Source organism: Camelus bactrianus, chromosome 28 (assembly GCF_048773025.1).
Source record: "Camelus bactrianus isolate YW-2024 breed Bactrian camel chromosome 28, ASM4877302v1, whole genome shotgun sequence".
NCBI lineage: Eukaryota > Metazoa > Chordata > Mammalia > Artiodactyla > Camelidae > Camelus > Camelus bactrianus.
Window position 1 is genome coordinate 7,320,037 of NC_133566.1, and position 72,089 is coordinate 7,392,125.

Sequence of the window (72,089 nt, forward strand, 5' to 3'; positions counted from 1 at the left end):
GTTTTACAGTGAAAACTGCAGGAACTTCAAACCGGCACTAGGAAACAGACTGAGAAACCAGAGTAAAAGTTTCTCCTGCAACCCGTTACCTTTGTGCTAGATGAACGAACGTCTCTCCACATGCTAAGTTCTTAGAGATAAGTGTGTGTGAAAGCCGTCATTCACCTAGCTTGTTGGGAACACAAAGTTTCTTTTCAGTTGCAAACTCCACTCCATACATATATATGGGGAGGTACTAGCTCCAACTCGCTTTTACAGTGAAAACTGCAGGAACTTCAAAGCGGTACTAGGAAACAGACTGAGAAACCAGAGTCAAAGTTTCCCCTGCAACCCGTTCCCTTTCTGCTAGATGAATGAACGTCTCTCCACATGCTCAGTTCTGAGAGATATGTGTGTTTGAAATCCGTCCTTCACCTAGCTTGTTGGGAACACAAAGTTTCTTTTCAGTTGCAAACTCCACTCCATACATATATATGGGGAGGTACTAGCTCCAACTCGGTTTTACAGTGAGAACTGCAGGAACTTCAAACCGGCACTAGGAAACAGACTGAGAAACCAGAGTAAAAGTTTCTCCTGCAACCCGTTCCTTTTGTGCTAGATGAACGAACGTCTCTCCACATGCTCAGTTCTGAGAGATAAGTGTGTGTGAAAGCCGTCCTTCACCTAGCTTGTTGGGAACAAAAAGTTTCTTTTCAGTTGCAAACTCCACTCCATACATATATATGGGTAGGTACTAGCTCCAACTCGGTTTTACAGTGAAAACTGCAGGAACTTCAAACCGGCACTAGGAAACAGACTGAGAAACCAGAGTAAAAGTTTCTCCTGCAAACCGTTCCCTTTGTGCTAGATGAACGAACGTCTCTCCACATGCTCAGTTCTGAGAGATATGTGTGTGTGAAAGCCGCACTTCACCTAGCTTGTTGGGAACACAAAGTCTCTTTTCAGTTGCAAACTCCACTCCATACATATATATGGGGAGGTACTAGCTCCAACTCGGTTTTACAGTGAAAACTGCAGGAACTTCAAACCGGCACTAGGAAACAGACTGAGAAACCAGAGTAAAAGTTTCTCCTGCAACCCGTTTCTTTTGTGCTAGATGAACGAACGTCTCTCCACATGCTCAGTTCTGAGAGATAAGTGTGTGTGAAAGCCGTCCTTCACCTAGCTTGTTGGGAACAAAAAGTTTCTTTTCAGTTGCAAACTCCACTCCATACATATATATGGGGTGTTACTAGCTCCAACTCGGTTTTACAGTGAAAACTGCAGGAACTTCAAACCGGCACTAGGAAACAGACTGAGAAACCAGAGTAAAAGTTTCTCCTGCAAACCGTTCCCTTTGTGCTAGATGAACGAACGTCTCTCCTCATGCTCAGTTCTGAGAGATAAGTGTGAGTGAAAGCCGTCCTTCACCTAGCTTGTTGGGAACACAAAGTTTCTTTTCAGTTGCAAACTCCATTCCATACATATATATGGGGAGGTACTAGCTCCAACTCGGTTTTACAGTGAAAACTGCAGGAACTTCAAACCGGCACTAGGAAACAGACTGAGAAACCAGAGTAAAAGTTTCTCCTGCAAACCGTTCCCTTTGTGCTAGATGAACGAACGTCTCTCCTCATGCTCAGTTCTGAGAGATAAGTGTGTGTGAAAGCCGTCCTTCACCTAGCTTGTTGGGAACACAAAGTTTCTTTTCAGTTGCAATCTCCACTCCATACATATATATGGGGAGGTACTAGCTCAAACTCGCTTTTACAGTGAAAACTGCAGGAACTTCAAACCGGCACTAGGAAACAGACTGAGAAACCAGAGTAAAAGTTTCTCCTGCAAACCGTTCCCTTTGTGCTAGATGAACGAACGTCTCTCCTCATGCTCAGTTCTGAGAGATAAGTGTGAGTGAAAGCCGTCCTTCACCTAGCTTGTTGGGAACACAAAGTTTCTTTTCAGTTGCAAACTCCACTCCATACATATATATGGGGAGGTACTAGCTCCAACTCGGTTTTACAGTGAAAACTGCAGGAACTTCAAACCGGCACTAGGAAACAGACTGAGAAACCAGAGTAAAAGTTTCTCCTGCAACCCGTTCCTTTTGTGCTAGATGAACGAACGTCTCTCCACATGCTCAATTCTGAGAGATAAGTGTGTGTGAAAGCCGTCCTTCAACTAGCTTGTTGGGAAAACAAAGTTTCTTTTCAGTTGCAAACTCCACTCCATACATATATATGGGGAGGTACTAGCTCGAACTCGGTTTTACAGTGAAAACTGCAGGAACTTCAAACCGGCACTAGGAAACAGATTGAGAAACCAGAGTAAAAGTTTCTCCTGCAAACCGTTCCCTTTGTGCTAGATGAACGAACGTCTCTCCACATGCTCAGTTCTGAGAGATATGTGTGTGTGAAAGCCGCACTTCACCAAGCTTGTTGGGAACACAAACTCTCTTTTCAGTTGAAAACTCCACTCCAAACATATATATGGGGAGGTACTAGCTCAAGTCGGTTTTACAGTGAAAACTGCAGGAACTTCAAACCGGAACTAGGAAACAGACTGAGAAACCAGAGTAAAAGTTTCTTCTGCAACCCGTTCCCGTTGTGCTACATGAACGAACGTCTCTCCACATGCTCAGTTCTGAGAGATAAGTGTGTGTGAAAGCCGTCCTTCAACTAGCTTGTTGGGAACACAAAGTTTCTTTTCAGTTGCAATCTCCACTCCATACATATATATGGGCAGGTACTAACTCCAACTCGGTTTTACACTGAAAACTGCAGGATCTTCAAACCGGCACTAGGAAACAGACTGAGAAACCAGAGTAAAAGTTTCTCCTGCAACCCGTTCCGTTTGTTCTAGATGAACGAACGGGTCTCCACATGCTTAGTTCTGAGAGATAAGTGTGTGTGAAAGCCGTCCTTCACTTAGCTTGCTGGGAACACAAAGTTTCTTTTCAGTTGAAATTCCACTCCATACATATATATGGGGAGGTACTAGCTCCAACTCGGTTTTACAGTGAAAACTGCAGGAACTTCAAACCGGCACAAGGAAACAGACTTAGAAAACAGAGTAAAAGTTTCTCCTGCAACCCGTTCCTTTTGTGCTAGATGAACGAACGTCTCTCCTCATGCTCAGTTCTGAGAGATAAGTGTGTGTGATAGCCGTCCTTCACCTAGCTTGTTGGGAACACAAAGTTTCTTTTCAGTTGCAAACTCCACTCCATACATATATATGGGGAGGTACTAGCTCCAACTCGGTTTTACAGTGAAAACTGCAGGAACTTCAAACTGGCACTAGGAAACAGACTGAGAAACCAGAGTAAAAGTTTCTCCTGCAAACCGTTCCCTTTGTGCTAGATGAACGAACGTCTCTCCACATGCTCAGTTCTGAGAGATAAGTGTGTGTGAAAGCCGTCCTTCACCTAGCTTGTTGGGAACACAAAGTTTCTATTCAGTTGCAAACCCCACTCCATACATATATATGGGGAGGTACTAGCTCCAACACGGTTTTACAGTGAAAACTGCAGGAACTTCAAACCGGCACTAGGAAACAGACTGAGAATCAAGAGTAAAAGATTCTCCTGCAACCCGTTCCCTTTGAGCTAGATGAACGAACGTCTCTCCACATGCTCAGTTCGGAGAGATAAGTGTGTGTGAAAGCCGCCCTTCACCTAGCTTGTTGGGAACACAAAGTTTCTTTTCAGTTGCAAACTCCAATCCATACATATATATGGGGAGGTACTATCTCGAACTCGGTTTTACACTGAAAACAGCAGGAACTTCAAACCGGCACTAGGAGACAGAATGAGAAACCAGAGTAAAAGTATCTCCTGCAAACCGTTCCCTTTGTGCTAGATGAACGAACCGCTCTCCACATGCTCAGTTCTGAGAGATAAGTGTGTGTGAAAGCCGTCCTTCACCTAGCATGTTGGGAACACAATGTTTCTTTTCAGTTGCAAACTCCACTCCATACATATATAAGGGGAGGTACTAGCTCCAACTCGGTTTTACAGTGAAAACTGCAGGAACTTCAAACCGGCACTAGGAAACAGACTGAGAAACCAGAGTAAAAGTTTCTCCTGCAACCCGTTACCTTTGTGCTAGATGAACGAACGTCTCTCCACATGCTAAGTTCTTAGAGATAAGTGTGTGTGAAAGCCGTCATTCACCTAGCTTGTTGGGAACACAAAGTTTCTTTTCAGTTGCAAACTCCACTCCATACATATATATGGGGAGGTACTAGCTCCAACTCGCTTTTACAGTGAAAACTGCAGGAACTTCAAAGCGGTACTAGGAAACAGACTGAGAAACCAGAGTCAAAGTTTCCCCTGCAACCCGTTCCCTTTCTGCTAGATGAATGAACGTCTCTCCACATGCTCAGTTCTGAGAGATATGTGTGTTTGAAATCCGTCCTTCACCTAGCTTGTTGGGAACACAAAGTTTCTTTTCAGTTGCAAACTCCACTCCATACATATATATGGGGAGGTACTAGCTCCAACTCGGTTTTACAGTGAGAACTGCAGGAACTTCAAACCGGCACTAGGAAACAGACTGAGAAACCAGAGTAAAAGTTTCTCCTGCAACCCGTTCCTTTTGTGCTAGATGAACGAACGTCTCTCCACATGCTCAGTTCTGAGAGATAAGTGTGTGTGAAAGCCGTCCTTCACCTAGCTTGTTGGGAACAAAAAGTTTCTTTTCAGTTGCAAACTCCACTCCATACATATATATGGGTAGGTACTAGCTCCAACTCGGTTTTACAGTGAAAACTGCAGGAACTTCAAACCGGCACTAGGAAACAGACTGAGAAACCAGAGTAAAAGTTTCTCCTGCAAACCGTTCCCTTTGTGCTAGATGAACGAACGTCTCTCCACATGCTCAGTTCTGAGAGATATGTGTGTGTGAAAGCCGCACTTCACCTAGCTTGTTGGGAACACAAAGTCTCTTTTCAGTTGCAAACTCCACTCCATACATATATATGGGGAGGTACTAGCTCCAACTCGGTTTTACAGTGAAAACTGCAGGAACTTCAAACCGGCACTAGGAAACAGACTGAGAAACCAGAGTAAAAGTTTCTCCTGCAACCCGTTTCTTTTGTGCTAGATGAACGAACGTCTCTCCACATGCTCAGTTCTGAGAGATAAGTGTGTGTGAAAGCCGTCCTTCACCTAGCTTGTTGGGAACAAAAAGTTTCTTTTCAGTTGCAAACTCCACTCCATACATATATATGGGGTGTTACTAGCTCCAACTCGGTTTTACAGTGAAAACTGCAGGAACTTCAAACCGGCACTAGGAAACAGACTGAGAAACCAGAGTAAAAGTTTCTCCTGCAAACCGTTCCCTTTGTGCTAGATGAACGAACGTCTCTCCTCATGCTCAGTTCTGAGAGATAAGTGTGAGTGAAAGCCGTCCTTCACCTAGCTTGTTGGGAACACAAAGTTTCTTTTCAGTTGCAAACTCCACTCCAAACATATATATGGGGAAGTACTAGCTCCAACTCGGTTTTACAGTGAAAACTGCAGGAACTACAAACCGGAAATAGGAAACAGACTGAGAAACCAGAGTAAAAGTTTCTCCTGCAACCCGTTCCCTTTGTGCTAGATGAACGAACATCTCTCCACATGTTCAGTTCTGAGAGATAAGTGTGTGTGAAAGCCGTCCTTCACCTTGCTTGTTGGGAACACAATGTTTCTTTTCAGTTGCAAACTCCAGTGCATACATATATATGGGGAGGTACTAGCTCCAACTCGGTTTTACAGTGAAAACTGCAGGAACTTCAAACCGGCACTAGGAAACAGACTGAGAAACCAGAGTAAATGTTTCTCCTGCAACCCGTTCCCTTTGTGCTAGATGAACGAACGTCTCTCCACATGCTCAGTTCTGAGAGATAAGTGTGTGCTAAAGCCGTCCTTCATCTAGCTTGTTGGGAACACAAAGTTTCTTTTCAGTTGCAAACTCCACTCCATACATATATATGGGGAGGTACTAGCTCCAACTCGGTTTTACAGTGAAAACTGCAGGAACTTCAAACCGGCACTAGGAAACAGACTGAGAAACCAGAGTCAAAGTTTCCCCTGCAACCCTTTCAATTTGTGCTAGATGAACGAACGTCTCTCCACATGCTCAGTTTTGAGAGATAATTGTGTGTGAAAGCCGTCCTTCACCTAGCTTGTTGGGAACACAAAGTTTCTTTTCAGTTGAAATTCCACTCCATACATATATATGGAGAGGTACTAGCTCCAACTCGGTTTTACAGTGAAAACTGCAGGAAGTTCAATCCGGCACAAGAAAACAGACTGAGAAACCAGAGTAAAAGTTTCTCCTGCAACCCGTTCCCTTTGTGCTAGATGAAAGAACCGCTCTCCACATGCTCAGTTCTGAGAGATAAGTGTGTGTGAAAGCCGTCCTTCACCTAGCTTGTTGGGAACACAAAGTTTCTTTTCAGTTGCAAACTCCACTCCATTCATATATATGGGGAGGTACTAGCTCCAACTCGGTTTTACAGTGAAAACTGCAGGAAGTTCAATCCGGCACAAGAAAACAGACTGAGAAACCAGAGTAAAAGTTTCTCCTGCAACCCGTTCCCTTTGTGCTAGATGAAAGAACCGCTCTCCACATGCTCAGTTCTGAGAGATAAGTGTGTGTGAAAGCCGTCCTTCACCTAGCTTGTTGGGAACACAAAGTTTCTTTTCAGTTGCAAACTCCACTCCATTCATATATATGGGGAGGTACTAGCTCCAACTCGCTTTTACAGTGAAAACTGCAGGAACTTCAAACCGGCACTAGGAAACAGACTGAGAAACCAGAGTAAAAGTTTCTCCTGCAACCCGTTCCCTTTGTGCTAGATGAACGAACATCTCTCCACATGTTCAGTTCTGAGAGATAAGTGTGTGTGAAAGCCGTCCTTCACCTAGCTTGTTGGGAACACAAAGTTTCTTTTCAGTTGCAAACTCCACTCCAAACATATATATGGGGAAGTACTAGCTCCAACTCGGTTTTACAGTGAAAACTGCAGGAACTACAAACCGGAAATAGGAAACAGACTGAGAAACCAGAGTAAAAGTTTCTCCTGCAACCCGTTCCCTTTGTGCTAGATGAACGAACATCTCTCCACATGTTCAGTTCTGAGAGATAAGTGTGTGTGAAAGCCGTCCTTCACCTTGCTTGTTGGGAACACAATGTTTCTTTTCAGTTGCAAACTCCAGTGCATACATATATATGGGGAGGTACTAGCTCCAACTCGGTTTTACAGTGAAAACTGCAGGAACTTCAAACCGGCACTAGGAAACAGACTGAGAAACCAGAGTAAATGTTTCTCCTGCAACCCGTTCCCTTTGTGCTAGATGAACGAACGTCTCTCCACATGCTCAGTTCTGAGAGATAAGTGTGTGCTAAAGCCGTCCTTCATCTAGCTTGTTGGGAACACAAAGTTTCTTTTCAGTTGCAAACTCCACTCCAAACATATATATGGGGAGGTACTAGCTCCAACTCGGTTTTACAGTGAAAACTGCAGGAACTTCAAACCGGCACTAGGAAACAGACTGAGAAACCAGAGTCAAAGTTTAACCTGCAACCCTTTCAATTTGTGCTAGATGAACGAACGTCTCTCCACATGCTCAGTTTTGAGAGATAATTGTGTGTGAAAGCCGTCCTTCACCTAGCTTGTTGGGAACACAAAGTTTCTTTTCAGTTGAAATTCCACTCCATACATATATATGGAGAGGTACTAGCTCCAACTCGGTTTTACAGTGAAAACTGCAGGAAGTTCAATCCGGCACAAGAAAACAGACTGAGAAACCAGAGTAAAAGTTTCTCCTGCAACCCGTTCCCTTTGTGCTAGATGAAAGAACCGCTCTCCACATGCTCAGTTCTGAGAGATAAGTGTGTGTGAAAGCCGTCCTTCACCTAGCTTGTTGGGAACACAAAGTTTCTTTTCAGTTGCAAACTCCACTCCATTCATATATATGGGGAGGTACTAGCTCCAACTCGGTTTTACAGTGAAAACTGCAGGAAGTTCAATCCGGCACAAGAAAACAGACTGAGAAACCAGAGTAAAAGTTTCTCCTGCAACCCGTTCCCTTTGTGCTAGATGAAAGAACCGCTCTCCACATGCTCAGTTCTGAGAGATAAGTGTGTGTGAAAGCCGTCCTTCACCTAGCTTGTTGGGAACACAAAGTTTCTTTTCAGTTGCAAACTCCACTCCATTCATATATATGGGGAGGTACTAGCTCCAACTCGCTTTTACAGTGAAAACTGCAGGAACTTCAAACCGGCACTAGGAAACAGACTGAGAAACCAGAGTAAAAGTTTCTCCTGCAACCCGTTCCCTTTGTGCTAGATGAACGAACATCTCTCCACATGTTCAGTTCTGAGAGATAAGTGTGTGTGAAAGCCGTCCTTCACCTAGCTTGTTGGGAAAACAAAGTTTCTTTTCAGTTGCAAACTCCAGTCCATACATATATATGGGGAAGTACTAGCTTCAACTCGGTTTTACAGTGAAAACTGCAGGAACTTCAAACCGGCACTAGGAAACAGACTGAGAATCCAGAGTAAAAGTTTCTCCTGCAACCCGTTCCCTTTGTGCTAGATGAACGAACGTCTCTCCACATGCTCAGTTCTGAGAGATAAGTGTGTGCGAAAGCCGTCCTTCACCTAGCTTGTTGGGAACACAAAGTTTCTTTTCAGTTGAAAATCCACTCCATACATATATATGGGGAGGTACTAGCTCGAACTCGGTTTTACAGTGAAAACTGCAGGAACTTCAAACCGGCACTAGGAAACAGACTGAGAAACCAGAGTCAAAGATTCCCCTGCAACCCTTTCCCTTTGTGCTAGATGAACGAACGTCTCTCCACATGCTCAGTTCTGAGAGATAAGTATGTGTGAAAGCCGTCCTTCACCTAGCTTGTTGGGAACACAAAGTTTCTTTTCAGTTGAAATTCCACTCCATACATATATATGGAGAGGTACTAGCTCCAACTCGGTTTTACAGTGAAAACTGCAGGAAGTTCAAACCGGCACAAGAAAACAGACTGAGAAACCAGAGTAAAAGTTTCTCCTGCATCCCGTTCCCATTGTGCTAGATGAAAGAACCGCTCTCCACATGCTCAGTTCTGAGAGATAAGTGTGTGTGAAAGCCGTCCTTCACCTAGCTTGTTGGGAACACAAAGTTTCTTTTCAGTTGCAAACTCCACTCCATTCATATATATGGGGAGGTACTAGCTCCAACTCGCTTTTACAGTGAAAACTGCAGGAACTTCAAACCGGCACTAGGAAACAGACTGAGAAACCAGAGTAAAAGTTTCTCCTGCAACCCGTTCCTTTGTGCTAGATGAACGAACGTCTCTCCACATTCTCAGTTCTGAGAGATTAGTGTGTGTGAAAGCCGCCCTTCACCTAGCTTGTTGGGAACACAAAGTTTCTTTCCAGTTGCAAACACCACTCCATACATATATATGGGGAGGTAATAACTCCAACTCGGTTTTACACTGAAAACTGCAGGAACTTCAAACCGGCACTAGGAAACAGACTTAGAAACCAGAGTAAAAGTTTCTCCTGCAAACCGTTCCCTTTGTGCTAGATGAACGAACGTCTCTCCACATGCTCAGTTCTGAGAGATATGTGTGTGTGAAAGCCGCACTTCACCTAGCTTGTTGGGAACACAAAGTTTCTTTTCAGTTGCAAACTCCACTCCAAACATATATATGGGGAGGTACTAGCTCCAACTCGGTTTTACAGTGAAAACTGCAGAACTTCAAACAGGAACTAGGAAACAGACCGAGAAACCAGAGTAAAAGTTACTCCTGCAACCCGTTTCTTTGTGCTAGATGAACGAACGTCTCTCCACATGCTCAGATCTGAGCAATAAGTGTGTGTGAAAGCCGTCCTTCACCTAGCTTAATGGGAACACAAAGTTTCTTTTCAGTTGCAAACTCCACTCCATACATATATATGGGGAGGTACTAGCTCCAAATCGTTTTTACAGTGAAAACTGCAGGAACTTCAAACCGGCACTAGGAAACAGACTGAGAAACCAGAGTAAAAGTTTCTCCTGCAAACGGTTCCCTTTGTGATAGATGAACGAACGTCTCTCCACATGCTCAGTTCTGAGGGATATGTGTGTGTGAAAGCCGTCCTTCACCTAGCTTGTTGGGAACACAAAGTTTCTTTTCAGTTGCAAACTGCACTCCATATATATATATGGGGAGGTACTAGCTCCAACTCGGTTTTACAGTGAAAACTGCAGGAACATCAAACCGGCACTAGGAAACAGACTGAGAAACCAGAGTAAAAGTTTCTCCTGCAACCCGTTCCCTTTGTGCTAGATGAACGAACGTCTCTCCACATGCTCAGTTCTGAGGGATAAGTGGGTGTGAATGCCGTAATTCACCTAGCTTGTTGGGAACACAAAGTTTCTTTTCAGTTGCAAACTGCACTCCATACATATATATGGGGAGGTACTAGCTCCAACTCGGTTTTACAGTGAAAACTGCTGGAACTTCAAACCGGCACTAGGAAACAGACTGAGAAACCAGAGTAAAAGTTTCTCCTGCAACCCGTTCCCTTTGTGCTAGATGAACGAACGTCTCTCCACATGCTCAGTTCTGAGAGATAAGTGTGTGTGAAAGCCGTCCTTCACCTAGCTTGTTGGGAACACAAAGTTTCTTTTCAGTTGCAAACACCACTCCATACATATATATGGGGAGGTACTAGATCCAACTCGGTTTTACAGTGAAAACTGCAGGAACTTCAAACGACACTAGGAAACAGACTGAGAAACCAGAGTAAAAGTTTCTCCTGCAACCCGTTCCCTTTGTGCTAGATGAACGAACGTCTCTCCGCATGCTCATTTCTGAGAGATAAGTGTGTGTGAAAGCCGTCCTTCACCTAGCTTGTTGGGAACACAAAGTTTCTTTTCACATGCAAACTCCACTCCATACATATATATGGGGAGGTACTAGCTCCAACTCGGTTTTACACTGAAAACTGCAGGAACTTCAAACCGGCACTAGGAAACAGACTGAGAAACCAGAGTAAAAGTTTCTCCTGCAACCCGTTCCCTTTGTGCTAGATGAACGAAAGTCTCTCCACATGCTCAGTTCTGAGAGATAAGTGTGTGTGAATGCCGTACTTCACCTAGCTTGTTGGGAACACAAAGTTTCTTTTCGGTTGAAAACTCCACTAAATACATATATATGGGGAGGTACTAGCTCCAACTCGGTTTTACAGTGAAAACTGCTGGAACTTCAAACCGGCACTAGGAAACAGACTGAGAAACCAGAGTAAAAGTTCCTCCTGCAACCCGTTCCCTTTGTGCTAGATGAACGAACGTCTCTCCGCATGCTCAGTTCGGAGGGATAAGTGTGTGTGAAAGCCGTCCTTCACCTAGCTTGTTGGGAACACAAAGTTTCTTTTCAGTTGCAAACTGCACTCCATACATATATATGGGGAGGTACTAGCTCCAACTCGGTTTTACAGTGAAAACTGCAGGAACATCAAACCGGCACTAGGAAACAGACTGAGAAACCAGAGTAAAAGTTTCTCCTGCAACCCGTTCCCTTTGTGCTAGATGAACGAACGTCTCTCCACATGCTCAGTTCTGAGGGATAAGTGTGTGTGAATGCCGTAATTCACCTAGCTTGTTGGGAACACAAAGTTTCTTTTCACTTGCAAACTCCACTCCATACATATATATGGGGAGGTACTAGCTCCAACTCGGTTTTACAGTGAAAACTGCTGGAACTTCAAACCGGCACTAGGAAACAGACTGAGAAACCAGAGTAAAAGTTTCTCCTGCAACCCGTTCCCTTTGTGCTAGATGAACGAACGTCTCTCCACATGCTCAGTTCTGAGAGATAAGTGTGTGTGAAAGCCGTCCTTCACCTAGCTTGTTGGGAACACAAAGTTTCTTTTCAGTTGCAAACTCCACTCCATACATATATATGGGGAGGTACTAGATGCAACTAGGTTTTACAGTGAAAACTGCAGGAAATTCAAACGACACTAGGAAACAGACAGAGAAACCACAGTAAAAGTTTCACCTGCAACCCGTTCCCTTTGAGCTAGATGAACGAACGTCTCTCCACATACTCAGTTCGGTGAGATAAGTGTGTGTGAAAGCCGTCCTTCACCTAGCTTGTTGGGAACACAAAGATTCTTTTCACTTGCAAAATTCACTCCATACATATATATGGAGAGGTAATAGCTCCAACACGGTTTTAGAGTGAAAACTGCAGGAACTTCATACCGGCACTAGGAAACAAACAGAGAAACCAGAGTAAAAGTTTCTCCTGCAACCCGTTCCCTTTGTGCTAAATGAACGAACGTCTCTCCGCATGCTCAGTTCTGAGAGATAAGTGTGTGTGAAAGCAGTACTTCACCTAGCTTGTTGGGAACACAAAGTTTCTTTTCACTTGCAAACTCCACTCCATACATATATATGGGGAAGTACTAGCTACAACTCGGTTTTACAGTGAAAACTGCAGGAACTTCAAACCGGCACTAGGAAACAGACTGAGAAACCAGAGTAAAAGTTTCTCCTGCAACCCGTTCCCTTTGTGCTAGATGAACGAACGTCTCTCCACATGCTCAGTTCTGAGAGATAAGTGTGTGTGAAAGCCGTCCTTCACCTAGCTTGTTGGGAACACAAAGATTCTTTTCACTTGCAAACTCCACTCCATACATATATATGGGAAGGTACTAGCTCGAACTCGGTTTTACAGTGAAAACTGCAGGAACTTCAAACCGGCACTAGGAAACAGACTGAGAAACCAGAGTAAAAGTTTCTCCTGCAACCCGTTCCCTTTGTGCTAGATGAACGAACGTCTCTCAACATGCTCAGTTCTGAGAGATATGTATGTGTGTAAGCCGTCCTTCACCTAGCTTGTTGGGAACACAAAGTTTCTTTTCAGTTGTAAACTCCAGTCCATACATATATATGGGGAGGTACAAGCTCCAACTCGGTTTTACAGTGAAAACTGCAGGAACTTCAAACCGGCACTAGGAAACAGACTGAGAATCCAGAGTCAAAGTTTCCCCTGCAACCCGTTCCCATTCTGCTAGATGAACGAACGTCTCTCCACATGCTCAGTTCTGAGATAATTGTGTGTGAAAGCCGTCCTTCAACTAGCTTGTTGGGAACAGAAATTTTCTTTTCAGTTGCAAACTCCTCTCCATACATATATATGGGGAGGTACTAGCTCGATCTCGGTTTTACAGTGAAAACTGCAGGAACTTCAAACCGGCACTAGGAAACAGACTGAGAAACCAGAGTAAAAATTTCTCCTTCAACCCGTTCCTTTTGTGCAAGATGAACGAACGTCTCACCACAAGCTCAGTTCTGAGAGATAAGTGTGTTTGAAAGCCGACCTTCACCTAGCTTGTTGGGAACACAAAGTTTCTTTTCAGTTGCAAACTCCACTCCAAACATATATATGGGGAAGTACTAGCTCCAACTCGGTTTTACAGTGAAAACTGCAGGAACTACAAACCGGAAATAGGAAACAGACTGAGAAACCAGAGTAAAAGTTTCTCCTGCAACCCGTTCCCTTTGTGCTAGATGAACGAACATCTCTCCACATGTTCAGTTCTGAGAGATAAGTGTGTGTGAAAGCCGTCCTTCACCTTGCTTGTTGGGAACACAATGTTTCTTTTCAGTTGCAAACTCCAGTGCATACATATATATGGGGAGGTACTAGCTCCAACTCGGTTTTACAGTGAAAACTGCAGGAACTTCAAACCGGCACTAGGAAACAGACTGAGAAACCAGAGTAAAAGTTTCTCCTGCAACCCGTTCCCTTTGTGCTAGATGAACGAACGTCTCTTCACATGCTCAGTTCTGAGAGATAAGTGTGTGTGAAAGCCGTCCTTCACCTAGCTTGTTGGGAACACAAAGTTTCTTTTCAGTTGCAAACTCCACTCCATACATATATATGGGGAGGTACTAGCTCCAACTCGGTTTTACAGTGAAAACTGCAGGAACTTCAAACCGGCACTAGGAAACAGACTGAGAAACCAGAGTCAAAGTTTCCCCTGCAACCCTTTCAATTTGTGCTAGATGAACGAACGTCTCTCCACATGCTCAGTTCTGAGAGATAAGTGTGTGTGAAAGCCGTCCTTCACCTAGCTTGTTGGGAACAAAAAGTTTCTTTTCAGTTGCAAACTCCACTCCATACATATATATGGGGAGGTACTAGCTCCAACTCGGTTTTACAGTGAAAACTGCAGGAACTTCAAACCGGCACTAGGAAACAGACTGAGAAACCAGAGTAAAAGTTTCTCCTGCAAACCGTTCCCTTTGTGCTAGATGAACGAACGTCTCTCCACATGCTCAGTTCTGAGAGATATGTGTGTGTGAAAGCCGCACTTCACTTAGCTTGTTGGGAACACAAAGTCTCTTTTCAGTTGAAAACTCCACTCCAAACATATATATGGGGAGGTACTAGCTCCAAGTCGGTTTTACAGTGAAAACTGCAGGAACTTCAAACCGGAACTATTAAACAGACTGAGAAACCAGAGTAAAAGTTTCTCCTGCAACCCGTTCCCTTTGTGCTAGATGAACGAACGTCTCTCCACATGCTCAGTTCTGAGAGATAAATGTGTGTGAAAGCCGCCCTTCACCTAGCTTGTTGGGAACACAAAGATTCTTTTCAGTTGCAAACTCCAATCCATACTTATATATGGGGAGGTACTAGCTCGAACTCGGTTTTACACTGAAAACAGCAGGAACTTCAAACCGGCACTAGGAAACAGACTGAGAAACCAGAGTAAATGTTTCTCCTGCAACCCGTTCCCGTTGTGCTACATGAGCGAACGTCTCTCCACATGCTCAGTTCTGAGAGATAAGTGTGTGTGAAAGCCGTCCTTCAACTAGCTTGTTGGGAACACAAAGTTTCTTTTCAGTTGCAATCTCCACTCCATACATATATATGGGCAGGTACTAACTCCAACTCGGTTTTACACTGAAAACTGCAGGATCTTCAAACCGGCACTAGGAAACAGACTGAGAAACCAGAGTAAAAGTTTCTCCTGCAAACCGTTCCCTTTGTGCTAGATGAACGAACGTCTCTCCACATGCTCAGTTCTGAGGGATATGTGTGTGTGAAAGCCGCACTTCACCTAGCTTGTTGGGAACACAAAGTCTCTTTTCAGTTGAAAACTCCACTCCAAACATATATATGGGTAGGTACTAGCTCCAACTCGGTTTTACAGTGAAAACTGCAGGAACTTCAAACCGGCACTAGGAAACAGACTGATAAACCAGAGTAAAAGTTTCTCCTGCAACCCGTTCCTTTTATGCTAGATGAACGAACGTCTCTCCACATGCTCAGTTCTGAGAGATAAGTGTGTGTGAAAGCCGTCCTTCACCTAGCTTGTTGGGAACAAAAAGTTTCTTTTCAGTTGCAAACTCCACTCCATACATATATATGGGGAGGTACTAGCTCCAACTCGGTTTTACAGTGAAAACTGCAGGAACTTCAAACCGGCACTAGGAAACAGACTGAGAAACCAGAGTAAAAGTTTCTCCTGCAAACCGTTCCCTTTGTGCTAGATGAACGAACGTCTCTCCTCATGCTCAGTTCTGAGAGATAAGTGTGAGTGAAAGCCGTTCTTCACCTAGCTTGTTGGGAACACAAAGTTTCTTTTCAGTTGCAAACTCCACTCCATACATATATATGGGGAGGTACTAGCTCCAACTCGGTTTTACAGTGAAAACTGCAGGAACTTCAAACCGGCACTAGGAAACAGACTGAGAAACCAGAGTAAAAGTTTCTCCTGCAACCCGTTCCTTTTGTGCTAGATGAACGAACGTCTCTCCACATGCTCAATTCTGAGAGATAAGTGTGTGTGAAAGCCGTCCTTCACCTAGCTTGTTGGGAACAAAAAGTTTCTTTTCAGTTGCAAACTCCACTCCATACATATATATGGGGAGGTACTAGCTCCAACTCGGTTTTACAGTGAAAACTGCAGGAACTTCAAACCGGCACTAGGAAACAGACTGAGAAACCAGAGAAAAAGTTTCTCCTGCAAACCGTTCCCTTTGTGCTAGATGAACGAACGTCTCTCCACATGCTCAGTTCTGAGAGATATGTGTGTGTGAAAGCCGCACTTCACCTAGCTTGTTGGGAACACAAAGTCTCTTTTCAGTTGAAAACTCCACTCCAAACATATATATGGGGAGGTACTAGCTCCAAGTCGGTTTTACAGTGAAAACTGCAGGAACTTCAAACCGGAACTAGGAAACAGACTGAGAAACCAGAGTAAAAGTTTCTCCTGCAACCCGTTTCCTTTGTGCTAGATGAACGAACGTCTCTCCACATGCTCAGTTCTGAGAGATAAATGTGTGTGAAAGCCGCCCTTCACCTAGCTTGTTGGGAACACAAAGATTCTTTTCAGTTGCAAACTCCAATCCATACTTATATATGGGGAGGTACTAGCTCGAACTCGGTTTTACACTGAAAACAGCAGGAACTTCAAACCGGCACTAGGAAACAGACTGAGAAACCAGAGTAAATGTTTCTCCTGCAACCCGTTCCCGTTGTGCTACATGAACGAACGTCTCTCCACATGCTCAGTTCTGAGAGATAAGTGTGTGTGAAAGCCGTCCTTCAACTAGCTTGTTGGGAACACAAAGTTTCTTTTCAGTTGCAATCTCCACTCCATACATATATATGGGCAGGTACTAACTCCAACTCGGTTTTACACTGAAAACTGCAGGATCTTCAAACCGGCACTAGGAAACAGACTGAGAAACCAGAGTAAAAGTTTCTCCTGCAAACCGTTCCCTTTGTGCTAGATGAACGAACGTCTCTCCACATGCTCAGTTCTGAGGGATATGTGTGTGTGAAAGCCGCACTTCACCTAGCTTGTTGGGAACACAAAGTCTCTTTTCAGTTGAAAACTCCACTCCAAACATATATATGGGTAGGTACTAGCTCCAACTCGGTTTTACAGTGAAAACTGCAGGAACTTCAAACCGGCACTAGGAAACAGACTGATAAACCAGAGTAAAAGTTTCTCCTGCAACCCGTTCCTTTTATGCTAGATGAACGAACGTCTCTCCACATGCTCAGTTCTGAGAGATAAGTGTGTGTGAAAGCCGTCCTTCACCTAGCTTGTTGGGAACAAAAAGTTTCTTTTCAGTTGCAAACTCCACTCCATACATATATATGGGGAGGTACTAGCTCCAACTCGGTTTTACAGTGAAAACTGCAGGAACTTCAAACCGGCACTAGGAAACAGACTGAGAAACCAGAGTAAAAGTTTCTCCTGCAAACCGTTCCCTTTGTGCTAGATGAACGAACGTCTCTCCTCATGCTCAGTTCTGAGAGATAAGTGTGAGTGAAAGCCGTTCTTCACCTAGCTTGTTGGGAACACAAAGTTTCTTTTCAGTTGCAAACTCCACTCCATACATATATATGGGGAGGTACTAGCTCCAACTCGGTTTTACAGTGAAAACTGCAGGAACTTCAAACCGGCACTAGGAAACAGACTGAGAAACCAGAGTAAAAGTTTCTCCTGCAACCCGTTCCTTTTGTGCTAGATGAACGAACGTCTCTCCACATGCTCAATTCTGAGAGATAAGTGTGTGTGAAAGCCGTCCTTCACCTAGCTTGTTGGGAACACAAAGTTTCTTTTCAGTTGCAAACTCCACTCCATACATATATATGGGGAGGTACTAGCTCCAACTCGGTTTTACAGTGAAAACTGCAGGAACTTCAAACCGGCACTAGGAAACAGACTGAGAAACCAGAGAAAAAGTTTCTCCTGCAAACCGTTCCCTTTGTGCTAGATGAACGAACGTCTCTCCACATGCTCAGTTCTGAGAGATATGTGTGTGTGAAAGCCGCACTTCACCTAGCTTGTTGGGAACACAAAGTCTCTTTTCAGTTGAAAACTCCACTCCAAACATATATATGGGGAGGTACTAGCTCCAAGTCGGTTTTACAGTGAAAACTGCAGGAACTTCAAACCGGAACTAGGAAACAGACTGAGAAACCAGAGTAAAAGTTTCTCCTGCAACCCGTTTCCTTTGTGCTAGATGAACGAACGTCTCTCCACATGCTCAGTTCTGAGAGATAAATGTGTGTGAAAGCCGCCCTTCACCTAGCTTGTTGGCAACACAAAGTTTCTTTTCAGTTGCAAACTCCAATCCATACATATATATGGGGAGGTACTATCTCGAACTCGGTTTTACACTGAAAACAGCAGGAACTTCAAACCGGCACTAGGAAACAGACTGAGAAACCAGAGTAAAAGTTTCTCCTGCAACCCGTTCCCGTTGTGCTACATGAACGAACGTCTCTCCACATGCTCAGTTCTGAGAGATAAGTGTGTGTGAAAGCCGTCCTTCAACTAGCTTGTTGGGAACACAAAGTTTCTTTTCAGTTGCAATCTCCACTCCATACATATATATGGGCAGGTACTAACTCCAACTCGGTTTTACACTGAAAACTGCAGGATCTTCAAACCGGCACTAGGAAACAGACTGAGAAACCAGAGTAAAAGTTTCTCCTGCAACCCGTTCCGTTTGTTCTAGATGAACGAACGGGTCTCCACATGCTCAGTTCTGAGAGATAAGTGTGTGTGAAAGCCGTCCTTCACTTAGCTTGCTGGGAACACAAAGTTTCTTTTCAGTTGAAATTCCACTCCATACATATATATGGGGAGGTACTAGCTCCAACTCGGTTTTACAGTGAAAACTGCAGGAACTTCAAACCGGCACAAGGAAACAGACTTAGAAAACAGAGTAAAAGTTTCTCCTGCAACCCGTGCCTTTTGTGCTAGATGAACGAACGTCTCTCCTCATGCTCAGTTCTGAGAGATAAGTGTGTGTGAAAGCCGTCCTTCACCTAGCTTGTTGGGAACACAAAGTTTCTTTTCAGTTGCAAACTCCACTCCATACATATATATGGGGAGGTACTAGCTCCAACTCGGTTTTACAGTGAAAACTGCAGGAACTTCAAACCGGCACTAGGAAACAGACTGAGAAACCAGAGTAAAAGTTTCTCCTGCAAACCGTTCAGTTTGTGCTAGATGAACGAACGTCTCTCCACATGCTCAGTTCTGAGAGATAAGTGTGTGTGAAAGCCGTCCTTCACCTAGCTTGTTGGGAACACAAAGTTTCTTTTCAGTTGCAAACTCCACTCCATACATATATATGGGGAGGTACTAGCTCCAACACGGTTTTACAGTGAAAACTGCAGGAACTTCAAACCGGCACTAGGAAACAGACTGAGAATCAAGAGTAAAAGATTCTCCTGCAACCCGTTCCCTTTGTGCTAGATGAACGAACGTCTCTCCACTTGCTCAGTTCTGAGAGATAAGTGTGTGTGAAAGCCGCCCTTCACCTAGCTTGTTGGGAACACAAAGTTTCTTTTCAGTTGCAAACTCCAATCCATACATATATATGGGGAGGTACTATCTCGAACTCGGTTTTACACTGAAAACAGCAGGAACTTCAAACCGGCACTAGGAGACAGAATGAGAAACCAGAGTAAAAGTATCTCCTGCAAACCGTTCCTTTGTGCTAGATGAACGAACCGCTCTCCACATGCTCAGTTCTGAGAGATAAGTGTGTGTGAAAGCCGTCCTTCACCTAGCATGTTGGGAACACAATGTTTCTTTTCAGTTGCAAACTCCACTCCATACATATATATGGGGAGGTACTAGCTCCAACTCGGTTTTACAGTGAAAACTGCAGGAACTTCAAACCGGCACTAGGAAACAGACTGAGAAACCAGAGTAAAAGTTTCTCCTGCAACCCGTTACCTTTGTGCTAGATGAACGAACGTCTCTCCACATGCTAAGTTCTTAGAGATAAGTGTGTGTGAAAGCCGTCCTTCACCTAGCTTGTTGGGAACACAAAGTTTCTTTTCAGTTGCAAATTCCACTCCATACATATATATGGGGAGGTACTAGCTCAAACTCGCTTTTACAGTGAAAACTGCAGGAACTTCAAACCGGCACTAGGAAACAGACTGAGAAACCAGAGTAAAAGTTTCTCCTGCAAACCGTTCAGTTTGTGCTAGATGAACGAACGTCTCTCCACATGCTCAGTTCTGAGAGATAAGTGTGTGTGAAAGCCGTCCTTCACCTAGCTTGTTGGGAACACAAAGTTTCTTTTCAGTTGCAAACTCCACTCCATACATATATATGGGGAGGTACTAGCTCCAACACGGTTTTACAGTGAAAACTGCAGGAACTTCAAACCGGCACTAGGAAACAGACTGAGAATCAAGAGTAAAAGATTCTCCTGCAACCCGTTCCCTTTGTGCTAGATGAACGAACGTCTCTCCACATGCTCAGTTCTGAGAGATAAGTGTGTGTGAAAGCCGCCCTTCACCTAGCTTGTTGGGAACACAAAGTTTCTTTTCAGTTGCAAACTCCAATCCATACATATATATGGGGAGGTACTATCTCGAACTCGATTTTACACTGAAAACAGCAGGAACTTCAAACCGGCACTAGGAGACAGAATGAGAAACCAGAGTAAAAGTATCTCCTGCCAACCGTTCCCTTTGTGCTAGATGAACGAACCGCTCTCCACATGCTCAGTTCTGAGAGATAAGTGTGTGTGAAAGCCGTCCTTCACCTAGCATGTTGGGAACACAATGTTTCTTTTCAGTTGCAAACTCCACTCCATACATATATATGGGGAGGTACTAGCTCCAACTCGGTTTTACAGTGAAAACTGCAGGAACTTCAAACCGGCACTAGGAAACAGACTGAGAAACCAGAGTAAAAGTTTCTCCTGCAACCCGTTACCTTTGTGCTAGATGAACGAACGTCTCTCCACATGCTAAGTTCTTAGAGATAAGTGTGTGTGAAAGCCGTCCTTCACCTAGCTTGTTGGGAACACAAAGTTTCTTTTCAGTTGCAAATTCCACTCCATACATATATATGGGGAGGTACTAGCTCAAACTCGCTTTTACAGTGAAAACTGCAGGAACTTCAAAGCGGTACTAGGAAACAGACTGAGAAACCAGAGTCAAAGTTTCCCCTGCAACCCGTTCCCTTTCTGCTAGATGAACGAACGTCTCTCCTCATGCTCAGTTCTGAGAGATATGTGTGTTTGAAATCCGTCCTTCACCTAGCTTGTTGGGAACACAAAGTTTCTTTTCAGTTGAAAATCCACTCCATACATATATATGGGGAGGTAGTAGCTCCAACTCGGTTTTACAGTGAAAACTGCAGGAACTTCAAACCGGCACTAGGAAACAGACTGAGAAACCAGAGTCAAAGTTTCCCCTGCAACCCGTTCCCTTTCTGCTAGATGAACGAACGTCTCTCCACATGCTCAGTTCTGAGAGATATGTGTGTTTGAAATCCGTCCTTCACCTAGCTTGTTGGGAACACAAAGTTTCTTTTCAGTTGAAAATCCACTCCATACATATATATGGGGTGGTACTAGCTCCAACTCGGTTTTACAGTGAAAACTGCAGGAACTTCAAACCGGCACTAGGAAACAGACTGAGAAACCAGAGTAAAAGTTTCTCCTGCAACCCGTTCCTTTTGTGCTAGATGAACGAACGTCTCTCCACATGCTCAGTTCTGAGAGATAAGTGTGTGTGAAAGCCGTCCTTCACCTAGCTTGTTGGGAACAAAAAGTTTCTTTTCAGTTGCAAACTCCACTCCATACATATATATGGGGAGGTACTAGCTCCAACTCGGTTTTACAGTGAAAACTGCAGGAACTTCAAACCGGCACTAGGAAACAGACTGATAAACCAGAGTAAAAGTTTCTCCTCAAACCGTTCCCTTTGTGCTAGATGAACGAACGTCTCTCCACATGCTCAGTTCTGAGAGATATGTGTGTGTGAAAGCCGCACTTCACCTAGCTTGTTGGGAACACAAAGTCTCTTTTCAGTTGAAAACTCCACTCCAAACATATATATGGGGAGGTACTAGCTCCAAGTCGGTTTTACAGTGAAAACTGCAGGAACTTCAAACCGGAACTAGGAAACAGACTGAGAAACCAGAGTAAAAGTTTCTCCTGCAACCCGTTTCCTTTGTGCTAGATGAACGAATGTCTCTCCACATGCTCAGTTCTGAGAGATAAATGTGTGTGAAAGCCGCCCTTCACCTAGCTTGTTGGGAACACAAAGTTTCTTTTCAGTTGCAAACTCCAATCCATACATATATATGGGGAGGTACTAGCTCGAACTCGGTTTTACACTGAAAACAGCAGGAACTTCAAACCGGCACTAGGAAACAGAATGAGAAACCAGAGTAAAAGTTTCTCCTGCAACCCGTTCCCGTTGTGCTACATGAACGAACGTCTCTTCACATGCTCAGTTCTGAGAGATAAGTGTGTGTGAAAGCCGTCCTTCACCTAGCTTGCTGGGAACACAAAGTTTCTTTTCAGTTGCAAACTCCATTCCATACATATATATGGGGAGGTACTAGCTCCAACTCGGTTTTACAGTGAAAACTGCAGGAACTTCAAACCGGCACTAGGAAACAGACTGAGAAACCAGAGTAAAAGTTTCTCCTACAAACCGTTCCCTTTGTGCTAGATGAACGAACGTCTCTCCTCATGCTCAGTTCTGAGAGATAAGTGTGTGTGAAAGCCGTCCTTCACCTAGCTTGTTGGGAACACAAAGTTTCTTTTCAGTTGCAAACTCCACTCCATACATATATATGGGGAGGTACTAGCTCCAACTCGGTTTTACAGTAAAAACTGCAGGAACTTCAAACCGGCACTAGGAAACAGACTGAGAAACCAGAGTAAAAGTTTCTCCTGCAAACCGTTCCCTTTGTGCTAGATGAACGAACGTCTCTCCACATGCTCAGTTCTGAGAGATAAGTGTGTGTGAAAGCCGTCCTTCACCTAGCTTGTTGGGAACACAAAGTTTCTTTTCAGTTGCAAACTCCACTCCATACATATATATGGGGAGGTACTAGCTCCAACTCGGTTTTACAGTGAAAACTGCAGGAACTTCAAACCGGCACTAGGAAACAGACTGAGAAACCTGAGTAAAAGTTTCTCCTGCAAACCGTTCCCTTTGTGCTAGATGAACGAACGTCTCTCCACATGCTCAGTTCTGAGAGATATGTGTGTGTGAAAGCCGCACTTCACCTAGCTTGTTGGGAACACAAAGTCTCTTTTCAGTTGAAAACTCCACTCCAAACATATATATGGGGAGGTACTAGCTCCAACTCGGTTTTACAGTGAAAACTGCAGGAACTTCAAACCGGCACTAGGAAACAGACTGAGAAACCAGAGTAAAAGTTTCTCCTGCAACCCGTTCCTTTTGTGCTAGATGAACGAACGTCTCTCCACATGCTCAGTTCTGAGAGATAAGTGTGTGTGAAAGCCGTCCTTCACCTAGCTTGTTGGGAACAAAAAGTTTCTTTTCAGTTGCAAACTCCACTCCATACATATATATGGGGAGGTACTAGCTCCAACTCGGTTTTACAGTGAAAACTGCAGGAACTTCAAACCGGCACTAGGAAACAGACTGAGAAACCAGAGTAAAAGTTTCTCCTGCAAACCGTTCCCTTTGTGCTAGATGAACGAACGTCTCTCCACATGCTCAGTTCTGAGAGATATGTGTGTGTGAAAGCCGCACTTCACTTAGCTTGTTGGGAACACAAAGTCTCTTTTCAGTTGAAAACTCCACTCCAAACATATATATGGGGAGGTACTAGCTCCAAGTCGGTTTTACAGTGAAAACTGCAGGAACTTCAAACCGGAACTAGTAAACAGACTGAGAAACCAGAGTAAAAGTTTCTCCTGCAACCCGTTTCCTTTGTGCTAGATGAACGAACGTCTCTCCACATGCTCAGTTCTGAGAGATAAATGTGTGTGAAAGCCGCCCTTCACCTAGCTTGTTGGGAACACAAAGTTTCTTTTCAGTTGCAAACTACAATCCATACTTATATATGGGGAGGTACTAGCTCGAACTCGGTTTTACACTGAAAACAGCAGGAACTTCAAACCGGCACTAGGAAACAGACTGAGAAACCAGAGTAAATGTTTCTCCTGCAACCCGTTCCCGTTGTGCTACATGAACGAACGTCTCTCCACATGCTCAGTTCTGAGAGATAAGTGTGTGTGAAAGCCGTCCTTCAACTAGCTTGTTGGGAACACAAAGTTTCTTTTCAGTTGCAATCTCCACTCCATACATATATATGGGCAGGTACTAACTCCAACTCGGTTTTACACTGAAAACTGCAGGATCTTCAAACCGGCACTAGGAAACAGACTGAGAAACCAGAGTAAAAGTTTCTCCTGCAACCCGTTCCCTTTGTGCTAGATGAACGAACGGGTCTCCACATGCTCAGTTCTGAGAGATAAGTGTGTGTGAAAGCCGTCCTTCACCTAGCTTGCTGGGAACACAAAGTTTCTTTTCAGTTGCAAACTCCATTCCATACATATATATGGGGAGGTACTAGCTCCAACTCGGTTTTACAGTGAAAACTGCAGGAACATCAAACCGGCACTAGGAAACAGACTGAGAAACCAGAGTAAAAGTTTCTCCTGCAAACCGTTCCCTTTGTGCTAGATGAACGAACGTCTCTCCTCATGCTCAGTTCTGAGAGATAAGTGTGTGTGAAAGCCGTCCTTCACCTAGCTTGTTGGGAACACAAAGTTTCTTTTCAGTTGCAAACTCCACTCCATACATATATATGGGGAGGTACTAGCTCCAACTCGGTTTTACAGTGAAAACTGCAGGAACTTCAAACCGGCACTAGGAAACAGACTGAGAAACCAGAGTAAAAGTTTCTCCTGCAACCCGTTCCTTTTGTGCTAGATGAACGAACGTCTCTCCACATGCTCAGTTCTGAGAGATAAGTGTGTGTGAAAGCCGTCCTTCACCTAGCTTGTTGGGAACAAAAAGTTTCTTTTCAGTTGCAAACTCCACTCCATACATATATATGGGGAGGTACTAGCTCCAACTCGGTTTTACAGTGAAAACTGCAGGAACTTCAAACCGGCACTAGGAAACAGACTGAGAAACCAGAGTAAAAGTTTCTCCTGCAAACCGTTCCCTTTGTGCTAGATGAACGAACGTCTCTCCACATGCTCAGTTCTGAGAGATATGTGTGTGTGAAAGCCGCACTTCACCTAGCTTGTTGGGAACACAAAGTCTCTTTTCAGTTGAAAACTCCACTCCAAACATATATATGGGGAGGTACTAGCTCCAAGTCGGTTTTACAGTGAAAACTGCAGGAACTTCAAACCGGAACTAGGAAACAGACTGAGAAACCAGAGTAAAAGTTTCTCCTGCAACCCGTTTCCTTTGTGCTAGATGAACGAACGTCTCTCCACATGCTCAGTTCTGAGAGATAAGTGTGTGTGAAAGCCGTCCTTCAACTAGCTTGTTGGGAACACAAAGTTTCTTTTCAGTTGCAATCTCCACTCCATACATATATATGGGCAGGTACTAACTCCAACTCGGTTTTACACTGAAAACTGCAGTATCTTCAAACCGGCACTAGGAAACAGACTGAGAAACCAGAGTAAAAGTTTCTCCTGCAACCCGTTCCGTTTGTTCTAGATGAACGAACGGGTCTCCACATGCTTAGTTCTGAGAGATAAGTGTGTGTGAAAGCCGTCCTTCACTTAGCTTGCTGGGAACACAAAGTTTCTTTTCATTTGAAATTCCACTCCATACATATATATATGGGGAGGTACTAGCTCCAACTCGGTTTTACAGTGAAAACTGCAGGAACTTCAAACCGGCACAAGGAAACAGACTTAGAAAACAGAGTAAAAGTTTCTCCTGCAACCCGTTCCTTTTGTGCTAGATGAACGAACGTCTCTCCTCATGCTCAGTTCTGAGAGATAAGTGTGTGTGAAAGCCGTCCTTCACCTAGCTTGTTGGGAACACAAAGTTTCTTTTCAGTTGCAAACTCCACTCCATACATATATATGGGGAGGTACTAGCTCCAACTCGGTTTTACAGTGAAAACTGCAGGAACTTCAAACCGGCACTAGGAAACAGACTGAGAAACCAGAGTAAAAGTTTCTCCTGCAAACCGTTCCCTTTGTGCTAGATGAACGAACGTCTCTCCACATGCTCAGTTCTGAGAGATAAGTGTGTGTGAAAGCCGTCCTTCACCTAGCTTGTTGGGAACACAAAGTTTCTTTTCAGTTGCAAACTCCACTCCATACATATATATGGGGAGGTACTAGCTCCAACACGGTTTTACAGTGAAAACTGCAGGAACTTCAAACCGGCACTAGGAAACAGACTGAGAAACCAGAGTAAAAGTTTCCCCTGCAACCCGTTACCTTTGTGCTAGATGAACGAACGTCTCTCCACATGCTAAGTTCTTAGAGATAAGTGTGTGTGAAAGCCGTCCTTCACCTAGCTTGTTGGGAACACAAAGTTTCTTTTCAGTTGCAAACTCCACTCCATACATATATATGGGGAGGTACTAGCTCCAACTCGCTTTTACAGTGAAAACTGCAGGAACTTCAAAGCGGTACTAGGAAACAGACTGAGAAACCAGAGTCAAAGTTTCCCCTGCAACCCGTTCCCTTTCTGCTAGATGAACGAACGTCTCTCCACATGCTCAGTTCTGAGAGATATGTGTGTTTGAAATCCGTCCTTCACCTAGCTTGTTGGGAACACAAAGTTTCTTTTCAGTTGAAAATCCACTCCATACATATATATGGGGAGGTAGTAGCTCCAACTCGGTTTTACAGTGAAAACTGCAGGAACTTCAAACCGGCACTAGGAAACAGACTGAGAAACCAGAGTCAAAGTTTCCCCTGCAACCCGTTCCCTTTCTGCTAGATGAACGAACGTCTCTCCACATGCTCAGTTCTGAGAGATATGTGTGTTTGAAATCCGTCCTTCACCTAGCTTGTTGGGAACACAAAGTTTCTTTTCAGTTGAAAATCCACTCCATACATATATATGGGGAGGTACTAGCTCCAACTCGGTTTTACAGTGAAAACTGCAGGAACTTCAAACCGGCACTAGGAAACAGACTGAGAAACCAGAGTAAAAGTTTCTCCTGCAACCCGTTCCTTTTGTGCTAGATGAACGAACGTCTCTCCACATGCTCAGTTCTGAGAGATAAGTGTGTGTGAAAGCCGTCCTTCACCTAGCTTGTTGGGAACAAAAAGTTTCTTTTCAGTTGCAAACTCCACTCCATACATATATATGGGGAGGTACTAGCTCCAACTCGGTTTTACAGTGAAAACTGCAGGAACTTCAAACCGGCACTAGGAAACAGACTGAGAAACCAGAGTAAAAGTTTGTCCTGCAAACCGTTCCCTTTGTGCTAGATGAACGAACGTCTCTCCACATGCTCAGTTCTGAGAGATATGTGTGTGTGAAAGCCGCACTTCACCTAGCTTGTTGGGAACACAAAGTCTCTTTTCAGTTGAAAACTCCACTCCAAACATATATATGGGGAGGTACTAGCTCCAAGTCGGTTTTACAGTGAAAACTGCAGGAACTTCAAACCGGAACTAGGAAACAGACTGAGAAACCAGAGTAAAAGTTTCTCCTGCAACCCGTTTCCTTTGTGCTAGATGAACGAACGTCTCTCCACATGCTCAGTTCTGAGAGATAATTGTGTGTGAAAGCCGCCCTTCACCTAGCTTGTTGGGAACACAAAGTTTCTTTTCAGTTGCAAACTCCAATCCATACATATATATGGGGAGGTACTAGCTCGAACTCGGTTTTACACTGAAAACAGCAGGAACTTCAAACCGGCACTAGGAAACAGAATGAGAAACCAGAGTAAAAGTTTCTCCTGCAACCCGTTCCCGTTGTGCTACATGAACGAACGTCTCTCCACATGCTCAGTTCTGAGAGATAAGTGTGTGTGAAAGCCGTCCTTCAACTAGCTTGTTGGGAACACAAAGTTTCTTTTCAGTTGCAATCTCCACTCCATACATATACATGGGCAGGTACTAACTCCAACTCGGTTTTACACTGAAAACTGCAGGATCTTCAAACCGGCACTAGGAAACAGACTGAGAAACCAGAGTAAAAGTTTCCCCTGCAACCCGTTCCCTTTGTGCTAGATGAACGAACGGGTCTCCACATGCTCAGTTCTGAGAGATAAGTGTGTGGGAAAGCCGTCCTTCACCTAGCTTGCTGGGAACACAAAGTTTCTTTTCAGTTGCAAACTCCACTCCATACATATATATGGGGAGGTACTATCTCCAACTCGGTTTTACAGTGAAAACTGCAGGAACTTCAAACCGGCAAAAGGAAACAGACTGAGAAAACAGAGTAAAAGTTTCTCCTGCAACCCGTTCCTTTTGTGCTAGATGAACGAACGTCTCTCCTCATGCTCAGTTCTGAGAGATAAGTGTGTGTGAAAGCCGTCCTTCACCTAGCTTGTTGGGAACACAAAGTTTCTTTTCAGTTGCAAACTCCACTCCATACATATATATGGGGAGGTATTAGCTCCAACTCGGTTTTACAGTGAAAACTGCAGGAACTTCAAACCGGCACTAGGAAACAGACTGAGAAACCAGAGTAAAAGTTTCTCCTGCAAACCGTTCCCTTTGTGCTAGATGAACGAACGTCTCTCCACATGCTCAGTTCTGAGAGATAAGTGTGTGTGAAAGCCGTCCTTCACCTAGCTTGTTGGGAACACAAAGTTTCTTTTCAGTTGCAAACTCCACTCCATACATATATATGGGGAGGTACTAGCTCCAACTCGGTTTTACAGTGAAAACTGCAGGAACTTCAAACCGGCACTAGGAAACAGACTGAGAAACCAGAGTAAAAGTTTCTCCTGCAACCCGTTCCCTTTGTGCTAGATGAACGAACGTCTCTCCACATGCTAAGTTCTTAGAGATAAGTGTGTGTGAAAGCCGTCCTTCACCTAGCTTGTTGGGAACACAAAGTTTCTTTTCAGTTGCAAACTCCACTCCATACATATATATGGGGAGGTACTAGCTCCAACTCGCTTTTACAGTGAAAACTGCAGGAACTTCAAACCGGCACTAGGAAACAGACTGAGAAACCAGAGTAAATGTTTCTCCTGCAACCCGTTCCCTTTGTGCTAGATGAACGAACGTCTCTCCACATGCTCAGTTCTGAGAGATATGTGTGTGCGAAAGCCGTCCTTCACCTAGCTTGTTGGGAACACAAAGTTTCTTTTCAGTTGCAAACTCCACTCCATACATATATATGGGGAGGTACTAGCTCGAACTCGGTTTTACAGTGAAAACTGCAGGAACTTCAAACCGGCACTAGGAAACAGACTGAGAAACCAGAGTCAAAGTTTCCCCTGCAACCCTTTCCCTTTGTGCTAGATGAACGAACGTCTCTCCACATGCTCAGTTCTGAGAGATAAGTGTGTGTGAAAGCCGTCCTTCACCTAGCTTGTTGGGAACACAAAGTTTCTTTTCAGTTGCCAAATCCACTCCATACATATATATGGAGAGGTACTAGCTCCAACTCGGTTTTACAGTGAAAACTGCAGGAAGTTCAAACCGGCACTAGGAAACAGACTGAGAAACCAGAGTAAAAGTTTCTCCTGCAACCCGTTCCCTTTGTGCTAGATGAAAGAACCGCTCTCCACATGCTCAGTTCTGAGAGATAAGTGTGTGTGAAAGCCGTCCTTCACCTAGCTTGTTGGGAACACAAAGTTTCTTTTCAGTTGCAAACTACAATCCATTCATATATATGGGGAGGTACTAGCTCCAACTCGCTTTTACAGTGAAAACTGCAGGAACTTCAAACCGGCACTAGGAAACAGACTGAGAAACCAGAGTAAAAGTTTCCCCTGCAACCCGTTCCCTTTGTGCTAGATGAACGAACATCTCTCCACATGTTCAGTTCTGAGAGATAAGTGTGTGTGAAAGCCGTCCTTCACCTAGCTTGTTGGGAACACAAAGTTTCTTTTCAGTTGCAAACCCCAGTCCATACATATATATGGGGAGGTACTAGCTCCAACTCGGTTTTACAGTGAAAACTGCAGGAACTTCAAACCGGCACTAGGAAACAGACTGAGAAACCAGAGTAAAAGTTTCTCCTGCAAACCGTTCCCTTTGTGCTAGATGAACGAACGTCTCTCCACATGCTCAGTTCTGAGAGATATGTGTGTGTGAAAGCCGCACTTCACCAAGCTTGTTGGGAACACAAACTCTCTTTTCAGTTGAAAACTCCACTCCAAACATATATATGGGGAGGTACTAGCTCAAGTCGGTTTTACAGTGAAAACTGCAGGAACTTCAAACCGGAACTAGGAAACAGACTGAGAAACCAGAGTAAAAGTTTCTTCTGCAACCCTTTCCCGTTGTGCTACATGAACGAACGTCTCTCCACATGCTCAGTTCTGAGAGATAAGTGTGTGTGAAAGCCGTCCTTCAACTAGCTTGTTGGGAACACAAAGTTTCTTTTCAGTTGCAATCTCCACTCCATACATATATATGGGCAGGTACTAACTCCAACTCGGTTTTACACTGAAAACTGCAGGATCTTCAAACCGGCACTAGGAAACAGACTGAGAAACCAGAGTAAAAGTTTCTCCTGCAACCCGTTCCGTTTGTTCTAGATGAACGAACGGGTCTCCACATGCTTAGTTCTGAGAGATAAGTGTGTGTGAAAGCCGTCCTTCACTTAGCTTGCTGGGAACACAAAGTTTCTTTTCAGTTGAAATTCCACTCCATACATATATATGGGGAGGTACTAGCTCCAACTCGGTTTTACAGTGAAAACTGCAGGAACTTCAAACCGGCACAAGGAAACAGACTTAGAAAACAGAGTAAAAGTTTCTCCTGCAACCCGTTCCTTTTGTGCTAGATGAACGAACGTCTCTCCTCATGCTCAGTTCTGAGAGATAAGTGTGTGTGATAGCCGTCCTTCACCTAGCTTGTTGGGAACACAAAGTTTCTTTTCAGTTGCAAACTCCACTCCATACATATATATGGGGAGGTACTAGCTCCAACTCGGTTTTACAGTGAAAACTGCAGGAACTTCAAACTGGCACTAGGAAACAGACTGAGAAACCAGAGTAAAAGTTTCTCCTGCAAACCGTTCCCTTTGTGCTAGATGAACGAACGTCTCTCCACATGCTCAGTTCTGAGAGATAAGTGTGTGTGAAAGCCGTCCTTCACCTAGCTTGTTGGGAACACAAAGTTTCTATTCAGTTGCAAACTCCACTCCATACATATATATGGGGAGGTACTAGCTCCAACACGGTTTTACAGTGAAAACTGCAGGAACTTCAAACCGGCACTAGGAAACAGACTGAGAATCAAGAGTAAAAGATTCTCCTGCAACCCGTTCCCTTTGAGCTAGATGAACGAACGTCTCTCCACATGCTCAGTTCGGAGAGATAAGTGTGTGTGAAAGCCGCCCTTCACCTAGCTTGTTGGGAACACAAAGTTTCTTTTCAGTTGCAAACTCCAATCCATACATATATATGGGGAGGTACTATCTCGAACTCGGTTTTACACTGAAAACAGCAGGAACTTCAAACCGGCACTAGGAGACAGAATGAGAAACCAGAGTAAAAGTATCTCCTGCAAACCGTTCCCTTTGTGCTAGATGAACGAACCGCTCTCCACATGCTCAGTTCTGAGAGATAAGTGTGTGTGAAAGCCGTCCTTCACCTAGCATGTTGGGAACACAATGTTTCTTTTCAGTTGCAAACTCCACTCCATACATATATAAGGGGAGGTACTAGCTCCAACTCGGTTTTACAGTGAAAACTGCAGGAACTTCAAACCGGCACTAGGAAACAGACTGAGAAACCAGAGTAAAAGTTTCTCCTGCAACCCGTTACCTTTGTGCTAGATGAACGAACGTCTCTCCACATGCTAAGTTCTTAGAGATAAGTGTGTGTGAAAGCCGTCATTCACCTAGCTTGTTGGGAACACAAAGTTTCTTTTCAGTTGCAAACTCCACTCCATACATATATATGGGGAGGTACTAGCTCCAACTCGCTTTTACAGTGAAAACTGCAGGAACTTCAAAGCGGTACTAGGAAACAGACTGAGAAACCAGAGTCAAAGTTTCCCCTGCAACCCGTTCCCTTTCTGCTAGATGAACGAACGTCTCTCCACATGCTCAGTTCTGAGAGATATGTGTGTTTGAAATCCGTCCTTCACCTAGCTTGTTGGGAACACAAAGTTTCTTTTCAGTTGAAAATCCACTCCATACATATATATGGGGAGGTAGTAGCTCCAACTCGGTTTTACAGTGAAAACTGCAGGAACTTCAAACCGGCACTAGGAAACAGACTGAGAAACCAGAGTCAAAGTTTCCCCTGCAACCCGTTCCCTTTCTGCTAGATGAACGAACGTCTCTCCACATGCTCAGTTCTGAGAGATATGTGTGTTTGAAATCCGTCCTTCACCTAGCTTGTTGGGAACACAAAGTTTCTTTTCAGTTGCAAACTCCACTCCATACATATATATGGGGAGGTACTAGCTCCAACTCGGTTTTACAGTGAGAACTGCAGGAACTTCAAACCGGCACTAGGAAACAGACTGAGAAACCAGAGTAAAAGTTTCTCCTGCAACCCGTTCCTTTTGTGCTAGATGAACGAACGTCTCTCCACATGCTCAGTTCTGAGAGATAAGTGTGTGTGAAAGCCGTCCTTCACCTAGCTTGTTGGGAACAAAAAGTTTCTTTTCAGTTGCAAACTCCACTCCATACATATATATGGGTAGGTACTAGCTCCAACTCGGTTTTACAGTGAAAACTGCAGGAACTTCAAACCGGCACTAGGAAACAGACTGAGAAACCAGAGTAAAAGTTTCTCCTGCAAACCGTTCCCTTTGTGCTAGATGAACGAACGTCTCTCCACATGCTCAGTTCTGAGAGATATGTGTGTGTGAAAGCCGCACTTCACCTAGCTTGTTGGGAACACAAAGTCTCTTTTCAGTTGAAAACTCCACTCCAAACATATATATGGGGAGGTACTAGCTCCAAGTCGGTTTTACAGTGAAAACTGCAGGAACTTCAAACCGGAACTAGGAAACAGACTGAGAAACCAGAGTAAAAGTTTCTCCTGCAACCCGTTTCCTTTGTGCTAGATGAACGAACGTCTCTCCACATGCTCAGTTCTGAGAGATAAATGTGTGTGAAAGCCGCCCTTCACCTAGCTTGTTGGGAACACAAAGTTTCTTTTCAGTTGCCAACTCCAATCCATACATATATATGGGGAGGTACTAGCTCGAACTCGGTTTTACACTGAAAACAGCAGGAACTTCAAACCGGCACTAGGAAACAGAATGAGAAACCAGAGTAAAAGTTTCTCCTGCAAACCGTTCCCTTTGTGCTAGATGAACGAACGTCTCTCCTCATGCTCAGTTCTGAGAGATAAGTGTGAGTGAAAGCCGTCCTTCACCTAGCTTGTTGGGAACACAAAGTTTCTTTTCAGTTGCAAACTCCACTCCATACATATATATGGGGAGGTACTAGCTCCAACTCGGTTTTACAGTGAAAACTGCAGGAACTTCAAACCGGCACTAGGAAACAGACTGAGAAACCAGAGTAAAAGTTTCTCCTGCAACCCGTTCCTTTTGTGCTAGATGAACGAACGTCTCTCCACATGCTCAATTCTGAGAGATAAGTGTGTGTGAAATCCGTCCTTCAACTAGCTTGTTGGGAACAAAAAGTTTCTTTTCAGTTGCAAACTCCACTCCATACATATATATGGGGAGGTACTAGCTCCAACTCGGTTTTACAGTGAAAACTGCAGGAACTTCAAAACGGCACTAGGAAACAGACTGAGAAACCAGAGTAAAAGTTTCTCCTGCAAACCGTTCCCTTTGTGCTAGATGAACGAACGTCTCTCCACATGCTCAGTTCTGAGAGATATGTGTGTGTGAAAGCCGCACTTCACCTAGCTTGTTGGGAACACAAAGTCTCTTTTCAGTTGAAAACTCCACTCCAAACATATATATGGGGAGGTACTAGCTCCAAGTCGGTTTTACAGTGAAAACTGCAGGAACTTCAAACCGGAACTAGGAAACAGACTGAGAAACCAGAGTAAAAGTTTCTCCTGCAACCCGTTTCCTTTGTGCTAGATGAACGAACGTCTCTCCACATGCTCAGTTCTGAGAGATAAATGTGTGTGAAAGCCGCCCTTCACCTAGCTTGTTGGGAACACAAAGTTTCTTTTCAGTTGCAAACTCCACTCCATACATATATATGGGGAGGTACTATCTCGAACTCGGTTTTACACTGAAAACAGCAGGAACTTCAAACCGGCACTAGGAAACAGACTGAGAAACCAGAGTAAAAGTTTCTCCTGCAACCCGTTCCCGTTGTGCTACATGAACGAACGTCTCTCCACATGCTCAGTTCTGAGAGATAAGTGTGTGTGAAAGCCGTCCTTCAACTAGCTTGTTGGGAACACAAAGTTTCTTTTCAGTTGCAATCTCCACTCCATACATATATATGGGAAGGTACTAGCTCCAACTCGGTTTTACACTGAAAACTGCAGGATCTTCAAACCGGCACTAGGAAACAGACTGAGAAACCAGAGTAAAAGTTTCTCCTGCAACCCGTTCCGTTTGTTCTAGATGAACGAACGGGTCTCCACATGCTCAGTTCTGAGAGATAAGTGTGTGTGAAAGCCGTCCTTCACCTAGCTTGCTGGGAACACAAAGTTTCTTTTCAGTTGCAAACTCCATTCCATACATATATATGGGGAGGTACTAGCTCCAACTCGGTTTTACAGTGAAAACTGCAGGAACTTCAAACCGGCACTAGGAAACAGACTGAGAAACCAGAGTAAAAGTTTCTCCTGCAAACCGTTCCCTTTGTGCTAGATGAACGAACGTCTCTCCTCATGCTCAGTTCTGAGAGATAAGTGTGTGTGAAAGCCGTCCTTCACCTAGCTTGTTGGGAACACAAAGTTTCTTTTCAGTTGCAATCTCCACTCCATACATATATATGGGGAGGTACTAGCTCAAACTCGCTTTTACAGTGAAAACTGCAGGAACTTCAAACCGGCACTAGGAAACAGACTGAGAAACCAGAGTAAAAGTTTCTCCTGCAACCCGTTTCTTTTGTGCTAGATGAACGAACGTCTCTCCACATGCTCAGTTCTGAGAGATAAGTGTGTGTGAAAGCCGTCCTTCACCTAGCTTGTTGGGAACAAAAAGTTTCTTTTCAGTTGCAAACTCCACTCCATACATATATATGGGGTGGTACTAGCTCCAACTCGGTTTTACAGTGAAAACTGCAGGAACTTCAAACCGGCACTAGGAAACAGACTGAGAAACCAGAGTAAAAGTTTCTCCTGCAAACCGTTCCCTTTGTGCTAGATGAACGAACGTCTCTCCTCATGCTCAGTTCTGAGAGATAAGTGTGAGTGAAAGCCGTCCTTCACCTAGCTTGTTGGGAACACAAAGTTTCTTTTCAGTTGCAAACTCCACTCCATACATATATATGGGGAGGTACTAGCTCCAACTCGGTTTTACAGTGAAAACTGCAGGAACTTCAAACCGGCACTAGGAAACAGACTGAGAAACCAGAGTAAAAGTTTCTCCTGCAACCCGTTCCTTTTGTGCTAGATGAACGAACGTCTCTCCACATGCTCAATTCTGAGAGATAAGTGTGTGTGAAAGCCGTCCTTCAACTAGCTTGTTGGGAAAACAAAGTTTCTTTTCAGTTGCAAACTCCACTCCATACATATATATGGGGAGGTACTAGCTCGAACTCGGTTTTACAGTGAAAACTGCAGGAACTTCAAACCGGCACTAGGAAACAGATTGAGAAACCAGAGTAAAAGTTTCTCCTGCAAACCGTTCCCTTTGTGCTAGATGAACGAACGTCTCTCCACATGCTCAGTTCTGAGAGATATGTGTGTGTGAAAGCCGCACTTCACCAAGCTTGTTGGGAACACAAACTCTCTTTTCAGTTGAAAACTCCACTCCAAACATATATATGGGGAGGTACTAGCTCAAGTCGGTTTTACAGTGAAAACTGCAGGAACTTCAAACCGGAACTAGGAAACAGACTGAGAAACCAGAGTAAAAGTTTCTTCTGCAACCCGTTCCCGTTGTGCTACATGAACGAACGTCTCTCCACATGCTCAGTTCTGAGAGATAAGTGTGTGTGAAAGCCGTCCTTCAACTAGCTTGTTGGGAACACAAAGTTTCTTTTCAGTTGCAATCTCCACTCCATACATATATATGGGCAGGTACTAACTCCAACTCGGTTTTACACTGAAAACTGCAGGATCTTCAAACCGGCACTAGGAATCAGACTGAGAAACCAGAGTAAAAGTTTCTCCTGCAACCCGTTCCGTTTGTTCTAGATGAACGAACGGGTCTCCACATGCTTAGTTCTGAGAGATAAGTGTGTGTGAAAGCCGTCCTTCACTTAGCTTGCTGGGAACACAAAGTTTCTTTTCAGTTGAAATTCCACTCCATACATATATATGGGGAGGTACTAGCTCCAACTCGGTTTTACAGTGAAAACTGCAGGAACTTCAAACCGGCACAAGGAAACAGACTTAGAAAACAGAGTAAAAGTTTCTCCTGCAACCCGTTCCTTTTGTGCTAGATGAACGAACGTCTCTCCTCATGCTCAGTTCTGAGAGATAAGTGTGTGTGATAGCCGTCCTTCACCTAGCTTGTTGGGAACACAAAGTTTCTTTTCAGTTGCAAACTCCACTCCATACATATATATGGGGAGGTACTAGCTCCAACTCGGTTTTACAGTGAAAACTGCAGGAACTTCAAACTGGCACTAGGAAACAGACTGAGAAACCAGAGTAAAAGTTTCTCCTGCAAACCGTTCCCTTTGTGCTAGATGAACGAACGTCTCTCCACATGCTCAGTTCTGAGAGATAAGTGTGTGTGAAAGCCGTCCTTCACCTAGCTTGTTGGGAACACAAAGTTTCTATTCAGTTGCAAACTCCACTCCATACATATATATGGGGAGGTACTAGCTCCAACACGGTTTTACAGTGAAAACTGCAGGAACTTCAAACCGGCACTAGGAAACAGACTGAGAATCAAGAGTAAAAGATTCTCCTGCAACCCGTTCCCTTTGAGCTAGATGAACGAACGTCTCTCCACATGCTCAGTTCGGAGAGATAAGTGTGTGTGAAAGCCGCCCTTCACCTAGCTTGTTGGGAACACAAAGTTTCTTTTCAGTTGCAAACTCCAATCCATACATATATATGGGGAGGTACTATCTCGAACTCGGTTTTACACTGAAAACAGCAGGAACTTCAAACCGGCACTAGGAGACAGAATGAGAAACCAGAGTAAAAGTATCTCCTGCAAACCGTTCCCTTTGTGCTAGATGAACGAACCGCTCTCCACATGCTCAGTTCTGAGAGATAAGTGTGTGTGAAAGCCGTCCTTCACCTAGCATGTTGGGAACACAATGTTTCTTTTCAGTTGCAAACTCCACTCCATACATATATAAGGGGAGGTACTAGCTCCAACTCGGTTTTACAGTGAAAACTGCAGGAACTTCAAACCGGCACTAGGAAACAGACTGAGAAACCAGAGTAAAAGTTTCTCCTGCAACCCGTTACCTTTGTGCTAGATGAACGAACGTCTCTCCACATGCTAAGTTCTTAGAGATAAGTGTGTGTGAAAGCCGTCATTCACCTAGCTTGTTGGGAACACAAAGTTTCTTTTCAGTTGCAAACTCCACTCCATACATATATATGGGGAGGTACTAGCTCCAACTCGCTTTTACAGTGAAAACTGCAGGAACTTCAAAGCGGTACTAGGAAACAGACTGAGAAACCAGAGTCAAAGTTTCCCCTGCAACCCGTTCCCTTTCTGCTAGATGAACGAACGTCTCTCCACATGCTCAGTTCTGAGAGATATGTGTGTTTGAAATCCGTCCTTCACCTAGCTTGTTGGGAACACAAAGTTTCTTTTCAGTTGAAAATCCACTCCATACATATATATGGGGAGGTAGTAGCTCCAACTCGGTTTTACAGTGAAAACTGCAGGAACTTCAAACCGGCACTAGGAAACAGACTGAGAAACCAGAGTCAAAGTTTCCCCTGCAACCCGTTCCCTTTCTGCTAGATGAACGAACGTCTCTCCACATGCTCAGTTCTGAGAGATATGTGTGTTTGAAATCCGTCCTTCACCTAGCTTGTTGGGAACACAAAGTTTCTTTTCAGTTGCAAACTCCACTCCATACATATATATGGGGAGGTACTAGCTCCAACTCGGTTTTACAGTGAGAACTGCAGGAACTTCAAACCGGCACTAGGAAACAGACTGAGAAACCAGAGTAAAAGTTTCTCCTGCAACCCGTTCCTTTTGTGCTAGATGAACGAACGTCTCTCCACATGCTCAGTTCTGAGAGATAAGTGTGTGTGAAAGCCGTCCTTCACCTAGCTTGTTGGGAACAAAAAGTTTCTTTTCAGTTGCAAACTCCACTCCATACATATATATGGGTAGGTACTAGCTCCAACTCGGTTTTACAGTGAAAACTGCAGGAACTTCAAACCGGCACTAGGAAACAGACTGAGAAACCAGAGTAAAAGTTTCTCCTGCAAACCGTTCCCTTTGTGCTAGATGAACGAACGTCTCTCCACATGCTCAGTTCTGAGAGATATGTGTGTGTGAAAGCCGCACTTCACCTAGCTTGTTGGGAACACAAAGTCTCTTTTCAGTTGAAAACTCCACTCCAAACATATATATGGGGAGGTACTAGCTCCAAGTCGGTTTTACAGTGAAAACTGCAGGAACTTCAAACCGGAACTAGGAAACAGACTGAGAAACCAGAGTAAAAGTTTCTCCTGCAACCCGTTTCCTTTGTGCTAGATGAACGAACGTCTCTCCACATGCTCAGTTCTGAGAGATAAATGTGTGTGAAAGCCGCCCTTCACCTAGCTTGTTGGGAACACAAAGTTTCTTTTCAGTTGCCAACTCCAATCCATACATATATATGGGGAGGTACTAGCTCGAACTCGGTTTTACACTGAAAACAGCAGGAACTTCAAACCGGCACTAGGAAACAGAATGAGAAACCAGAGTAAAAGTTTCTCCTGCAAACCGTTCCCTTTGTGCTAGATGAACGAACGTCTCTCCTCATGCTCAGTTCTGAGAGATAAGTGTGAGTGAAAGCCGTCCTTCACCTAGCTTGTTGGGAACACAAAGTTTCTTTTCAGTTGCAAACTCCACTCCATACATATATATGGGGAGGTACTAGCTCCAACTCGGTTTTACAGTGAAAACTGCAGGAACTTCAAACCGGCACTAGGAAACAGACTGAGAAACCAGAGTAAAAGTTTCTCCTGCAACCCGTTCCTTTTGTGCTAGATGAACGAACGTCTCTCCACATGCTCAATTCTGAGAGATAAGTGTGTGTGAAAGCCGTCCTTCAACTAGCTTGTTGGGAACAAAAAGTTTCTTTTCAGTTGCAAACTCCACTCCATACATATATATGGGGAGGTACTAGCTCCAACTCGGTTTTACAGTGAAAACTGCAGGAACTTCAAACCGGCACTAGGAAACAGACTGAGAAACCAGAGTAAAAGTTTCTCCTGCAACCCGTTCCCTTTGTGCTAGATGAACGAACGTCTCTCCACATGCTAAGTTCTGAGAGACAAGTGTGTGTGAAAGCCGTCCTTCACCTAGCTTGTTCGGAACACAAAGTTTCTTTTCAGTTGCAAACTCCACTCCATACATATATATTGGGTGTTACTAGCTCCAACTCGGTTTTACAGTGAAAACTGCAGGAACTTCAAACCGGCACTAGGAAACAGACTGAGAAAACAGAGTAAAAATTTCTCCTTCAACCTGTTTCTTTTGTGGTAGATGAACGAACGTCTCTCCACATGCTCAGTTCTGAGAGATATGTGTGTGTGAAAGCCGAACTTCACCTAGCATGTTGGGAACACAAAGTTTCTTCTCAGTTGCAAACTCCACTCCATACATATATATGGGGAGGTACTAGCTCGAACTCGGTTTTACAGTGAAAACTGCAGTAACTTCAAACCGGCACTAGGAAACAGACTGAGATACCAGAGTAAAAGTTTCTCCTGCAACCCGTTCCCTTTGTTCTACATGAACGAACGTCTCTCCACATGCTCAGTTCTGAGAGATATGTGTGTGTGAAAGCCGTCCTTCACCTAGCTTGTTGGGAACACAAAGATTCTTTTCAGTTGCAAACTCCACTCCATACATATATATGGGGAGGTACTAGCTCCAACTCGGTTTTACAGTGAAAACTGCAGAACTTCAAACCGGAACAAGGAAACAGACCGAGAAACCAGAGTAAAAGTTTCTCCTGCAACCCGTTTCCTTTGTGCTAGATGAACGAACGTCTCTCCACATGCTCAGTTCTGAGAGATAAGTGTGTGTGAAAGCCGTCCTTCACCTAGCTTGTTGGGAACACAAAGTTTCTTTTCAGTTGAAAATCCACTCCATACATATATATGGGGAGGTAGTAGCTCCAACTCAGTTTTACAGTGAAAACTGCAGGAACTTCAAACCGGAACAAGGAAACAGACTGAGAAACCAGAGTAAAAGTTTCTTCTGCAACCCGTTCCCTTTGTGCTAGATGAACGAACGTCTCTCCACATGGTCAGTTCTGAGAGATAAGTGTGTGTGAAAGCCGTCCTTCACATAGCTTGTTGGGAACACAAAGTTTCTTTTCAGTTGCAAACTGCACTCCATACATATATATGGGGAGGTACTAGCTCCAACTCGGTTTTACAATGAAAACTGCAGGAATATCAAACCGGCACTAGGAAACAGACTGAGAAACCAGAGTAAAAGTTTCTCCTACAAACGTTTCCCTTTGTGATAGATGAACGAACGTCTCTCCACATGCTCAGTTCTGAGGGATAAGTGTGTGTGAAAGCCGTCCTTCACCTAGCTTGTTGGGAACACAAAGTTTCTTTTCAGTTGCAAACTCCACTCCATACATATATATGGGGAGGAACTAGCTCCAACTCGGTTTTACAGTGAAAACTGCAGGAACTTCAAACCGGCACTAAAAACAGACTGAGAAACCAGAGTCAAAGTTTCCCCTGCAACCCGTTCCCTTTCTGCTAGATGAACGAACGTCTCTCCACATGCTCAGTTCTGAGAGATATTTGTGTTTGAAATCCGTCCTTCACCTAGCTTGTTGGGAACACAAAGTTTCTTTTCAGTTGAAAATCCACTCCATACATATATATGGGGACGTAGTAGCTCCAACTCAGTTTTACAGTGACAACTGCAGGAACTTCATACCGGCACTAGGAAACAGACTGAGAAACCAGAGTAAAAGTTTCTCCTGCAACCCGTTCCCTTTGTGCTAGATGAACAAACATCTCTCCACATGTTCAGTTCTGAGAGATAAGTGTGTGTGAAAGCCGTCCTTCACCTAGCTTGTTGGGAAAACAAAGTTTCTTTTCAGTTGCAAACTCCAGTCCATACATATATATGGGGAGGTACTAGCTCCAACTCGGTTTTACAGTGAAAACTGCAGGAACTTCAAACCGGCACTAGGAAACAGACTGAGAAACCAGAGTAAAAGTTTCTCCTGCAACCCGTTCCCTTTGTGCTAGATGAACGAACGTCTCTCCACATGCTCAGTTCTGAGAGATAAGTGTGTGTGAAAACCGTCCTTCACCTAGCTTGTTGGGAACACAAAGTTTCTTTTCAGTTGCAAACTCCACTCCATTCATATATATGGGGAGGTACTAGCTCCAACTCGGTTTTACAGTGAAAACTGCAGGAAGTTCAAACCGGCACAAGAAAACAGACTGAGAAACCAGAGTAAAAGTTTCTCCTGCAACCCGTTCCCTTTGTGCTAGATGAAAGAACCGCTCTCCACATGCTCAGTTCTGAGAGATAAGTGTGTGTGAAAGCCGTCCTTCACCTAGCTTGTTGGGAACACAAAGTTTCTTTTCAGTTGCAAACTCCACTCCATTCATATATATGGGGAGGTACTAGCTCCAACTCGGTTTTACAGTGAAAACTGCAGGAACTTCAAACCGGCACTAGGAAACAGACTGAGAAACCAGAGTAAAAGTTTCTCCTGCAACCCGTTCCTTTGTGCTAGATGAACGAACGTCTCTCCACATGTTCAGTTCTGAGAGATAAGTGTGTGTGAATGCCGCCCTTCACCTAGCTTGTTGGGAACACAAAGTTTCTTTTCAGTTGCAAACCCCAGTCCATACATATATATGGGGAGGTACTAGCTCCAACTCGGTTTTACAGTGAAAACTGCAGGAACTTCAAACCGGCACTAGGAAACAGACTGAGAAAGCAGAGTAAAAGTTTCTCCTGCAACCCGTTCCTTTGTGCTAGATGAACGAAAGTCTCTCCACATGCTCAGTTCTGAGAGATAAGTGTGTGTGAAAGATGTCCTTCAACTAGCTTGTTGGGAACACAAAGTTTCTTTTCAGTTGCAAACTCCTGTCCATACATATATATGGGGAGGTACTAGCTCCAACTCGGTTTTACAGTGAAAACTGCAGGAACTTCAAACCGGCTCTAGGAAAAAGACTGAGAATCCAGAGTCAAAGTTTCCCCTGCAACCCGTTCCCATTCTGCTAGATGAACGAACGTCTCTCCACATGCTAAGTTCTGAGAGATATGTGTGTTTGAAATCCGTCCTTCACCTAGCTTGTTGGGAACACAAAGTTTCTTTTCAGTTGCAAACTCCACTCCATACATATATATGGGGGTAGTAGCTCCAACTCGCTTTTACAGTGAAAACTGCAGGAACTTCAAACCGGCACTAGGAAACAGACTGAGAAACCAGAGTAAAAGTTTCTCCTGCAAGCCTTTCCCTTTGTGCTAGATGAACGAACGTCTCTCCACATACTCAGTTCTGTGAGATAAGTGTGTGTGAAAGCCGTCCTTCACCTAGATTGTTGGGAACACAAAGTTTCTTTTCAGTTGCAAACTCCAGTCCATACATATATATGGGGAGGTACTAGCTCCAACTCGTTTTTACAGTGAAAACTGCAGGAACTTCAAACCGGCACTAGGAAACAGACTGAGAAACCAGAGTAAAAGTTTCTCATGCAACCCGTTCTTTTGTGCTAGATGAAAGAACGTCTCTCCACATGCTCAGTTCTGAGTTAATTGTGTGTGAAAGCCGTCCTTCAACTAGCTTGTTGGGAACAGAAATTTTCTTTTCAGTTGCAAACTCCTCTCCATACATATATATGGGGAGGTACTAGCTCGATCTCGGTTTTACAGTGAAAACTGCAGGAACTCCACTCGGCACTAGGAAACAGACTGAGAAACCAGAGTAAAAGTTTCTCCTGCAACCCGTTCCCTTTGTGCTAGATGAACGAACATCTCTCCACATGCTCAGTTCTGAGAGTTAAGTGTGTGTGAAAGCCGTCTTTCACCTAGCTTGTTGGGAACACAAAGTTTCTTTTCAGTAGCAAACTCCCGTCCATACATATATATGGGGAGGTACTAGCTCCAACTCGGTTTTACAGTGAAAACTGCAGGAACTTCAAACCGGCACTAGGAAACAGACTGAGAAACCAGAGTAAAAATTTGTCCTTCAACATGTTCCTTTTGTGCTAGATGAACGAACGTCTCTCCACATGCTCAGTTCTGAGAGATAGGTGTGTTTGAAAGCCGACCTTCACCTAGCTTGTTGGGAACACAAAGTTTCTTTTCAGTTGCAAACTCCACTCCAAACATATATATGGGGAGGTAGTAGCTCCAACTCAATTTTACAGTGAAAACTGCAGGAACTTCAAACCGGCACTAGGAAACAGACTGAGAAACCAGAGTAAAAGTTTCTCCTGCAACCCTTTCCCTTTGTGCTAGATGAACGAACGTCTCTCCACATGCTCAGTTCTGAGAGATAAGTGTGCGTGAAAGCCGTCCTTCACCTAGCTTGTTGGGAACACAAAGTTTCTTTTCAGTTGCAAACTCCACTCCATACATATATATGGGGAGGTACTAGCTCCAACTCGTTTTTACAGTGAAAACTGCAGGAACTTCAAACCGGCACTAGGAAACAGACTGAGAAACCAGAGTAAAAGTTTCTCCTGCAACCCGTTCCCTTTGTGCTAGATGAACGAACGTCTCTCCACATGCTCAGTTCTGAGAGATAAGAGTGTGTGAAAGCCGTCTTTCACCTTGGTTGTTGGGAACAAAAAGTTTCTTTTCAGTTGCAAACTGCACTCCATACATATACATTGGGAGGTACTAGCTCCAACTCGGTTTTACAGTGAAAACTGCAGAACCTTCAAAACGGCACTAGGAAACAGACTGAGAAACCAGAGTCAAAGTTTCTCCTGCAAACCGTTCCCTTTGTGCTAGATGAACGAACGTCTCTCCACATGCTCAGTTCTGAGAGATAAGTGTGTGTGAAAGCCGTCCTTCACATAGCTTGTTGGGAACACAAAGTTTCTTTTCAGTTGCAAACTGCACTCCATACATATATATGGGGAGGTACTAGCTCCAACTCGGTTTTACAATGAAAACTGCAGGAATATCAAACCGGCACTAGGAAACAGACTGAGAAAACAGAGTAAAAGTTTCTCCTGCAAACGGTTCCCTTTGTGATAGATGAACGAACGTCTCTCCACATGCTCAGTTCTGAGGGATAAGTGTGTGTGAAAGCCGTCCTTCAACTAGCTTGTTGGGAACACAAAGTTTCTTTTCAGTTGCAAACTCCACTCCATACATATATATGGGGAGGAACTAGCTCCAACTCGGTTTTACAGTGAAAACTGCAGGAACTTCAAACCGGCACTAGGAAACAGACTGAGAAATCAGAGTAAAAATTTCTCTTTCAAACTGTTCCTTTTGTGGTAGATGAACGAACGTCTCTCCACATGCTCAGTTCTGAGAGATATGTGTGTGTGAAAGCCGAACTTCACCTAGCATGTTGGGAAAACAAAGTTTCTTCTCAGTTGCAAACTCCACTCCATACATATATATGGGGAGGTACTAACCCCAACTCGGTTTTACACTGAAAACTGCAGGAACTTCAAACCGGCACTAGGAAACAGACTGAGAAACCAGAGTAAAAGTTTCTCCTGCAACCCGTTCTCTTTGTGCTAGATGAACGAACGTCTCTCCACATGCTCAGTTCTGAGAGATAAGTGTGTGTGAAAACCGTCCTTCACCTAGCTTGTTGGGAACACAAAGTTTCTTTTCAGTTGAAAATCCACTCCATACATATATATGGAGAGGTACTAGCTCCAACTCGGTTTTACAGTGAAAACTGCAGGAACTTCAAACCGGCACAAGAAAACAGACTGAGAAACCAGAGTAAAAGTTTCTCCTGCAACCCGTTCCCTTTGTGCTAGATGAAAGAACCGCTCTCCACATGCTCAGTTCTGAGAGATAAGTGTGTGTGAAAGCCGTCCTTCACCTAGCTTGTTGGGAACACAAAGTTTCTTTTCAGTTGCAAACTCCACTCCATTCATATATATGGGGAGGTACTAGCTCCAACTCGGTTTTACAGTGAAAACTGCAGGAACTTCAAACCGGCACTAGGAAACAGACTGAGAAACCAGAGTAAAAGTTTCTCCTGCAACCCGTTCCTTTGTGCTAGATGAACGAACATCTCTCCACATGTTCAGTTCTGAGAGATAAGTGTGTGTGAAAGCCGCCCTTCACCTAGCTTGTTGGGAACACAAAGTTTCTTTTCAGTTGCAAACCCCAGTCCATACATATATATGGGGAGGTACTAGCTCCAACTCGGTTTTACAGTGAAAACTGCAGGAACTTCAAACCGGCACTAGGAAACAGACTGAGAAACCAGAGTAAAAGTTTCTCCTGCAACCCGTTCTTTTGTGCTAGATGAACGAACGTCTCTCCACATGCTCAGTTCTGAGATAATTGTGTGTGAAAGCCGTCCTTCAACTAGCTTGTTGGGAACAGAAATTTTCTTTTCAGTTGCAAACTCCTCTCCATACATATATATGGGGAGGTACTAGCTCGATCTCGGTTTTACAGTGAAAACTGCAGGAACTCCACTCGGCACTAGGAAACAGACTGAGAAACCAGAGTAAAAGTTTCTCCTGCAACCCGTTCCCTTTGTGCTAGATGAACGAACATCTCTCCACATGCTCAGTTCTGAGAGTTAAGTGTGTGTGAAAGCCGTCTTTCACCTAGCTTGTTGGGAACACAAAGTTTCTTTTCAGTAGCAAACTCCCGTCCATACATATATATGGGGAGGTACTAGCTCCAACTCGGTTTTACAGTGAAAACTGCAGGAACTTCAAACCGGCACTAGGAAACAGACTGAGAAACCAGAGTAAAAATTTGTCCTTCAACATGTTCTTTTGTGCTAGATGAACGAACGTCTCTCCACATGCTCAGTTCTGAGAGATAGGTGTGTTTGAAAGCCGACCTTCACCTAGCTTGTTGGGAACACAAAGTTTCTTTTCAGTTGCAAACTCCACTCCAAACATATATATGGGGAAGTACTAGCTCCAACTCGGTTTTACAGTGAAAAATGCAGGAACTACAAACCGGAAATAGGAAACAGACTGAGAAACAAGAGTAAAAGTTTCTCCTGCAACCCGTTTCCTTTGTGCTAGATGAACGAACGTCTCTCCACATTCTCAGTTCTGAGAGATAAGTGTGTGTGAAAGCCGCCCTTCACCCAGCTTGTTGGGAACACAAAGTTTCTTTTCAGTTGCAAACTCCACTCCATACATATATATGGGGAGGTAATAACTCCAACTCGGTTTTACACTGAAAACTGCAGGAACTTCAAACCGGCACTAGGAAACAGACTGAGAAACCAGAGTAAAAGTTTCTCCTGCAAACCGTTCCCTTTGTGCTAGATGAACGAACGTCTCTCCACATGCTCAGTTCTGAGAGATATGTGTGTGTGAAAGCCGCACTTCACCTAGCTTGTTGGGAACACAAAGTTTTTTTTCAGTTGCAAACTCCACTCCAAACATATATATGGGGAGGTAGTAGCTCCAACTCAGTTTTACAGTGAAAACTGCAGGAACTTCAAACCGGCACTAGGAAACAGACTGAGAAACCAGAGTAAAAGTTTCTCCTGCAACCCGTTCCCTTTGTGCTAGATGAACGAACGTCTCTCCACATGCTCAGTTCTGAGAGATAAGTGTGCGTGAAAGCCGTCCTTCACCTAGCTTGTTGGGAACACAAAGTTTCTTTTCAGTTGCAAACTCCACTCCATACATATATATGGGGAGGTACTAGCTCCAACTCGTTTTTACAGAGAAAACTGCAGGAACTTCAAACCGGCACTAGGAAACAGACTGAGAAACCAGAGTAAAAGTTTCTCCTGCAACCCGTTCCCTTTGTGCTAGATGAACGAACGTCTCTCCACATGCTCAGTTCTGAGAGATAAGTGTGTGTGAAAGCCGTCTTTCACCTTGGTTGTTGGGAACACAAAGTTTCTTTTCAGTTGCAAACTGCACTCCATACATATACATTGGGAGGTACTAGCTCCAACTCGGTTTTACAGTGAAAACTGCAGAACCTTCAAAACGGCACTAGGAAACAGACTGAGAAACCAGAGTCAAAGTTTCTCCTGCAAACCGTTCCCTTTGTGCTAGATGAACGAAAGTCTCTCCACATGCTCAGTTCTGAGAGATAAGTGTGTGTGAAAGCCGTCCTTCACATAGCTTGTTGGGAACACAAAGTTTCTTTTCAGTTGCAAACTGCACTCCATACATATATATGGGGAGGTACTAGCTCCAACTCGGTTTTACAATGAAAACTGCAGGAATATCAAACCGGCACTAGGAAACAGACTGAGAAACCAGAGTAAAAGTTTCTCCTGCAAACCGTTCCCTTTGTCATAGATGAACGAACGTCTCTCCACATGCTCAGTTCTGAGGGATAAGTGTGTGTGAAAGCCGTCCTTCAACTAGCTTGTTGGGAACACAAAGTTTCTTTTCAGTTGCAAACTCCACTCCATACATATATATGGGGAGGAACTAGCTCCAACTCGGTTTTACAGTGAAAACTGCAGGAACTTCAAACCGGCACTAGGAAACAGACTGAGAAACCAGAGTCAAAGTTTCCCCTGCAACCCGTTCCCTTTCTGCAAGATGAACGAACGTCTCTCCACATGCTCAGTTCTGAGAGATATGTGTGTGTGAAAGCCGAACTTCACCTAGCATGTTGGGAACACAAAGTTTCTTCTCAGCTGCAAACTCCACTCCATACATATATATGGGGAGGTACTAACCCCAACTCGGTTTTACACTGAAAACTGCAGGAACTTCAAACCGGCACTATGAAACAAACTGAGAAACCAGAGTAAAAGTTTCAACTGCAACCCTTTCCCTTTGTGCTAGATGAACGAACGTCTCTCCACATGCTCTGTTCTGAGAGATAAGTGTGTGTGAAAACCGTTCTTCACCTAGCTTGTTGGGAACACAAAGATTTTTTAAGTTGCAAAATCCACTCCATACATATATATGGGGAGGTACTAGCTCCAACTCGGTTTTACAGTGAAAACTGCAGGAACTTCAAACCGGCACTAGGAAACAGACTGAGAAGCCAGAGTAAAAGTTTCTCCTGCAAACTGTTCCCTTTGTGCTAGATGAACGAACGTCTCTCCACATGCTCAGTTCTGAGAGATAAGTGTGTGTGAAAGCCGTCCTTCACCTAGCATGTTGGGAACACAAAGTTTCTTTTCAGTTGCAAACTCCACTCCATACATATATATGGGGAGGTACTAGCTCGAACTCGGTTTTACAGTGAAAACTGCAGGAACTTCAAACCGGCACTAGGAAACAGACTGAGAAACCAGAGTAAAAGTTTCTCCTGCAACCCGTTCCTTTGTTCTAGATGAACGAACGTCTCTCAACATGCTCAGTTCTGAGAGATAAGTGTGTGTGAAAGCCGTCCTTCACCTAGCTTGTTGGGAAAACAAAGATTCTTTTCAGTTGCAAACTCCACTCCATACATATATATGGGGAAGTACTAGCTCCAACTCGGTTTTACAGTGAAAACTGCAGAACTTCAAACCGGAACAAGGAAACAGACCGAGAAACCAGAGTAAAAGTTTCTCCTGCAACCCGTTTCCTTTGTGCTAGATGAACGAACGTCTCTCCACATGCTCAGTTCTGAGAGATAAGTGTGTGTGAAAGCCGTCCTTCACCTAGCTTGTTGGGAACACAAAGTTTCTTTTCAGTTGAAAATCCACTCCATACATATATATGGGGAGGTAGTAGCTCCAACTCAGTTTTACAGTGAAACTGCAGGAACTTCAAACCGGAACAAGGAAACAGACTGAGAAACCAGAGTAAAAGTTTCTTCTGCAACCCGTTCCCTTTGTGCTAGATGAACGAACGTCTCTCCACATGGTCAGTTCTGAGAGATAAGTGTGTGTGAAAGCCGTCCTTCACATAGCTTGTTGGGAACACAAAGTTTCTTTTCAGTTGCAAACTGCACTCCATACATATATATGGGGAGGTACTAGCTCCAACTCGGTTTTACAATGAAAACTGCAGGAATATCAAACCGGCACTAGGAAACAGACTGAGAAACCAGAGTAAAAGTTTCTCCTACAAACGGTTCCCTTTTTGATAGATGAACGAACGTCTCTCCACATGCTCAGTTCTGAGGGATAAGTGTGTGTGAAAGCCGTCCTTCACCTAGCTTGTTGGGAACACAAAGTTTCTTTTCAGTTGCAAACTCCACTCCATACATATATATGGGGAGGAACTAGCTCCAACTCGGTTTTACAGTGAAAACTGCAGGAACTTCAAACCGGCACTAAAAACAGACTGAGAAACCAGAGTCAAAGTTTCCCCTGCAACCCGTTCCCTTTCTGCTAGATGAACGAACGTCTCTCCACATGCTCAGTTCTGAGAGATATTTGTGTTTGAAATCCGTCCTTCACCTAGCTTGTTGGGAACACAAAGTTTCTTTTCAGTTGAAAATCCATTCCATACATATATATGGGGACGTAGTAGCTCCAACTCAGTTTTACAGTGAAAACTGCAGGAACTTCATACCGGCACTAGGAAACAGAGTGAGAAACCAGAGTAAAAGTTTCTCCTGCAACCCGTTCCCTTTGTGCTAGATGAACAAACATCTCTCCACATGTTCAGTTCTGAGAGATAAGTGTGTGTGAAAGCCGTCCTTCACCTAGCTTGTTGGGAAAACAAAGTTTCTTTTCAGTTGCAAACTCCAGTCCATACATATATATGGGGAGGTACTAGCTCCAACTCGGTTTTACAGTGAAAACTGCAGGAACTTCAAACCGGCACTAGGAAACAGACTGAGAATCCAGAGTAAAATTTTCTCCTGCAACCCGTTCCCTTTGTGCTAGATGAACGAACGTCTCTCCACATGCTCAGTTCTGAGAGATAAGTGTGTGCGAAAGCCGTCCTTCACCTAGCTTGTTGGGAACACAAAGTTTCTTTTCAGTTGAAAATCCACTCCATACATATATATGGGGAGGTACTAGCTCGAACACGGTTTTACAGTGAAAACTGCAGGAACTTCAAACCGGCACTAGGAAACAGACTGAGAAACCAGAGTCAAAGATTCCCCTGCAACCCTTTCCCTTTGTGCTAGATGAACGAACGTCTCTCCACATGCTCAGTTCTGAGAGATAAGTGTGTGTGAAAACCGTCCTTCACCTAGCTTGTTGGGAACACAAAGTTTCTTTTCAGTTGAAAATCCACTCCATACATATATATGGAGAGGTACTAGCTCCAACTCGGTTTTACAGTGAAAACTGCAGGAAGTTCAAACCGGCACAAGAAAACAGACTGAGAAACCAGAGTAAAAGTTTCTCCTGCAACCCGTTCCCTTTGTGCTAGATGAAAGAACCGCTCTCCACATGCTCAGTTCTGAGAGATAAGTGTGTGTGAAAGCCGTCCTTCACCTAGCTTGTTGGGAACACAAAGTTTCTTTTCAGTTGCAAACTCCACTCCATTCATATATATGGGGAGGTACTAGCTCCAACTCGGTTTTACAGTGAAAACTGCAGGAACTTCAAACCGGCACTAGGAAACAGACTGAGAAACCAGAGTAAAAGTTTCTCCTGCAACCCGTTCCTTTGTGCTAGATGAACGAACATCTCTCCACATGTTCAGTTCTGAGAGATAAGTGTGTGTGAAAGCCGCCCTTCACCTAGCTTGTTGGGAACACAAAGTTTCTTTTCAGTTGCAAACCCCAGTCCATACATATATATGGGGAGGTACTAGCTCCAACTCGGTTTTACAGTGAAAACTGCAGGAACTTCAAACCGGCACTAGGAAACAGACTGAGAAAGAAGAGTAAAAGTTTCTCCTGCAACCCGTTCCTTTGTGCTAGATGAACGAAAGTCTCTCCACATGCTCAGTTCTGAGAGATAAGTGTGTGTGAAAGATGTCCTTCAACTAGCTTGTTGGGAACACAAAGTTTCTTTTCAGTTGCAAACTCCTGTCCATACATATATATGGGGAGGTACTAGCTCCAACTCGGTTTTACAGTGAAAACTGCAGGAACTTCAAACCGGCACTAGGAAACAGACTGAGAATCCAGAGTCAAAGTTTCCCCTGCAACCCGTTCCCATTCTGCTAGATGAACGAACGTCTCTCCACATGCTAAGTTCTGAGAGATATGTGTGTTTGAAATCCGTCCTTCACCTAGCTTGTTGGGAACACAAAGTTTCTTTTCAGTTGAAACTCCACTCCATACATATATATGGGGGTAGTAGCTCCAACTCGCTTTTACAGTGAAAACTGCAGGAACTTCAAACCGGCACTAGGAAACAGACTGAGAAACCAGAGTAAAAGTTTCTCCTGCAAGCCTTTCCCTTTGTGCTAGATGAACGAACGTCTCTCCACATACTCAGTTCTGTGAGATAAGTGTGTGTGAAAGCCGTCCTTCACCTAGATTGTTGGGAACACAAAGTTTCTTTTCAGTTGCAAACTCCAGTCCATACATATATATGGGGAGGTACTAGCTCCAACTCGTTTTTACAGTGAAAACTGCAGGAACTTCAAACTGGCACTAGGAAACAGACTGAGAAACCAGAGTAAAAGTTTCTCCTGCAACCCGTTCTTTTGTGCTAGATGAACGAACGTCTCTCCACATGCTCAGTTCTGAGATAATTGTGTGTGAAAGCCGTCCTTCAACTAGCTTGTTGGGAACAGAAATTTTCTTTTCAGTTGCAAACTCCTCTCCATACATATATATGGGGAGGTACTAGCTCGATCTCGGTTTTACAGTGAAAACTGCAGGAACTCCACTCGGCACTAGGAAACAGACTGAGAAAACAGAGTAAAAGTTTCTCCTGCAACCCGTTCCCTTTGTGCTAGATGAACGAACATCTCTCCACATGCTCAGTTCTGAGAGTTAAGTGTGTGTGAAAGCCGTCTTTCACCTAGCTTGATGGGAACACAAAGTTTCTTTTCAGTAGCAAACTCCCGTCCATACATATATATGGGGAGGTACTAGCTCCAACTCGGTTTTACAGTGAAAACTGCAGGAACTTCAAACCGGCACTAGGAAACAGACTGAGAAACCAGAGTAAAAATTTGTCCTTCAACATGTTCCTTTTGTGCTAGATGAACGAACGTCTCTCCACATGCTCAGTTCTGAGAGATAGGTGTGTTTGAAAGCCGACCTTCACCTAGCTTGTTGGGAACACAAAGTTTCTTTTCAGTTGCAAACTCCACTCCAAACATATATATGTGGAAGTACTAGCTCCAACTCGGTTTTACAGTGAAAACTGCAGGAACTACAAACCGGAAATAGGAAACAGACTGAGAAACAAGAGTAAAAGTTTCTCCTGCAACCCGTTTCCTTTGTGCTAGATGAACGAACGTCTCTCCACATTCTCAGTTCTGAGAGATAAGTGTGTGTGAAAGCCGCCCTTCACCTAGCTTGTTGGGAACACAAAGTTTCTTTTCAGTTGCAAACTCCACTCCATACATATATATGGGGAGGTAATAACTCCAACTCGGTTTTACACTGAAAACTGCAGGAACTTCAAACCGGCGCTAGGAAACAGACTGAGAAACCAGAGTAAAAGTTTCTCCTGCAAACCGTTCCCTTTGTGCTAGATGAACGAACGTCTCTCCACATGCTCAGTTCTGAGAGATATGTGTGTGTGAAAGCCGCACTTCACCTAGCTTGTTGGGAACACAAAGTTTTTTTTCAGTTGCAAACTCCACTCCAAACATATATATGGGGAGGTAGTAGCTCCAACTCAGTTTTACAGTGAAAACTGCAGGAACTTCAAACCGGCACTAGGAAACAGACTGAGAAACCAGAGTAAAAGTTTCTCCTGCAACCCGTTCCCTTTGTGCTAGATGAACGAACGTCTCTCCACATGCTCAGTTCTGAGAGATAAGTGTGCGTGAAAGCCGTCCTTCACCTAGCTTGTTGGGAACACAAAGTTTCTTTTCAGTTGCAAACTCCACTCCATACATATATATGGGGAGGTACTAGCTCCAACTCGTTTTTACAGTGAAAACTGCAGGAACTTCAAACCGGCACTAGGAAACAGACTGAGAAGCCAGAGTAAAAGTTTCTCCTGCAAACTGTTCCCTTTGTGCTAGATGAACGAACGTCTCTCCACATGCTCAGTTCTGAGAGATAAGTGTGTGTGAAAGCCGTCCTTCACCTAGCATGTTGGGAACACAAAGTTTCTTTTCAGTTGCAAACTCCACTCCATACATATATATGGGGAGGTACTAGCTCGAACTCGGTTTTACAGTGAAAACTGCAGGAACTTCAAACCGGCACTAGGAAACAGACTGAGAAACCAGAGTAAAAGTTTCTCCTGCAACCCGTTCCCTTTGTGCTAGATGAACGAACGTCTCTCCACATGCTCAGTTCTGAGAGATAAGTGTGTGTGAAAGCCGTCCTTCAACTAGCTTGTTGGGAACACAAAGTTTCTTTTCAGTTGAAAATCCACTCCATACATATATATGGGGAGGTAGTAGCTCCAACTCAGTTTTACAGTGAAAACTGCAGGAACTTCAAACCGGAACAAGGAAACAGACTGAGAAACCAAAGTAAAAGTTTCTTCTGCAACCCGTTCCCTTTGTGCTAGATGAACGAACGTCTCTCCACATGGTCAGTTCTGAGAGATAAGTGTGTGTGAAAGCCGTCCTTCACATAGCTTGTTGGGAACACAAAGTTTCTTTTCAGTTGCAAACTGCACTCCATACATATATATGGGGAGGTACTAGCTCCAAATCGGTTTTACAATGAAAACTGCAGGAATATCAAACCGGCACTAGGAAACAGACTGAGAAACCAGAGTAAAAGTTTCTCCTGCAAACGGTTCCCTTTGTGATAGATGAACGAACGTCTCTCCACATGCTCAGTTCTGAGGGATAAGTGTGTGTGAAAGCCGTCCTTCACCTAGCTTGTTGGGAACACAAAGTTTCTTTTCAGTTGCAAACTCCACTCCATACATATATATGGGGAGGAACTAGCTCCAACTCGGTTTAACAGTGAAAACTGCAGGAACTTCAAACCGGCACTAGGAAACAGACTGAGAAACCAGAGTCAAAGTTTCCCCTGCAACCCGTTCCCTTTCTGCTAGATGAACGAACGTCTCTCCACATGCTCAGTTCTGAGAGATATGTGTGTGTGAAAGCCGAACTTCAATTAGCATGTTGGGAACACAAAGTTTCTTCTCAGTTGCAAACTCCACTCCATACATATATATGGGAAGGTACTAGCTCGAACTCGGTTTTACAGTGAAAACTGCAGGAACTTCAAACCGGCACTAGGAAACAGACTGAGAAACCAGAGTAAAAGTTTCTCCTGCAACCCGTTCCCTTTGTGCTAGATGAACGAACGTTTCTCAACATGCTCAGTTCTGAGAGATATGTATGTGTGTAAGCCGTACTTCACCTAGCTTGTTGGGAACACAAAGTTTCTTTTCAGTTGTAAACTCCAGTCCATACATATATATGGGGAGGTACAAGCTCCAACTCGGTTTTACAGTGAAAACTGCAGGAACTTCAAACCGGCACTAGGAAACAGACTGAGAAACCAGAGTCAAAGTTTCCCCTGCAACCCGTTCCCTTTCTGCTAGATGAACGAACGTCTCTCCACATGCTCAGTTCTGAGAGATATGTGTGTTTGAAATCCGTCCTTCACCTAGCTTGTTGGGAACACAAAGTTTCTTTTCAGTTGAAAATCCACTCCATACATATATATGGGGAGGTAGTAGCTCCAACTCGGTTTTACAGTGAAAACTGCAGGAACTTCAAACCGGCACTAGGAAACAGACTGAGAAACCAGAGTCAAAGTTTCTCCTGCAACCCGTTCCTTTTGTGCTAGATGAACGAACGTCTCTCCACATGCTCAGTTCTGAGAGATAAGTGTGTGTGAAAGCCGTCCTTCACCTAGCTTGTTGGGTACAAAAAGTTTCTTTTCAGTTGCAAACTCCACTCCATACATATATATGGGGAGGTACTAGCTCCAAATCGGTTTTACAGTGAAAACTGCAGGAACTTCAAAACGGCACTAGGAAACAGACTGAGAAACCAGAGTAAAAGTTTCTCCTGCAAACCGTTCCCTTTGTGCTAGATGAACGAACGTCTCTCCACATGCTCAGTTCTGAGAGATATGTGTGTGTGAAAGCCGCACTTCACCTAGCTTGTTGGGAACACAAAGTCTCTTTTCAGTTGAAATCTCCACTCCAAACATATATATGGGGAGGTACTAGCTCCAAGTCGGTTTTACAGTGAAAACTGCAGGAACTTCAACTCAGAACTAGGAAACAGACTGAGAAACCAGAGTAAAAGTTTCTCCTGCAACCCGTTTCCTTTGTGCTAGATGAACGAACGTCTCTCCACATGCTCAGTTCTGAGAGATAAATGTGTGTGAAAGCCGCCCTTCACCTAGCTTGTTGGGAACACAAAGTTTCTTTTCAGTTGCAAACTCCAATCCATACATATATATGGGGAGGTACTATCTCGAACTCGGTTTTACACTGAAAACAGCAGGAACTTCAAACCGGCACTAGGAAACAGAATGAGAAACCAGAGTAAAAGTTTCTCCTGCAACCCGGTCCCGTTGTGCTACATGAACGAACGTCTCTCCACATGCTCAGTTCTGAGAGATAAGTGTGTGTGAAGCCGTCCTTCAACTAGCTTGTTGGGAACACAAAGTTTCTTTTCAGTTGCAATCTCCACTCCATACATATATATGGGCAGGTACTAACTCCAACTCGGTTTTACACTGAAAACTGCAGGATCTTCAAACCGGCACTAGGAAACAGACTGAGAAACCAGAGTAAAAGTTTCTCCTGCAACCCGTTCCCTTTGTGCTAGATGAACGAACGGGTCTCCACATGCTCAGTTCTGAGAGATAAGTGTGTGTGAAAGCCGTCCTTCACCTAGCTTGCTGGGAACACAAAGTTTCTTTTCAGTTGCAAAATCCACTCCATACATATATATGGGGAGGTACTTGCTCCAACTCGCTTTTACAGTGAAAACTGCAGGAACTTCAAAGCGGTACTAGGAAACAGACTGAGAAACCAGAGTAAAAGTTTCTCCTGCAACCCGTTCCCTTTGTGCTAGATGAACGAACATCTCTCCACATGTTCAGTTCTGAGAGATAAGTGTGTGTGAAAGCCGACCTTCACCTAGCTTGTTGGGAACACAATGTTTCTTTTCAGTTGCAAACTCCAGTGCATACATATATATGGGGAGGTACTAGCTCCAACTCGGTTTTACAGTGAAAACTGCAGGAACTTCAAACCAGCACTAGGAAACAGACTGAGAAACCAGAGTAAAGGTTTCTCCTGCAACCCGTTCCCTTTGTGCTAGATGAACGAACGTCTCTCCACATGCTCAGTTCTGAGAGATAAGTGTGTGCTAAAGCCGTCCTTCACCTAGCTTGTTGGGAAAACAAAGTTTCTTTTCAGTTGCAAACTCCACTCCATACATATATATGGGGAGGTACTAGCTCGAACTCGGTTTTACAGTGAAAACTGCAGGAACTTCAAACCGGCACTAGGAAACAGATTGAGAAACCAGAGTAAAAGTTTCTCCTGCAAACCGTTCCCTTTGTGCTAGATGAACGAACGTCTCTCCACATGCTCAGTTCTGAGAGATAAGTGTGTGTGAAAGCCGTCCTTCACCTAGCTTGTTGGGAACACAAAGTTTCTTTTCAGTTGAAATTCCACTCCATACATATATATGGAGAGGTACTAGCTCCAACTCGGTTTTACAGTGAAAACTGCAGGAATTTCAATGCGGCACAAGAAAACAGACTGAGAAACCAGAGTAAAAGTTTCTCCTGCAACCCGTTCCCTTTGTGCTAGATGAAAGAACCGCTCTCCACATGCTCAGTTCTGAGAGATAAGTGTGTGTGAAAGCCGTCCTTCACCTAGCTTGTTGGGAACACAAAGTTTCTTCTCAGTTGCAAACTCCACTCCATACATATATATGGGAAGGTACTAGCTCGAACTCGGTTTTACAGTGAAAACTGCAGGTACTTCAAACCGGCACTAGGAAACAGACTGAGAAACCAGAGTAAAAGTTTCTCCTGCAACCCGTTCCCTTTGTTCTAGATGAACGAACGTCTCTCAACATGCTCAGTTCTGAGAGATAAGTGTGTGTGAAAGCCGTCCTTCACCTAGCTTGTTGGGAACACAAAGTTTCTTTTCAGTTGTAAACTCCAGTCCATACATATATATGGGGAGGTACTAGCTCCAACTCGGTTTTACAGTGAAAACTGCAGGAACTTCAAACAGGCACTAGGAAACAGACTGAGAAACCAGAGTAAACGTTTCTCCTGCAACCCGTTCCCTTTGTGCTAGATGAACGAACGTCTCTCCACATGCTCAGTTCTGAGAGATAAGTGTGTGTGAAAGCCGTCCTTCACCAACTTGTTGGGAACACAAAGATTCTTTTCAGTTGCCAACTCCACTCCATACATATATATGGGGAGGTAAAAGCTCCAACTCGGTTTTACAGTGAAAACTGCAGGAACTTCAAACCGGCACTAGGAAACAGACTGAGAAACCAGAGTCAAAGTTTCCCCTGCAACCCGTTCCCTTTCTGCTAGATGAACGAACGTCTCTCCACATGCTCAGTTCTGAGAGATATGTGTGTTTGAAATCCGTCCTTCACCTAGCTTGTTGGGAACACAAAGTTTCTTTTCAGTTGAAAATCCACTCCATACATATATATGGGGAGGTAGTAGCTCCAACTCAGTTTTACAGTGAAAACTGCAGGAACTTCATACCGGCACTAGGAAACAGACTGAGAAACCAGAGTAAAAGTTTCTCCTGCAACCCGTTCCCTTTGTGCTAGATGAACGAACGTCTCTCCACATGGTCAGTTCTGAGAGATAAGTGTGTGTGAAAGCCGTCCTTCACATAGCTTGTTGGGAACACAAAGTTTCTTTTCAGTTGCAAACTGCACTCCATACATATATATGGGGAGGTACTAGCTCCAAATCGGTTTTACAATGAAAACTGCAGGAATATCAAACCGGCACTAGGAAACAGACTGAGAAACCAGAGTAAAAGTTTCTCCTGCAAACGGTTCCCTTTGTGATAGATGAACGAACGTCTCTCCACATGCTCAGTTCTGAGGGATAAGTGTGTGTGAAAGCCGTCCTTCACCTAGCTTGTTGGGAACACAAAGTTTCTTTTCAGTTGCAAACTCCACTCCATACATATATATGGGGAGGAACTAGCTCCAACTCGGTTTAACAGTGAAAACTGCAGGAACTTCAAACCGGCACTAGGAAACAGACTGAGAAACCAGAGTCAAAGTTTCCCCTGCAACTCGTTCCCTTTCTGCTAGATGAACGAACGTCTCTCCACATGCTCAGTTCTGAGAGATATTTGTGTTTGAAATCAGTCCTTCACCTAGCTTGTTGGGAACACAAAGTTTCTTTTCAGTTGAAAATCCACTCCATACATATATATGGGGACGTAGTAGCTCCAACTCAGTTTTACAGTGAAAACTGCAGGAACTTCATACCGGCACTAGGAAACAGACTGAGAAACCAGAGTAAAAGTTTCTCCTGCAACCCGTTCCCTTTCTGCTAGATGAACGAACGTCTCTCCACATGCTAAGTTCTGAGAGATAAGTGTGTGTGAAAGCCGTCGTTCACCTAGCTTGTTGGGAACACAAAGTTTCTTTTCAGTTGCAAACTCCAGTCCATACATATATATGGGGAGGTACTAGCTCCAACTCGGTTTTACAGTGAAAACTGCAGGAACTTCAAAACGGCACTAGGAAACAGACTGGGAAACCAGAGTAAAAGTTTCTCTTCCAACCCGTTCCTTTGTGCTAGATGAACGAACGTCTCTCCATATGCTCAGTTCTGAGAGATACGTGTGTGTGAAAGCCGTCCTTCAACTAGCTTGTTGGGAACACAAAGTTTCTTTTCAGTTGCAAACTCCTCTCCATACATATATATGGGGAGGTACTAGCTCGAACTCGGTTTTACAGTGAAAACTGCAGGAACTTCAAACCGGCACTAGGAAACAGACTGAGAAACCAGAGTCAAAGTTTCCCCTGCAACCCATTCCCTTTCTGCTAGATGAACGAACGTCTCTCCACATGCTCAGTTCTGAGAGATATGTGTGTGTGAAAGCCGAACTTCACCTAGCATGTTGGGAACACAAAGTTTCTTCTCAGTTGCAAACTCCACTCCATACATATATATGGGAAGGTACTAGCTCGAACTCGGTTTTACAGTGAAAACTGCAGGAACTTCAAACCGGCACTAGGAAACAGACTGAGAAACCAGAGTAAAAGTTTCTCCTGCAACCCGTTCCCTTTGTGCTAGATGAACGAACGTTTCTCAACATGCTCAGTTCTGAGAGATATGTATGTGTGTAAGCCGTACTTCACCTAGCTTGTTGGGAACACAAAGTTTCTTTTCAGTTGTAAACTCCAGTCCATACATATATATGGGGAGGTACAAGCTCCAACTCGGTTTTACAGTGAAAACTGCAGGAACTTCAAACCGGCACTAGGAAACAGACTGAGAAACCAGAGTCAAAGTTTCCCCTGCAACCCGTTCCCTTTCTGCTAGATGAACGAACGTCTCTCCACATGCTCAGTTCTGAGAGATATGTGTGTTTGAAATCCGTCCTTCACCTAGCTTGTTGGGAACACAAAGTTTCTTTTCAGTTGAAAATCCACTCCATACATATATATGGGGAGGTAGTAGCTCCAACTCGGTTTTACAGTGAAAACTGCAGGAACTTCAAACCGGCACTAGGAAACAGACTGAGAAACCAGAGTCAAAGTTTCTCCTGCAACCCGTTCCTTTTGTGCTAGATGAACGAACGTCTCTCCACATGCTCAGTTCTGAGAGATAAGTGTGTGTGAAAGCCGTCCTTCACCTAGCTTGTTGGGAACAAAAAGTTTCTTTTCAGTTGCAAACTCCACTCCATACATATATATGGGGAGGTACTAGCTCCAAATCGGTTTTACAGTGAAAACTGCAGGAACTTCAAAACGGCACTAGGAAACAGACTGAGAAACCAGAGTAAAAGTTTCTCCTGCAAACCGTTCCCTTTGTGCTAGATGAACGAACGTCTCTCCACATGCTCAGTTCTGAGAGATATGTGTGTGTGAAAGCCGCACTTCACCTAGCTTGTTGGGAACACAAAGTCTCTTTTCAGTTGAAATCTCCACTCCAAACATATATATGGGGAGGTACTAGCTCCAAGTCGGTTTTACAGTGAAAACTGCAGGAACTTCAACCCGGAACTAGGAAACAGACTGAGAAACCAGAGTAAAAGTTTCTCCTGCAACCCGTTTCCTTTGTGCTAGATGAACGAACGTCTCTCCACATGCTCAGTTCTGAGAGATAAATGTGTGTGAAAGCCGCCCTTCACCTAGCTTGTTGGGAACACAAAGTTTCTTTTCAGTTGCAAACTCCAATCCATACATATATATGGGGAGGTACTATCTCGAACTCGGTTTTACACTGAAAACAGCAGGAACTTCAAACCGGCACTAGGAAACAGAATGAGAAACCAGAGTAAAAGTTTCTCCTGCAACCCGGTCCCGTTGTGCTACATGAACGAACGTCTCTCCACATGCTCAGTTCTGAGAGATAAGTGTGTGTGAAAGCCGTCCTTCAACTAGCTTGTTGGGAACACAAAGTTTCTTTTCAGTTGCAATCTCCACTCCATACATATATATGGGCAGGTACTAACTCCAACTCGGTTTTACACTGAAAACTGCAGGATCTTCAAACCGGCACTAGGAAACAGACTGAGAAACCAGAGTAAAAGTTTCTCCTGCAACCCGTTCCCTTTGTGCTAGATGAACGAACGGGTCTCCACATGCTCAGTTCTGAGAGATAAGTGTGTGTGAAAGCCGTCCTTCACCTAGCTTGCTGGGAACACAAAGTTTCTTTTCAGTTGCAAAATCCACTCCATACATATATATGGGGAGGTACTAGCTCCAACTCGCTTTTACAGTGAAAACTGCAGGAACTTCAAAGCGGTACTAGGAAACAGACTGAGAAACCAGAGTAAAAGTTTCTCCTGCAACCCGTTCCCTTTGTGCTAGATGAACGAACATCTCTCCACATGTTCAGTTCTGAGAGATAAGTGTGTGTGAAAGCCGACCTTCACCTAGCTTGTTGGGAACACAATGTTTCTTTTCAGTTGCAAACTCCAGTGCATACATATATATGGGGAGGTACTAGCTCCAACTCGGTTTTACAGTGAAAACTGCAGGAACTTCAAACCGGCACTAGGAAACAGACTGAGAAACCAGAGTAAAGGTTTCTCCTGCAACCCGTTCCCTTTGTGCTAGATGAACGAACGTCTCTCCACATGCTCAGTTCTGAGAGATAAGTGTGTGCTAAAGCCGTCCTTCACCTAGCTTGTTGGGAAAACAAAGTTTCTTTTCAGTTGCAAACTCCACTCCATACATATATATGGGGAGGTACTAGCTCGAACTCGGTTTTACAGTGAAAACTGCAGGAACTTCAAACCGGCACTAGGAAACAGATTGAGAAACCAGAGTAAAAGTTTCTCCTGCAAACCGTTCCCTTTGTGCTAGATGAACGAACGTCTCTCCACATGCTCAGTTCTGAGAGATAAGTGTGTGTGAAAGCCGTCCTTCACCTAGCTTGTTGGGAACACAAAGTTTCTTTTCAGTTGAAATTCCACTCCATACATATATATGGAGAGGTACTAGCTCCAACTCGGTTTTACAGTGAAAACTGCAGGAATTTCAATCCGGCACAAGAAAACAGACTGAGAAACCAGAGTAAAAGTTTCTCCTGCAACCCGTTCCCTTTGTGCTAGATGAAAGAACCGCTCTCCACATGCTCAGTTCTGAGAGATAAGTGTGTGTGAAAGCCGTCCTTCACCTAGCTTGTTGGGAACACAAAGTTTCTTCTCAGTTGCAAATTCCACTCCATACATATATATGGGAAGGTACTAGCTCGAACTCGGTTTTACAGTGAAAACTGCAGGTACTTCAAACCGGCACTAGGAAACAGACTGAGAAACCAGAGTAAAAGTTTCTCCTGCAACCCGTTCCCTTTGTTCTAGATGAACGAACGTCTCTCAACATGCTCAGTTCTGAGAGATAAGTGTGTGTGAAAGCCGTCCTTCACCTAGCTTGTTGGGAACACAAAGTTTCTTTTCAGTTGTAAACTCCAGTCCATACATATATATGGGGAGGTACTAGCTCCAACTCGGTTTTACAGTGAAAACTGCAGGAACTTCAAACAGGCACTAGGAAACAGACTGAGAAACCAGAGTAAACGTTTCTCCTGCAACCCGTTCCCTTTGTGCTAGATGAACGAACGTCTCTCCACATGCTCAGTTCTGAGAGATAAGTGTGTGTGAAAGCCGTCCTTCACCAACTTGTTGGGAACACAAAGATTCTTTTCAGTTGCCAACTCCACTCCATACATATATATGGGGAGGTAAAAGCTCCAACTCGGTTTTACAGTGAAAACTGCAGGAACTTCAAACCGGCACTAGGAAACAGACTGAGAAACCAGAGTCAAAGTTTCCCCTGCAACCCGTTCCCTTTCTGCTAGATGAACGAACGTCTCTCCACATGCTCAGTTCTGAGAGATATGTGTGTTTGAAATCCGTCCTTCACCTAGCTTGTTGGGAACACAAAGTTTCTTTTCAGTTGAAAATCCACTCCATACATATATATGGGGAGGTAGTAGCTCCAACTCAGTTTTACAGTGAAAACTGCAGGAACTTCATACGGGCACTAGGAAACAGACTGAGAAACCAGAGTAAAAGTTTCTCCTGCAACCCGTTCCCTTTCTGCTAGATGAACGAACGTCTCTCCACATGCTAAGTTCTGAGAGATAAGTGTGTGTGAAAGCCGTCGTTCACCTAGCTTGTTGGGAACACAAAGTTTCTTTTCAGTTGCAAACTCCAGTCCATACATATATATGGGGAGGTACTAGCTCCAACTCGGTTTTACAGTGAAAACTGCAGGAACTTCAAAACGGCACTAGGAAACAGACTGGGAAACCAGAGTAAAAGTTTCTCTTCCAACCCGTTCCTTTGTGCTAGATGAACGAACGTCTCTCCATATGCTCAGTTCTGAGAGATACGTGTGTGTGAAAGCCGTCCTTCAACTAGCTTGTTGGGAACACAAAGTTTCTTTTCAGTTGCAAACTCCTCTCCATACATATATATGGGGAGGTACTAGCTCGAACTCGGTTTTACAGTGAAAACTGCAGGAACTTCAAACCGGCACTAGGAAACAGACTGAGAAACCAGAGTCAAAGTTTCCCCTGCAACCCGTTCCCTTTCTGCTAGATGAACGAACGTCTCTCCACATGCTCAGTTCTGAGAGATATGTGTGTGTGAAAGCCGAACTTCACCTAGCATGTTGGGAACACAAAGTTTCTTCTCAGTTGCAAACTCCACTCCATACATATATATGGGAAGGTACTAGCTCGAACTCGGTTTTACAGTGAAAACTGCAGGAACTTCAAACCGGCACTAGGAAACAGACTGAGAAACCAGAGTAAAAGTTTCTCCTGCAACCCGTTCCCTTTGTGCTAGATGAACGAACGTTTCTCAACATGCTCAGTTCTGAGAGATATGTATGTGTGTAAGCCGTCCTTCACCTAGCTTGTTGGGAACACAAAGTTTCTTTTCAGTTGTAAACTCCAGTCCATACATATATATGGGGAGGTACAAGCTCCAACTCGGTTTTACAGTGAAAACTGCAGGAACTTCAAACCGGCACTAGGAAACAGACTGAGAAACCAGAGTCAAAGTTTCCCCTGCAACCCGTTCCCTTTCTGCTAGATGAACGAACGTCTCTCCACATGCTCAGTTCTGAGAGATATGTGTGTTTGAAATCCGTCCTTCACCTAGCTTGTTGGGAACACAAAGTTTCTTTTCAGTTGAAAATCCACTCCATACATATATATGGGGAGGTAGTAGCTCCAACTCGGTTTTACAGTGAAAACTGCAGGAACTTCAAACCGGCACTAGGAAACAGACTGAGAAACCAGAGTCAAAGTTTCTCCTGCAACCCGTTCCTTTTGTGCTAGATGAACGAACGTCTCTCCACATGCTCAGTTCTGAGAGATAAGTGTGTGTGAAAGCCGTCCTTCACCTAGCTTGTTGGGAACAAAAAGTTTCTTTTCAGTTGCAAACTCCACTCCATACATATATATGGGGAGGTACTAGCTCCAAATCGGTTTTACAGTGAAAACTGCAGGAACTTCAAAACGGCACTAGGAAACAGACTGAGAAACCAGAGTAAAAGTTTCTCCTGCAAACCGTTCCCTTTGTGCTAGATGAACGAACGTCTCTCCACATGCTCAGTTCTGAGAGATATGTGTGTGTGAAAGCCGCACTTCACCTAGCTTGTTGGGAACACAAAGTCTCTTTTCAGTTGAAATCTCCACTCCAAACATATATATGGGGAGGTACTAGCTCCAAGTCGGTTTTACAGTGAAAACTGCAGGAACTTCAACCCGGAACTAGGAAACAGACTGAGAAACCAGAGTAAAAGTTTCTCCTGCAACCCGTTTCCTTTGTGCTAGATGAACGAACGTCTCTCCACATGCTCAGTTCTGAGAGATAAATGTGTGTGAAAGCCGCCCTTCACCTAGCTTGTTGGGAACACAAAGTTTCTTTTCAGTTGCAAACTCCAATCCATACATATATATGGGGAGGTACTATCTCGAACTCGGTTTTACACTGAAAACAGCAGGAACTTCAAACCGGCACTAGGAAACAGAATGAGAAACCAGAGTAAAAGTTTCTCCTGCAACCCGTTCCCGTTGTGCTACATGAACGAACGTCTCTCCACATGCTCAGTTCTGAGAGATAAGTGTGTGTGAAAGCCGTCCTTCAACTAGCTTGTTGGGAACACAAAGTTTCTTTTCAGTTGCAATCTCCACTCCATACATATATATGGGCAGGTACTAACTCCAACTCGGTTTTACACTGAAAACTGCAGGATCTTCAAACCGGCACTAGGAAACTGACTGAGAAACCAGAGTAAAAGTTTCTCCTGCAACCCGTTCCCTTTGTGCTAGATGAACGAACGTCTCTCCACATGTTCAGTTCTGAGAGATAAGTGTGTGTGAAAGCCGTCCTTCACCTAGCTTGTTGGGAACAAAAAGTTTCTTTTCAGTTGCAAACTCCACTCCATACATATATATGGGGAGGTACTAGCTCCAAATCGGTTTTACAGTGAAAACTGCAGGAACTTCAAAACGGCACTAGGAAACAGACTGAGAAACCAGAGTAAAAGTTTCTCCTGCAAACCGTTCCCTTTGTGCTAGATGAACGAACGTCTCTCCACATGCTCAGTTCTGAGAGATATGTGTGTGTGAAAGCCGCACTTCACCTAGCTTGTTGGGAACACAAAGTCTCTTTTCAGTTGAAATCTCCACTCCAAACATATATATGGGGAGGTACTAGCTCCAAGTCGGTTTTACAGTGAAAACTGCAGGAACTTCAACCCGGAACTAGGAAACAGACTGAGAAACCAGAGTAAAAGTTTCTCCTGCAACCCGTTTCCTTTGTGCTAGATGAACGAACGTCTCTCCACATGCTCAGTTCTGAGAGATAAATGTGTGTGAAAGCCGCCCTTCACCTAGCTTGTTGGGAACACAAAGTTTCTTTTCAGTTGCAAACTCCAATCCATACATATATATGGGGAGGTACTATCTCGAACTCGGTTTTACACTGAAAACAGCAGGAACTTCAAACCGGCACTAGGAAACAGAATGAGAAACCAGAGTAAAAGTTTCTCCTGCAACCCGTTCCCGTTGTGCTACATGAACGAACGTCTCTCCACATGCTCAGTTCTGAGAGATAAGTGTGTGTGAAAGCCGTCCTTCAACTAGCTTGTTGGGAACACAAAGTTTCTTTTCAGTTGCAATCTCCACTCCATACATATATATGGGCAGGTACTAACTCCAACTCGGTTTTACACTGAAAACTGCAGGATCTTCAAACCGGCACTAGGAAACTGACTGAGAAACCAGAGTAAAAGTTTCTCCTGCAACCCGTTCCCTTTGTGCTAGATGAACGAACGGGTCTCCACATGCTCAGTTCTGAGAGATAAGTGTGTGTGAAAGCCGTCCTTCACCTAGCTTGCTGGGAACACAAAGTTTCTTTTCAGTTGCAAAATCCACTCCATACATATATATGGGGAGGTACTAGCTCCAACTCGCTTTTACAGTGAAAACTGCAGGAACTTCAAAGCGGTACTAGGAAACAGACTGAGAAACCAGAGTAAAAGTTTCTCCTGCAACCCGTTCCCTTTGTGCTAGATGAACGAACATCTCTCCACATGTTCAGTTCTGAGAGATAAGTGTGTGTGAAAGCCGACCTTCACCTAGCTTGTTGGGAACACAAAGTTTCTTCTCAGTTGCAAACTCCACTCCATACATATATATGGGAAGGTACTAGCTCGAACTCGGTTTTACAGTGAAAACTGCAGGTACTTCAAACCGGCACTAGGAAACAGACTGAGAAACCAGAGTAAAAGTTTCTCCTGCAACCCGTTCCCTTTGTTCTAGATGAACGAACGTCTCTCAACATGCTCAGTTCTGAGAGATAAGTGTGTGTGAAAGCCGTCCTTCACCTAGCTTGTTGGGAACACAAAGTTTCTTTTCAGTTGTAAACTCCAGTCCATACATATATATGGGGAGGTACTAGCTCCAACTCGGTTTTACAGTGAAAACTGCAGGAACTTCAAACAGGCACTAGGAAACAGACTGAGAAACCAGAGTAAACGTTTCTCCTGCAACCCGTTCCCTTTGTGCTAGATGAACGAACGTCTCTCCACATGCTCAGTTCTGAGAGATAAGTGTGTGTGAAAGCCGTCCTTCACCAACTTGTTGGGAACACAAAGATTCTTTTCAGTTGCCAACTCCACTCCATACATATATATGGGGAGGTAAAAGCTCCAACTCGGTTTTACAGTGAAAACTGTAGGAACTTCAAACCGGCACTAGGAAACAGACTGAGAAACCAGAGTCAAAGTTTCCCCTGCAACCCGTTCCCTTTCTGCTAGATGAACGAACGTCTCTCCACATGCTCAGTTCTGAAAGATAAGTGTGTGTGAAAGCCGACCTTCACCTAGCTTGTTGGGAACACAATGTTTCTTTTCAGTTGCAAACTCCAGTGCATACATATATATGGGGAGGTACTAGCTCCAACTCGGTTTTACAGTGAAAACTGCAGGAACTTCAAACCGGCACTAGGAAACAGACTGAGAAACCAGAGTAAAGGTTTCTCCTGCAACCCGTTCCCTTTGTGCTAGATGAACGAACGTCTCTCCACATGCTCAGTTCTGAGAGATAAGTGTGTGCTAAAGCCGTCCTTCACCTAGCTTGTTGGGAAAACAAAGTTTCTTTTCAGTTGCAAACTCCACTCCATACATATATATGGGGAGGTACTAGCTCGAACTCGGTTTTACAGTGAAAACTGCAGGAACTTCAAACCGGCACTAGGAAACAGATTGAGAAACCAGAGTAAAAGTTTCTCCTGCAAACCGTTCCCTTTGTGCTAGATGAACGAACGTCTCTCCACATGCTCAGTTCTGAGAGATATGTGTGTGTGAAAGCCGCACTTCACCAAGCTTGTTGGGAACACAAACTCTCTTTTCAGTTGAAAACTCCACTCCAAACATATATATGGGGAGGTACTAGCTCAAGTCGGTTTTACAGTGAAAACTGCAGGAACTTCAAACCGGAACTAGGAAACAGACTGAGAAACCAGAGTAAAAGTTTCTTCTGCAACCCGTTCCCGTTGTGCTACATGAACGAACGTCTCTCCACATGCTCAGTTCTGAGAGATAAGTGTGTGTGAAAGCCGTCCTTCAACTAGCTTGTTGGGAACACAAAGTTTCTTTTCAGTTGCAATCTCCACTCCATACATATATATGGGCAGGTACTAACTCCAACTCGGTTTTACACTGAAAACTGCAGGATCTTCAAACCGGCACTAGGAAACAGACTGAGAAACCAGAGTAAAAGTTTCTCCTGCAACCCGTTCCGTTTGTTCTAGATGAACGAACGGGTCTCCACATGCTTAGTTCTGAGAGATAAGTGTGTGTGAAAGCCGTCCTTCACTTAGCTTGCTGGGAACACAAAGTTTCTTTTCAGTTGAAATTCCACTCCATACATATATATGGGGAGGTACTAGCTCCAACTCGGTTTTACAGTGAAAACTGCAGGAACTTCAAACCGGCACAAGGAAACAGACTTAGAAAACAGAGTAAAAGTTTCTCCTGCAACCCGTTCCTTTTGTGCTAGATGAACGAACGTCTCTCCTCATGCTCAGTTCTGAGAGATAAGTGTGTGTGATAGCCGTCCTTCACCTAGCTTGTTGGGAACACAAAGTTTCTTTTCAGTTGCAAACTCCACTCCATACATATATATGGGGAGGTACTAGCTCCAACTCGGTTTTACAGTGAAAACTGCAGGAACTTCAAACTGGCACTAGGAAACAGACTGAGAAACCAGAGTAAAAGTTTCTCCTGCAAACCGTTCCCTTTGTGCTAGATGAACGAACGTCTCTCCACATGCTCAGTTCTGAGAGATAAGTGTGTGTGAAAGCCGTCCTTCACCTAGCTTGTTGGGAACACAAAGTTTCTATTCAGTTGCAAACTCCACTCCATACATATATATGGGGAGGTACTAGCTCCAACACGGTTTTACAGTGAAAACTGCAGGAACTTCAAACCGGCACTAGGAAACAGACTGAGAATCAAGAGTAAAAGATTCTCCTGCAACCCGTTCCCTTTGAGCTAGATGAACGAACGTCTCTCCACATGCTCAGTTCGGAGAGATAAGTGTGTGTGAAAGCCGCCCTTCACCTAGCTTGTTGGGAACACAAAGTTTCTTTTCAGTTGCAAACTCCAATCCATACATATATATGGGGAGGTACTATCTCGAACTCGGTTTTACACTGAAAACAGCAGGAACTTCAAACCGGCACTAGGAGACAGAATGAGAAACCAGAGTAAAAGTATCTCCTGCAAACCGTTCCCTTTGTGCTAGATGAACGAACCGCTCTCCACATGCTCAGTTCTGAGAGATAAGTGTGTGTGAAAGCCGTCCTTCACCTAGCATGTTGGGAACACAATGTTTCTTTTCAGTTGCAAACTCCACTCCATACATATATAAGGGGAGGTACTAGCTCCAACTCGGTTTTACAGTGAAAACTGCAGGAACTTCAAACCGGCACTAGGAAACAGACTGAGAAACCAGAGTAAAAGTTTCTCCTGCAACCCGTTACCTTTGTGCTAGATGAACGAACGTCTCTCCACATGCTAAGTTCTTAGAGATAAGTGTGTGTGAAAGCCGTCATTCACCTAGCTTGTTGGGAACACAAAGTTTCTTTTCAGTTGCAAACTCCACTCCATACATATATATGGGGAGGTACTAGCTCCAACTCGCTTTTACAGTGAAAACTGCAGGAACTTCAAAGCGGTACTAGGAAACAGACTGAGAAACCAGAGTCAAAGTTTCCCCTGCAACCCGTTCCCTTTCTGCTAGATGAACGAACGTCTCTCCACATGCTCAGTTCTGAGAGATATGTGTGTTTGAAATCCGTCCTTCACCTAGCTTGTTGGGAACACAAAGTTTCTTTTCAGTTGCAAACTCCACTCCATACATATATATGGGGAGGTACTAGCTCCAACTCGGTTTTACAGTGAGAACTGCAGGAACTTCAAACCGGCACTAGGAAACAGACTGAGAAACCAGAGTAAAAGTTTCTCCTGCAACCCGTTCCTTTTGTGCTAGATGAACGAACGTCTCTCCACATGCTCAGTTCTGAGAGATAAGTGTGTGTGAAAGCCGTCCTTCACCTAGCTTGTTGGGAACAAAAAGTTTCTTTTCAGTTGCAAACTCCACTCCATACATATATATGGGTAGGTACTAGCTCCAACTCGGTTTTACAGTGAAAACTGCAGGAACTTCAAACCGGCACTAGGAAACAGACTGAGAAACCAGAGTAAAAGTTTCTCCTGCAAACCGTTCCCTTTGTGCTAGATGAACGAACGTCTCTCCACATGCTCAGTTCTGAGAGATATGTGTGTGTGAAAGCCGCACTTCACCTAGCTTGTTGGGAACACAAAGTCTCTTTTCAGTTGAAAACTCCACTCCAAACATATATATGGGGAGGTACTAGCTCCAAGTCGGTTTTACAGTGAAAACTGCAGGAACTTCAAACCGGAACTAGGAAACAGACTGAGAAACCAGAGTAAAAGTTTCTCCTGCAACCCGTTTCCTTTGTGCTAGATGAACGAACGTCTCTCCACATGCTCAGTTCTGAGAGATAAATGTGTGTGAAAGCCGCCCTTCACCTAGCTTGTTGGGAACACAAAGTTTCTTTTCAGTTGCCAACTCCAATCCATACATATATATGGGGAGGTACTAGCTCGAACTCGGTTTTACACTGAAAACAGCAGGAACTTCAAACCGGCACTAGGAAACAGAATGAGAAACCAGAGTAAAAGTTTCTCCTGCAACCCGTTCCCGTTGTGCTACATGAACGAACGTCTCTCCACATGCTCAGTTCTGAGAGATAAGTGTGTGTGAAAGCCGTCCTTCACCTAGCTTGTTGGGAACACAAAGTTTCTTTTCAGTTGCAAACTCCACTCCATACATATATATGGGGAGGTACTAGCTCCAACTCGGTTTTACAGTGAAAACTGCAGGAACTTCAAACCGGCACTAGGAAACAGACTGAGAAACCAGAGTAAAAGTTTCTCCTGCAACCCGTTCCCTTTGTGCTAGATGAACGAACGTCTCTCCACATGCTCAGTTCTGAGAGATAAGTGTGTGTGAAAGCCGAACTTCACCTAGCTTGTTGGGAACACAAAGTTTCTTTTCAGTTGCAAACTCCAATCCATACATATATATGGGGAGGTACTATCTCGAACTCGGTTTTACACTGAAAACAGCAGGAACTTCAAACCGGCACTAGGAGACAGAATGAGAAACCAGAGTAAAAGTATCTCCTGCAAACCGTTCCCTTTGTGCTAGATGAACGAAGCGCTCTCAACATGCTCAGTTCTGAGAGATAAGTGTGTGTGAAAGCCGTCCTTCACCTAGCATGTTGGGAACACAATGTTTCTTTTCAGTTGCAAACTCCACTCCATACATATATATGGGTAGGTACTAGCTCCAACTCGGTTTTACAGTGAAAACTGCAGGAACTTCAAACCGGCACTAGGAAACAGACTGAGAAACCAGAGTAAACGTTTCTCCTGCAACCCGTTCCCTTTGTGCTAGATGAACGAACGTCTCTCCACATGCTAAGTTCTGAGAGATAAGTGTGTGTGAAAGCCGTCGTTCACCTAGCTTGTTGGGAACACAAAGTTTCTTTTCAGTTGCAAACTCCAGTCCATACATATATATGGGGAGGTACTAGCTCCAACTCGGTTTTACAGTGAAAACTGCAGGAACTTCAAAACGGCACTAGGAAACAGACTGGGAAACCAGAGTAAAAGTTTCTCTTCCAACCCGTTCCTTTGTGCTAGATGAACGAACGTCTCTCCATATGCTCAGTTCTGAGAGATACGTGTGTGTGAAAGCCGTCCTTCAACTAGCTTGTTGGGAACACAAAGTTTCTTTTCAGTTGCAAACTCCTCTCCATACATATATATGGGGAGGTACTAGCTCGAACTCGGTTTTACAGTGAAAACTGCAGGAACTTCAAACCGGCACTAGGAAACAGACTGAGAAACCAGAGTCAAAGTTTCCCCTGCAACCCGTTCCCTTTCTGCTAGATGAACGAACGTCTCTCCACATGCTCAGTTCTGAGAGATATGTGTGTGTGAAAGCCGAACTTCACCTAGCATGTTGGGAACACAAAGTTTCTTCTCAGTTGCAAACTC